A 72,089-nucleotide genomic window follows, 5' to 3' on the forward strand; every position below is an offset into this window, starting at 1 on the left:
AACAACAGTTCATTTAGAGACAAGCCAGGTACAAGAAGTGGCTTCAAAGGCTGTTTGCACAAAGTGCTGACGATTTCAAAGGCCTGTAGCCGTGAAAGCCTGCTGGTTTTTTTGGAGTTCTTTTCAAGGCACGGCTTACCGATGGCAACACTCAACTTTGTTGATTCAGTGGTGTGCCCGGGACCCAGGAGGGGCGGGCGCAGCATGGGCTCCGAGACCACAACCGAGGGCTCACGCAGGACCAGGCTGTAACTCTGTCCACGGCGGCGGTGGGGGGGCCTGGCCACGACACCCCCCGGGCTCCACTCCCCAGCGGATGTCACTGTGGACTCATGGCCAGGCCAGTCACGCCCCTGCCTCGGTCATCCTTCCTTCTGTTGGTCCTGTATGGACCGGGCACGGGTGGGCACTCGGTGTGGACCAACAAAGGCAGCAGGGGCCCGAACCTGCTCGAGAGAAGGCAAACGTCCGTCTGTGGGTCTGCGTGGGGGCTGCCTTCTGGGAGCCCCCGTGCCTTGCCCCTCAGGGCACCCCACAACGGGTTTCTCCCTGTGGTAACTGGAGGAAAACCCACAGGTAGGGCAGGGAAAGATCTGTACTGGGGGTTAGAGGACGCATGGCCCCGGTTCTTGCCCTGACTCCTGACCCCTGGGACTCCCTCCCCAAGGACAGACTCTCGCGGTGTCTATTTTGGACATGTGGGAGGTTAGGGGATTTGCAGTGCTGTGAGCACTCAGGGTCCAAAAACAGCAGAACGCCGTGGCCTCCACACACCTGGATGGAGAACTGGAGGGAACATGGACCAGGAGCAGAGCCTGAGGCCAGGAGACAGGAACCACAGCCGGCCTGAGAGGGATGGGGGGTGGAGATTCCCAACCTGTCCCTCCTCCCCGGGGCCATCCTCACAGGGCACAGCGTGGGGCGGGCCTGGAGACCCAGCAGCGGATTGCCAGAAGCTGACTGTGTGTTCTGGCACGTGCTTCGGGACCCCTGGGGTCTGTCGTACGTCTGCTGGACAGGCACACGGCTGCTGCTGGCCGGTCCCTGGCCCGCGGCCCACTCATGTGGACTTCACACCTCGCACCAGCCGCCTCCTCCACCTGCCACGTCGCAGCACACCTTCCTGCTAGTGGACGTTGTGGTCATTCTGGAAGCCAGTTTGGCCTGAGCTACGCTGGCCATGTGGTGCCCATTTAGCAAGCAATCAACCACGGTGTAGGGACTGGCCGGTCATCTATGGGCTCCAAGGTGCTAACCTGAACAGCTTTCTAGAGACTTTCAATGACCCCCCCCCTTCAGGTTTCGTTTTGAAAGGTATTTACAAGGTAAATTCCCCAATTCTGTATTTACAAAAGCCACATGTATGGTAAAAATGGACTTAATTTCTCTTGTAATTAGGCTCACGGAAGCTGCCCTTTTATTTAATTTTAACACATAGTCTCTGGGAGGTCTCTGACATAAGAGCTTCTGATATTACTGATTACTCTGATTCATTAATTGCTAGGTTTTACCTGTGAGCACTCTGGCTTTTGCAATCGGCCATATCCTCTTTGCTTTGCAACAAGAGAACGCGAGCGCTGTTTTGACTCCCCTCCCAGCTGTGTAGGACATCACAGTGAATTTTTGCCTTTTACCTCCTCTGCTGGTTCCACAGTACCTTTACCTTACATTCGTCTTAATCTCTCTGCGGATTTTTGCATTATGTATGCTTCCTTCCACTGTCTCGAATCCTTTTTGGTATGAGTCAGTATTTTAATTAATTAATTGATTCCATTTGGTGTCATCTAAAAAGTGAAACTGTGAGTACCTATTAAGCATGCTGAGCTGTATTATCTTTCATAAATCTCATTTCTGAGAAGTGGCAAAGTTACCCGTGAGTCATGCAGATTTAAAGTGATAGGTCAAAGACCCTGAAGCCATCCAGTGGGGTGACGGTGGTTGGTCAATGGGTCACACACACATATTTATCTAGAGGGATTTCTCCTGTCTTGCTTGACGGCCCCATAGCTAAGGGCACACGGCACTGTTCTCCACATTGTGATTGCTTTGCTGGCTTAGAAAGAGCCTTACCTTGTTCCTACACTTTCTCTCTTCAGTAAATATGCTAAATATCACTTATCTTCGGAGATTGTCTTATCTCACCATCATGGTGTCGATTTAAATATTTTTTAACTCAAAACACTTTGAACAAACAATAAAAGAATAATTCCCTGAAAGTTGTAATAAAGTGCTCTTTATTAAGTCATTCCTAAATCAGGGCCACTTATGAACCATCTAAAGAATCATGTGGTTTTCCTGGTCATTGTATCCAGTTCCACTGATATATAGGGGAAAAAAATTAAAATGAAATCAAGAAGTCCAGCTTCATCTGACAAACACAACCTTAAAAAGTCAAACCTTTGCTAAAGAATGTAGTCTCAACATAGAACCCAGTTCACTTGATACAAATGGAACTCCTACCCTGCAGAGGGGGGTAGGGAAAGAATCTTTCATTATAAATGTTCAACTTGATGATAATAAATTTTACAAATCATGTGTATCCATTATTCGAAGGAAGATATGGTCAATATTGTGAATTTCCTTCCACTCTTACACTTCATTCTTATAGGTCAACGGGACATTTTTGCAACAATATTCAACACTTACTGAGCACTTTGAGGTACTCATCATTAAGGAAGCAGAGATAAGCAAGTCATGGTACCCATCCAGGGCAGCCGGGCTTGCCCAGCCTTGGCCCTCCTGACGTCTTGGAGCGGTTACTTCTGGGCGGGGCTGTCGTGAGCACTGTGGACAGTTTGCATCACCCCTGGCCTCCCCCCACTTAATACCAATAGCACTGTGGCCACTGGTGATGATCAAAAATGTCTCCGGACATTCCAAATGTCCCCTGGAAGACAGAGTCACTCCCAGCCAATTCCCAGGGCCCCGGGTTAGGACGGCCTCTCGTGCTGTGGGAGTGCAGGAGGGATGCCCAGTCCTGTGGCGTGGGCCGGGTGGGGCAGAAAGCCTGCACTAGCTGCCGGTGCTAGCTTGGAACCCAGAAGATGTGGTTAGATGGGCGAGGGGGACAGGGGTCCACGGAGGGTATCAGAGGCTGGGCAGGCAGAATGCTTGGTGACTGGGTAGGTCTTGGGGTGGGAGGGGACAAGGTCAGCTGTAACCTCTGTCGCCCTCACTAACATGAGCGCTAAGAAGGAGGAACAAATCTGCATGTATGTTTTCCTTTCCGGTTCCTGTCGTGCCCACATGTGGGCACAAGCGCACCTGCACACCACAACCAGGGCTGCAAATGCAGACGGCCCCCCACAAACCGGCAAAGACTGGCCCCTGGAGCCTGGGAGGAAGCTTAGTTTCAACACTCTTTAAAGGGAGGATTCTAATCCCTACCTCCCAGTCTGTTTAAGAGCCTTCACGGGGTAACCGGTGTGCAGTGCAGCCCCTGATGGTTATTAGCTGCTCGGGGACCACAGTCAACTATCGAGTAAGCTTGTCCCACCTTAGTGATCCCTCAGTACCTTTATTGTCTTCTATGCCACCTCGTTACAAATAAACAAACAAATAAGAATAGAAAAGTTTCAAGGAGCCGAATTAGTGATGAGATTCAGGTGAAAAACACACAGGCATGTGTCCGTGGGAGACTCAGCGTGGTGGGGTAGTTCACGCAGGCACCTGCTCTGAGTGGCCGAGGTCACTGCCCTCAGCGACACGGTGGGGCAGTGGGGCAGTGACCCGATGACCAAGGCTCTCGAGTCCCACGGGGCAGCGAGTGCAGACCGAGGAGGGAGCCAGGTGGCCGAGTATTTACCCAGGCATGTTCCCCAAATGGTTCGAGGAATGGGTGCTTCTCGCCAGTCCTGCCTGCCTTTGCAGGTATCCACCAGGAAGGTGCGTAGGGAAAACACCCCAAACCCAGAGCAACAGGGGGTTGGGCATGGTCGAGGGTGTGCTCTGCCCTAGTCCTAACCCAGCCAGGCCTGGCATTCAGAGCTTTCTGCACCAACAGTTTCCTTTTTTCCAAACATTACTCATCCCCAACCCTGTTTCAGGAGACACGAGCATCTCCAGCCTTACTCTAAATGCAGTACGCTTCTAGGAAGGAAGACACCGCAAAACGCAACGTGGGAACCGCGCCCCGATGGGGTCTGCCGGCTCCACTTGTGCTCGGGGTGCTATAGATCCTGGCGTCAGTCACAGAGAATCATAGTCCGAATATTTCATGGAAATTAAAATGTGTAAAATGTCTCTCTCGTTCCAAATAAATGTCAGACCCTGCGTGTACACCTAGTGCCTCGACTGGGGTCCGACCAGAGCAGATACTTTATCTCTGCCCTCCCCCCACCCCCGGGCTTCACAAGTGCTGCATTTGCATGGGGAGACGCTTGAAAGTGCCCGATATTTGGCTTCTGCAAAGCCATATGTGAGAAGAGGCCAGCACAGAGTGGCGGCTCTACACACAGGTCACTTCCAAAGTTCAGGACCTGTGTCCAAGCCAGCTGATCACGTTGAGAAAGCTGTCATTTGACCGAATAGAAAGGATCTCTTTTTTAACATGCCTGAGGGGATCGATGCCGTCAAATTATGCCCCACACATCCTCGATGTCCCCAAGGCTGAAACAAAGAGCATTTGCTGAATACAACCTCATTCCGTCTCTAAATCGCATTTCTGGCCAGGTCCTAAGCCAGAGGGTCCCTCCTGGGACCCTCTACCCCTATCCTGATGGATGCAAATTAGAGTATGAATTTTTCTGGAGGAGGTGAGGCAGCCTGCTGGAGAGGAGAGGCCCAGGGGTGGGAGCAGAGGCCTGACTTTTAGGTATGTCAATGAGGCTTTGGGCAGGTGGTTCAAGTGAGCAGGACCACCGTGCCCGGGTCTAAGAAAATGGGCCTGAACTACACGTTCCTCCGGCTCTAAAGAGAAGCAGGTCTGTGTCTTTGCCATCAGTCACTTTTGTTTTACAGACACTGATATCTCCATAGCAACTCTGACGCTGAGAGAAGAGCGTGGAACTCAGTAGATGCGAAGGAGTGACCCCCAAGAAGGGAGGGGTGGAAGGTGGCCGGCTACTCAGAAAAGAGGCATCACCAATGTCTCTACTGTGTGATTCTGCCTGGGCAGTCCCTGTGGTAGCCACAGTTCCTCCCACCCCCTATATATGGAGAGAAAGAGAGAGACATCTAGATGATAGATGGATGATGGATGAATGGATGGATAGATGATAGATAGATAGATATAGATAGATAGATAGATAGATAGATAGATAGATAGATAGATGATAGATGATAGAAAATAAATGATGGATAGATGATAGATAGATAGATAAAAGATAGATGATGGATGGATGGATGGACAGATACATACATACATACATACATACATAAATGGATGCATAGATAGAGCTTAAATGAAAGACACTTTTGAAAGTTGAAATGGGGCAGGGATATTTCAGACCCTAATGGAGACTTTCCTGCTTCCCTTCATTTAATGCCTGTCTCTAATAAAAACAGCATTTATGTCATTTCCTGGTAAAAACTGTCAGAAATCAAGTGTCCAGTTGCCAGGCTCTGTTCATCTGGGGAGGGGGGAGCCACCTAGAATCCAGTTGATGAAGGATGCTGAGAGGACTTTGCGTGGCCAGGGGCAGTTTGCGTGGGCTGTGCTCGTGGAGGTCTTCTCCCATCTGTCTGTGGGAGACCGTGAGTCCAGCAAGAATGAATGGGCGGAAGACGGAGGGCAGCAGGATTTCCCAACAGTCGGAGCTGCCCCGCAGTGGAGTGTGCTGCTTCTTGAGATGGTGAATTTATGTTCAAGGACCGTCCTGGGAGACCGAGGCATGGGAGGGAGGGGCGGACGACCTCGAAGAGCTCTTCTCAGACTGGGCCTAGTGTCTTGGTGGGTCTGTGGCTCCTTTGGTTGACAAGGTCTTCATCACTGGCTCTGTCGCCTCACACCCACACAGGAGGGGGCTGAACAACCCGTGGAAACAACTCGGAACAGAAACTGGGATGGCGCAAAAAATCACCCCAAACATGAACTGAGGAATCATAGAGAATCATAGATGCTGAGAAAAGAGCCTTTTCCTGTTATTCAAAAAAACCAAAAACAAAGTGATTGCATATTTTTGCAGGAGCCTGGAATGCACGAGAACAAAAGGGTCTGGTCATTGCTGTCAACATTGGCCCCTTGGGGCCTCTTTGTGTCAGGGGCAGGTGTGGAAGAATCATGAAGGGGAAAACAACTCCCCAAAATGAGACCAAGGTGCATACAAGGCTCACCCAAGCAGCTTGGAAGTCTCTGTCGGCTGAAGAGCCAGCTCAAGAAGTAGAATTACAGTCATAAACCAGAAAGGTTTATGTATGCATGTAGGCAGGTATGACCCAGCTGCTCCCCATCTTCCCAGGAAGATGGAAAAGACAAAGAGTTTAAGGAGTCAAAAAAAATCATTTCAAGAGTCTTCTGCTGTAAGAGAGTTTAGCATTAGAAGAAGATCAAGGAGAGCTGGAAACAGGCCCCCCACAGACCCTGGGGGCACCCACCGTCACCTGCCACCCTGGTGGCTAACGGAGGCAAGAAAAACCCAAGGCTGCCCTGACCCCGGGGGGTGAAATGCAACCACCACCCACACTCTCCGACCATCTTCTTTAATTTCTTTTAGATATTCAGGTGTAACCTAAGACCATGAATTCAAATAAAGAACAATTTCTGTAAGTCACAGGTATTTTATTTTGGTTCAATCCAGTGATTTTATATATATATATACACACACACACACACACACATACAAGGTTTTAATTATTCCCTGAATTTTCAAGCTCAAATTTCAGGAGTGCATATTCGAACATACATGTCTTAGACATTCTCTAAAATGAACCAAAAGTTCTGGGTTTTGATTCACAGGTATATGTAGTTAAGTGTCTTCTTGATGGGGATTCACTCTCTTTCTAGGCAAGCCTACTCAAAAAACTCATTGGTTTGGCATTGAATGATGTCAATACATCTTACTTCCTTCCTGCAAACTGCTCCAAAACCCAAACACTCTATTTCCATCCTTTATCAATGGGATATGTTCAGTGGGATTGACTACATGAATTCAAGAATATTTGTATTCATAGACTAAAACCATTCTAAACAATGAAAATCCCACATAACGTAACTGGTTTGCAACCTGGATGCCAGCCTAATAAGGAAAGTGTTTTTCACTGAAATGCCATTGGGTCTTGAACTCACCTGAGCTCCTTCACAAACGTCAGAAGGATCAGATTTCTGTGTTGGTGACTGGATATAGGATACATGGAAACGCTTGGTACAGGTCTGTTCCTCTCTGTTCTAGATTCCATGTCATGCTCACTAAAGTTTCAGATGACACAGATATTGCTAAAAGGAGCCTCAAATTAACAACCACAAAACAATTATGGAGGAAGAAATGTGACACACAATCATTTCTCTTGTTCTCTTTATCAACATGTTCAAACGTTAACAAGAGTTATTATAGCAATACACAGATTATCTTTTTCTTTTTTAATTAGGAACCTAAGTACATGTTTAAATATGGCTTAAGTGTCCATAATTACACAGCGAGTGGTTTGGAGCTCTGCTCATCGAGAGCTGTCAGCCCATGCAACAGAAGGACTCCGCGAAATGATGCATCTCACCTAAGGTCACAGAGCACGTAGGACTGAAGGAAGCCTCCCGGCTTCAGGGCCACTGTGTTCTCTCCCAGGCTGTAAATGGATGGAGTTCTAGAACATGTCACGGTCTCTTTACAGCTAGGATCACCTGCGTGAGCCTTGGAAAAAAATCTCTCGGGGTGCAAGCACAGGCACATCACCCCGAGCCGCATCCCATCTGATATCGATCAGTTGTCTGGAGAGTGGATGACAATTAGATTTCCTGGGACAACTTCCAGCTCAGGAAGAAACACACAGTCTTTCCCTCTGGATCTTTTCTGGGTAAAATAACCTGCGTTTTCACAGTGTCTACAACACAATCCCTCAGGGCCAGGTCCAATAGCCACAAGCCAGGAGACACTCCAGGGATTCTCGTTTTGGGAGAAAAATTACAAGGGGTATTTATGCATCGTGTTGCTGTGACTTCCAAAGTCAGCACAGGTCACTAAGTGAGCGGCAGGACTTGAACCTGGTCGGTCGATGCCAGACCGCTCTCCCTCTCATCACCCGTACCAGCGCGTGGGGCTCCCCATCACCTTGGCACCTTCTCCTGCTTGACTGCTAGTTTGTGAGGCCGCGAGAAGGCCGGGGGAGGGGGGCAGTCTGACGAGCTCAGGGAGCCCCTGTCAGAGGTGGGTCTGCTCTAAGGCTGTCCGGGCTCGAGCCCACCCTGGAAGCTGGCGCTCCCGTGAGAAGCTACCTGGCCAGCCCGCTCCTCTGGGCCTCGGTTTTCTCGCCCATGGAGTAAGGATTACGACGGAACGCGCGTGTCATGGCCCTTGTGGGGGCGGATCCGAGAGACCCCGTAAGGCGTGCAGGACGCGCCCCCCACAGTAAGTGTGCTGGAGTCTCCACCCTTGAGGGGAAGGCAGGGCTGACACATCCCACAGCGAAGGGCGGCGCGAGAAAGGACATAAAGCTGACCACAAAGGGAGGGCACACACTCCGGATATTTTGTGGGTCAGAGCAGGGGAGAGGCCAAGTGGGTGGAGGAGCAGAGAGTCTGAATCTCAGGGGTAAAGGGGTGAGTGTGTGAGCTACGTGAGGGGCACAGATGAGGCTGAAGGAGATGGCCCAGCATCCAGGTCTCCGAGGACAGAGAAGGGCGCTCACTCCAGGCGGGGGGAGGCTCGCCAGCCAAGTTCTGGGAGGACCACCTGCTCCGGGCGGAGAAGGGCGGCCTCCAGGGAACCACAGGGATGCTCTTCCTATTCCAGAGATGGGAAAGAATATGTGAGTCCAAAACAAGCCTGATGAGGACAAAAGAGTCCTTAGTGAGCCGCTGGGTCGGGTGGGTGGCTCTCTCCACGGAAAGGTGGGCTTGGGCGTCCTAGAGCCGAGCTCGCCATGAAGGGCCCGCGTCCCCCTGGCCGGCCGAGCGAGGAAACTGACCAGACTCAGTGAAAGCCCTGAACCTGAGGTTGGCCTGGTGTGGGGAGGGGCAGGGGTTGGGTCTGTGATCCCTGAGGATGGAATGGGCAGGTGACCCGAGGAGGGACAGAAATGTCCCGCCCCCCAGCCCCCCAGCTGTCTGGCCACTGCCCACTGCTCCCCGAGAAGCCCCGCACCATGTGGGAGGCACTCCACACCAACGAGGGGCCTCCAGGCCTCTGGGCCGGAGGATTCTGCCAGGAAGGGGCATCCAGGAGGGTCTGGAGGAGACGCGGGCAACCCTGGCTTGGAGAGAGCGGTGCAGGCAGCCCGAGGTGTGGAGGTGGTGCTGAGTGTGCCCTTCCCAGCCCGCAGCCGGGCCACGGCGGTCGCCCAGGCATGCACCCTTCATGCTCCTTCAGCAGCCACACTTTCATGCTCTCCTGCAGCCCTGAGTTCCTCCTGAGGCTCCCCTGCGCATGTCACGGAGACAGCAGAGGCCCGTGGTGCTGCCCCTCATCAGGGCAGGTGGAGGCTGACCTCTGGGCAGCCCGGACACCACTCCGAGTCCCATGACCCGGACCAGCCCAGCTCCCTTTCCACACATCCACGTCACAGACACAGAGGGGACCCAGAGCCTCTGCACCTCTCCATCTACGCAGCTCTTCCTTCCCAACGAGCATTAGGATCCGAACTCCAACCTCGGGGCCGTCCTGGCCTCCTCCCGGGAGCTGCCTTAACGGGGGGACGTGCCTCTGACAAGCAATCCCGCCAATAAGCTTCTGACAGAGGCTGTTTGGTGTGTCGCCTTCCCCGTCTGCCTCTCTCGGGAGTAGCGCCGCAGATGAGTGGCTCTCGGGTGACGAGATTAGGGATGGGTGAGCCAAGAGCTGTTTGAGTTGGGGAAGCTCCCCGCTGCTTCCCGTGGCCGGGCCCCCCAGCCCAGCCCCCAGGCTGGGTAGCTCAGGGCTCCCCCGACTCACTCTGTCCTACAGGAATCACTGATCACATGCGACTATTTAAACTCATATTTAAATTAATTTAAACTGAATAAAATTTAAATGTTCAGTTTCTCAGTCATACCAGCCCCATTTCAAGAGCGCCACAGTCACCTGCCCAGTGGCTACCGTTTCCGACACATACAGAGCTTTGCCATCAGCACAGAACATTCTATGGGGCTGACTCCAGAGAACCGATAAACGGGAGTCTATCCAGTCTGTGGGTGCGCTAGGGTGACCAGTCCTCATGAGGGCCCCGGGTCGCCCCACAGGAGCTCATTTCCACCAAATGCTGCTGTCCCACATCCTTTCTGCAACCACACAATCGCCCTCCCGGGTCCCATTGCCACCGATCGGCACACCCAAGGGGCCTAGACCATTCGCTGATATGGCAAACCAGATGCCGCGCGTTTAAGGAGATTTGTCAGAGGCGACGAATCTTCTGAAGTCGATCTGTCAGTCCTGGGTTGTTTTGTCTGCAGCGAAGTGTGGGTGGAGTCTCCAGGACCTGAAAGGTGAACCGCTAACAAAGCCCAAAGATAGCTCTGTCTCCAGCCTCACCGTGCTTGGACCGAGGTTTTGGTTCATTACCCATGAAACGTTTCATTAACGGAAAGCGAGGGGCATGCAATAAACAGGCCCGGCGCACTGTTGGGTTCGCTGGCGTTGACAGGGGAGATCCGGGTTGCAGCCTGCTTCTAAGATGTTCAGAAAGCAAAGGACAACGTCGAGAGATGGCCACATTTGGGGGGCATAAAGACCAGGGCAACCAGACTCCTAAAATAATGTGTGGTTTTACATATTTAAGCATCGTGGCCTTTCCCTTTGCAGCTAGACAACAACAGGATACCAACCACCTGATTTATAGTTGGAAGCCACTGAGAAAAATTCCCGAGTCAGCCCTTCCCATCCTTGTAGGTCACGGACCCCAATGCCCATTAGTGAGCAGAGGTTCGGGACATCTCAAGGGCCTGCTCAAGGTTACCTAGCATGTAGTTTGGAGCTGGGGGGCTAGGACCCCTCTCTCCCCGTACCTTGAATAGGAAGCATGTCCGAGGAATATTCCAGGCTTTCACATTCTAAAGAGAAGGGAGGACCGTCAGCTCCCGGCGGCCCACTGAGCACATACATGTCCGAGCCCTCCTTCCAAAGTTGACACTGAAATGAAACTGCAGGGTTGCCACTATGGACCAGGATTTGGTGATACATTTCTGAAAATAGGAAGAACAGGGACCAGCCTGGCGAGGAGAGAACAGAGGAGAGCACAGAGACCAGGCCCAGGGATAAGTGCACTTCACCCAGAGAAGGTCTCTAGAAGATCCAAAGACGAAGAGTCAACAAATGTGAAGAATAGGAAGGTCCATTGGTGATCGAGACCCGTCACCCTGAACACGCCCGATGTCACCTGATCTCGGAAGCCAAGCAGGGTCGGGCCTGGTGAGCACTTGGATGGGAGATCAGTTACTCGTTAACTGTGCATAGAAGGGCTTGGTTGTCCTCATCACAGCCTAGCTGGAAGCGGCTTCATTTTCTCGGATTAACATCAAGGACTGGCTCCCAAAGGCAGGGATGAGGTCTGCCTGCCGAAGAGGGAATTCAGAGCAGAGCCTACACCTCAAGACCCTGCAGGAAGGAAAGACGGAGGCCACTGTGCTCAGGCAGGGGGCCACACCACCAGAAGAGCGGCCCAGAGCCTCCCCCATAGTGAGAGAAACGATCCCCTCACTCATCAACAGGAACCCCAGGACTGAGGTCACCAGGCATTTTGGCAAAACCAGAAGCATCAGAGAGGAAGGAGCAAGAAGAACACACAGAAACTCACCACGAGAAAGTGGTGACAATCCAGGGAATAAACCAAGAACTTTGGAAAAACTCTAGTTTGTATCCTGGGGAGAGTAGAGAGAACACGGCATCCCCAAAATAACAGGCTCCTTTGAAAAAGTGTTCTTTGATCTCAAAATGCTTACTGAAATAAAGCCTCCTGTGGGTAGGCTGAAATTGAACGTGGAGAGGACAAATTTATGTCACAGATGAAGAAGCTGAAACGTGTCGAAGAACATGTTGGGGGAAGAAAGAGCAAAATGGAAAATAGGAGAGAAAACCTAAGAGACGTAAAGAACAGACCAGGAAGCCTCACATCCACCCGGTGGGCATTCAGAAAGAGGGAACCAGGAAGCCTGGGGCAGGAGAGCAGGACATCGAGAGCTCCTGGACCTGAGGAGAAGCCGGGTCTTCAGCCCAAACGGGGCCACGGAGGGCTGACCAGGATGAACTCTGCAAAGTTTCATGTCTCGTTCCCTCCTTGAAAAGAGAGGAACCCTAGGCATAAAACACCCTCCCGAGAGCTCCCAGCAGGATGAAGCACTGAGAACAAGACCATCGTTGATCTCAGCACCAGCATTCCTGGAGCAAAAGCCAACACTGGCAGCCTGAGTCCCCAAGATTTCTGAACCTGAAATTCCTTTCGTAGCTAAACCATTCATCAAACGTGAGGGGAAAATACAGACATTTTTAAAATTTGGAAATTTACTATTATGACCATACTGGGGAGGGGAGAGTCGTTTTACAAAATGAGAAGAGTCTAAGAAGTACAGAGGGACACGGGAGGGTAATGCCGTGTACAAGGCTACTGGACGGGGAGTTTTAAAGATTCATTAGCTCTCAAAGGTTAGAAAAGGGTCCCAAATGAGTGATAATCTGAATCCCGGGACGGCTCCCTATGGGCGTTCAATTACTAGAGACACCGTGCAGTCGGACCTGCATGGTTGGCGGAAGTGATGTAACCTCACGAGCTTCGAGAGGTAAGAGTTCTTACGCCACATCAGAGTACGAGGAAAGTGAGGGGGGTCCACAGGAAGGGATGGGATGACTGTCCATGGCGTGATCCCAGCAGTTCCGGGGCATATGGGCATTCGTGTGCTCACAGGTGCTCTTTCAAGCAGATAAGGGTTCTGGAAGGATGCCCATGAAGCTGTGCATAGGAACCTCTCTGGGATGGGGGTCAGGAGAGGTGAAGGGAAAACCGAGTTCCTACCTCTCAGCTCTGGCTGTTTTTACAGCGAGCAGGGGTTATACCTAAAATAACTTGTTTTTAGACTTGTGTTCTGGGGAGGAGGGCTGATGTGACTCCAAACCACCCCATTTCCCCCTCCAGAGCTTGCGGGGGTGGGGGAAGCAGGCACACGCTCAGGTCACCCCACCCCCCTGGATGAAGCCGAGATAAGAACAGGAATCTGTGAAACCCCTCCGATGTATTTCCAGCCCAACCAGATGGAAGTGCCAAGTCTCTTGAGGGGATTTGTTCTTTCAAGACTGGAAGCATGCAACGTCGGGAACTCTGGGAGAGTTTGGGCAGGGCTGGACGGCGTGGGCCTTTCCTAGAACTGCCCCTCTCACCCCCCCGCACCTCCCCGGCCGTCCCTCACCAGCCGGTGCACACGTCCGCTCACAGCAACGGCAGATCTCTAAATTCCTAGTCTGTGTCTTCCGTTCAGAAAGAAACCGTATTTGCTAATCTTCTCCATAAACATGTATTACAATCTTGGGATTTTACCAAACTGTGTACACAAAGTAATTACAGAAAGAATAGTGGATTATTTGCATATCTAGTATTTAAAGGGTTACTTATGTAATTACTGAATGTAACTTAGAATAAGCTGTTTGATCCCTTTCATCGTGAGCCAAACATTGGGCTTTGAAAGGAATCCCTTTAAACTTCAATAATATAAAGGCACATGGTCATGTTACGTTACGAGTCTAGCTTAAGTGAGTCAGACATAAAAGTATTTATGGAGGTATTCTATGAGCAAGTTCACTTCAGACGCTTTTTTTAAAGGAAGGCAAGTCTCCGTCCCTCTCAGTAGACGAGGACATTATTATCTCAATTAGAAATTCCTGTCTCCTCGCTGTACAACAGTGTCCAGCCGCCCTAACTTGTGTTGCTTTAAGCGTCCAGCTCCACACACCTCCCCGAGCCGCCCGCACCTGATCCAGGTAAAAGCAACATCTTTACCAGCACCGCTAGGCATTCGTCCCCCGAAGCTCATGGCGGGGTAGGGGGCGGAGAAGGAAGAAGGAGGCAGTGACCAACCCAAGCCAGTGGGTCCTGGTGCAAAGCATCACACGTGAAAGAGAGAAATGAATTGAATGTTGTTTTCTTCCTGATGAAAAAGTAGATTGGGCCTCAGCCTTTTTCAAACTGGAGGCCAGGTGATCAGCATCTGTTAGGTCAAAGGCATTTTCCATGACAAAGTCACTGTGACTGCAGGACACGGGCAGATTGAAAAGGACCTGGGACAGGATCAAAGGGTGTTTGTGGGACTGCTTACCAAGCTCACCCTGACGGGGCGGGAGCCAGGTTCCTCCAGAAATGTGTCCACTGACCGTCCCGCGGCACCAAGAAGCTGGCGCCGGGGCTCCTGCTAATGGCTGAAATGCATGCGCGCGCACGCACACGCACATGCACACGCACGCGCTGCTCTATAAAAAGTTTTCAACAAGAACTTAAATCCAAGTGCTAAAGAGAGGAGCCAGGTTGAAAGGGATTCAAGCTCACCTTTGATGTAAACATCCCGATGTTTTGGAGGGCAGCCATATCTTTGATCCTACACAAATTGTTAAGAATGAAGTGTCTTGAATCCTGATCAGTTGAAGTATAACAAATTTTACAGTTATTTCCAGGTTAGGTTAGCGTGCAGGTGATTAATAGTGGGATAAAATGACAAGGAGCACGGTCTCAGGAATCCCTCAAGCTAACAGAGACATTTAAATAAATTAAATCAGTCCCGGTGCGCTGAAGAACTAAAGCTACTTGCATGACACTCACTTGACACCTGGTAACAACCTTTAATGTTTTCAAAGTATTTTCTCTTCCTTTTCAGATCTGCCAGGGAGCTTTCTGTGCCCTTGGCTCTGTTGCCGCATTACGTTTAGCCTGTCTTTCGACATGTATGAGATCAGGTGTTATAAAAAGAACACAGGGCTGGAGATCAGGTGCCATGCGTTCTAGACTCACCACTAACTAGGTGGCTTTGGGCAAGCAACTTTACCCCTGAAATGAAAGGGGTGAAACCAGCCAGGTTCTAAGACTCCTTGTGGTCCTCACATTTAAAATTCTTTACCACCAAACAAGTCAAGCCCTGTCTCCCACGTGGGTTTTGATCCTGGCCGCACTCTCCAAGGGGGGACCTTTAAAGAGCAAACAATCAAACCTCTGCGCGGGCTCCCAGCAGATATTCTCGGTGGGTCCTGGGCATTGGAATTTTTGGAAGGGTACGCATATAGCCAAGATTGAGAACCGCTGGTTTAGAGGGTAAGAGGGGTATTATTATTAAAATTATGGAATCAAGAAGCAATGATCAAATCAGAAGACGATTACTTCTCAGTCACCTAGGGAGGAGCGCAGTGGGTGGATGAGCGGAGTTTGGGGTCCGTGGAACCTGAGCTGTCTGCAGCCCCTCCCCCATGGCACCGCCTCTCCTCGTGGGGTGGGGGCCAGAGGTGGGCGCATGACCCAGGACAGCTGGGCTTGCTGCTCATTCCCCTAGACACGGTGATGTGTGGCCGGGGGGGTGAGCACAGGGCTTAGGAATGGTCAGCCCTTTTCACAGACTAATATATACAACTTGGTGAGAGGTGTAAGGACCATATTGAGTTTGCGCCATTATTTCACCCCATAAAGAGAGAACACCAGCCTGAGAACAAAGCCAAAATGGGAGAAGGCTGAGCCAGTAGGGTGGAGCTCTACAGGGAGCCCCGGGACCCTGATGTGCCCCCGGCCACCTGCCAGGGGGCCTCTCGATGCCTTGAAAGCTACTTCTCATGCTTATGGCAGCTGAGCGAGGCTTCCAACACCTGTCTCTGAAAGTTACCTGGCGAACCGCACACTCATGAAATGACCGGGGTAACATCGAGAGCCTGCCAGAGTGGTGGCGAGGGCTTCAGATGCTCTGGCCGGTCAGGAGAAAGGGAGAGAGAGAGGCCGGGACCCACAGGTCATGCCTCCAGGAGGGGAGGTCTCCGTGGGCTTGGGCTGGAGGACATGGCCCCACAGGCAGGCCGTGGGCTGTCACATCTCAAAACACAAACCGCCCTGTTCGCCATGTTCTCCCAACCCGGGCTGAACAAGCCAGGGACTGATTCCAGGTGTCACGTGCTGAGTGGGCCCCCGGGGAGTGGGAGTGACTGAACAGGGGAGGCGCGGAGATAGTCCACTGGCGTGGTGGACGCCCGCTTACAGGGCAGACAGACCCCTCTTGTCCTTTGGGGGCAGAGGAGAGCACGCTACACAAGCGAGAAGAAAACCACCCAAAGTTTAAAATGACAGACCTGCGGTGCCTCAGGGTCTTAAACAGTCTGACCCGCTCCAGCGGCGTGCTCCACACAGCTCAGCGCCCGCTTCACCCGGAGCTCGCTAGAAATGTGGGAAGTCAGACTCCACCCCAGACCTGCTGAATCCTGATTTTCATTTCAATAAAATTCCCAGGTGGTACCCTGCACATTAAAGTCTGAGAAACGCCGCTCTAGAAAATCCATATGGCCAAACGCCTTGCCCAGAGAATTATGAATACGTACAGCAAAACCCTATTATCGTCAATTCCAAGGGGCAAAGAAATAATCCGTCTTTAAGTGGGGAAAATAGCACAGGATGTCAGCCCTGAAACTGGGTCGCCTTTGTGGGGACTTTGAGATTTGAATTCTGCAAGGAGGAATCGGGGAAGGTAGACGCGGTAGAACTTGCGCTGCACTAGGTACCTGAATTTACCTCTTCCCTGGACCTTGAGCTGCCTCTGGAGTTCAAGTTAAAACCCACAGAGCTGTCTGAAGCCCGCAGGGACTTGTGAGGGAGCCCAGGGCCCGGCTCAGCCGCCTACAGTACACACAGAAGTGGCCTGCCCCACCCGGAGCACGGCCCCTTACCGGACACTGTGAAAGGGCTGTGGCCACCGCTTAGCCGTAGAAAGACCCTGTTTCCCACGGGCGTGTTCTGAAGGTAGAGTTTTGTAGCTGCCGCACCCAAGTCGACAAATCCTCCTGGCCCGAGGTGCCCGTCCAGCAGGCAAGCAGGACATGGTCATGGAGGGAGGGAGAGAGGGAAGGAGCACGGGGCCCCGAGGACGGGATGTGTGTGAGTGTGCCCTGGGAACAGGACCACAGAGGCTCAGAAGGACCAGCACGAGGAAGAAAGGCCTGGCACGCAGGGGCGTCCAGGGAGTCATGCTGTTGTGTTCGGCTAGAGCGCAGGACTCGGGGGCCACCGGTGTCGGGGAGGAGGGAGACTGGACGAAACAGCCTAAGCAGACCACGATGTAGAGAAAGTCTGGGTGAGCCTGGGCCAGGGGTCAGGGCTTCCAGAGGGGGAGCCCGTGTGGGGCGGGGGCGTGGGCTCTGGATGAGAGGGGCAGGGACAGCTGTGTTACTCTAGTCGCCAAGGTGGCCACGGAGAGGGGAGCACCCGGCCAGACTCCGGCTGCACGGGGTCCTACGGCTGCCCCGCGGCCGTCCCAGCCCCGGATGCCAGTAGTACAGTTCACACCACACCCAGCTCACCTGTCCCCCCCGCAGGCAAGAAACAGGCCGGGTGTCCTCTTCCCAGCTGTCGGAACGTTTTCATGTGGGGTGTGGGATGGGGAGGGAAACAGGTTAAGTATCTCTGCAGTTAAGTATCCACGGAAAGTCCCCTACTTCTGGGGCGCCTGGGTGGCACCGTCGGTTGAGCATCTGACTTTTGATTTTGGCTCAGGTCATGATCTCAGGGGTCATGAGATCCAGCCCTGCGTCGGGTTCGTGCTCAGCAGGGAGTCTGCTAGGAACTTTTTCTCCCTCTCCCTCTGCCCCTCCCCACTCATGCACGCTCTCTCTCAAAATAAATAAATTAACTTAAGAGGAAGACAGAAGGAAGTCCCTTACTCCATCACAGAGCAGTGTGAGCAATGCAAGAGCCAAGTATGGACAGCAATTGCCAGGCCTCCACCCCGTTTCCCACCCCTTGTAGCACCTGACACGCACACACGTGCACACAGACACACACAGACATGCACAGAGACACACATATGTGTACTTACTCACACAGCACCATGACTCCACTCCCAGACCGGCGGCAGCTCTCCTTAGCACTGACGTGGGGCACCTGGCCACGCAGAAAAAATCAGAAAACTCGAGTGTGATGGCAATCCCCAGTGTAGACGGGACGGGCCAGCCGTGCGGACGGGGTGGGAAGTGTGGGGTAGAGGGAGGCAGCCAGGAGGTCCCAGAACATCCGAAATCCTCAGGGCAGCACCACATTTGTTTGTCTGCAGGTCTCAGAATACAAGACTGAGCCAGTTTAGGGCCCCAGGCTCAAGGAAGGAGGAAATATGGCTTCACCGTGCTGGAAGCAAGGGGCCGGGGGCACCGGACCCCTGTGGAGCGCAGGAGGCAGGAGGTGGGCGGTCAGAGCTGGCTAAAGCTCTGGGTACCGGCAGACGTCTGTCAGACCCCGGCTTTACTGGGGCGCCACCCCTCACGATGACGCCGCTCTGCACACCTCACAGCTTCTGGGAGCCCCGGTCCCCGCGCCTACAACACGGGCGTAACAGAAGCACCCTCTCAGGGCTGAGGGGGGAGTAAAAACACAATGCCTCCACACAGTCAGGGCTGCGATCGGGCCTCCTGAAGGAAAGGAGGACCCCACGGGGGTCCGTGGGCCTGAGCACAGGGTGAGGAGGTCCCAGCAGGGAAATTCCAGAGCCTTCCTCAATGAGGGGACTGTCATATCTTACCCCCATCTTCACGTCTCTGATTTCAAAAAGCCGAACCGAACTCCACGAGTTCTGTAAGGAAGAGTTCTTCCCACTCTAAAGACATTATAAAATTACAGCACTCCAATTATCTCTGCCTTCTCTGAGGGCACCAGGTGAGGGTTACCTTGGCACCGACGCCTTTATAGACCCTTCCCAGCCTTAGAAGAACAAAGATAATTTTAGCTGATTTAATAAGGAAAGAAAAACAAAGCTAGCTTGGATTACTGGTGCCCCCTTTCACCTTTTGCCAAGAGCGACTTGAACGCGTGTGAAAGAAACATGTTGCTGGTTGCATAAAATGCACTGTACCGAAGTTATACTTGAGAATCTATCAATTAAGAACGGGAGATGTGGGAAAGACCCAGAATGATAAATCTCTGAAAGGATCGTTGGGTTCATTTAGACACTGATTGATAGGAAGCCTCAACACAGAAATAATTGGATGTGCCTGAGTTGGGTGTGCTTGTAAGTTGCCGTGATACTCCGTGTGCGGGGGCATTACGCCAAGTTGGGTTGTGTGGGGCACGAGTTTTTAATCGGCGCCACCGTGGCTGAATAAAGCCTTGTTTCCTTCCCCGCCCCCACCTGCTCTGTTCTCCTGAGAACCAGCGTCACGAGCTCCCCAGGTACCAATAACACTTGGCCCACTTAGTGCCACTCTGGGCCCAGTGGAGACTTTGGAGGGGGAGGCGGCCCCCCAGGCCGAACCACGGTAAGCCTCCCAGGAGCACCACTAAACGCATGAAGAAGGAGGACATGAACCACATTTGGAACGGGAGCGTTTCTGAAGCAGCTGTGGTGCTAATTAGTCATAAAGTGATGGTGGAATCTTAATTAACCAACCACTTGAGGCTGCGAGGCCCCAGTCAGGACAGGAGCCATGGTGATGGGAACCTTGAAGGCTGGTGAGACTTCACTTCTTTAAGAAGAGAGAAATTGGTTTTGGTGGGGAGAAGGCAAAGTTCCCTCGACTGCATCAGGAAATACCCAACGCGTTCCATCCTTACCCGCTGGGAATGCGCTCAGGTGATGCTTACACACAGATAAAACAGGAACAAATATTTCTGGTAGGATATCAGGAGAACACAAAGAATCAAGCATCGGAAACTGAACAAAACAAGAAATCTGGTTAATAGTCACCTCGGGGGTTAATGACTTTTTTTTTTTTCATTTCCCAGAGAAAATGTAGACCATACCTCCATTTTGCTAACATGTATGTTGTTTGGTTTGGTTAACCTTGGTTGGTTTTTAGCATTCCTAATTTTTTCATATGCTTTACAATAATTTCTCTGAGAGAAAGTAATCTCTAATTTTCTAACATTGAGCTCCTTTTGTTGGGCTCATGAAGGGATGGTCAAACCCAAGTGTGAGCAGTAAAAGAAATGGAGCTCAAGGTCAAAGTATTTGGGCAAGAAGCCCATGAGAAACAGTTCAGGAGTGAAGAGATTTTCATGGAATCCGAGACTTCAGAGCTGGGAATTCTGCAATTAATTTCTAGTTGGAGCTAGAACCCAGCAGCACCTGTTACAACTCTTGGTACGGCAAGTGACCAACACCGAACTCAAAGGCAATTTATTGTTTTGCATGATTGAAAAGTCTCCAGACAGCTCTGTCTCGGCTAGCCTGGCTTTGCTAGGCTCAAACTCCATGGGCTTCTTCAGGCTCCACACCAAGACCCCCGCCCCTCCCCGGCTCTGGGCTTCCTCACAGCAGCACGATGGTGCCACCATCCTTCATCAGCGCTTCCTCCATGGGAGAGAGCATCTCTCCCTTCCGGTCTTTCCAGCAAAAGTTGAGGGTATTTCTTCTCAAAAGCCCCAGTGACCGGCTCCTTGCTTCTCCCAACTCTCCCTTAGCCATCCTTATGGCTCAGGGTGGGGATCCTCTGCTCTCCCCTGGAAGTGGGGTGCAGCCAGTCCCTCCCAGACCCTTTCAACGCAAACTCTGGGTTTCACTACAGGGACGAGGAAGCATTGACATTGAAGAATCTACCCACAGACTTCACCTGGCTTCAGAACACTTCAGGGCTTTCCTATTAGGGCTGGCATAATAAGTGAAACTTACTTATTTTCATTTTGGTCACTTAATTTTCTCCTTTTCCTTCTCCTTCCACCTTTCAAACTTGGGAAGAAGAAAACAATGTGTGGGCGAGGTCCTGTGGCTCCCTTGGTGGCCTCTGCCCAGCTGCCCTGGGGCCCCACAGAAGCAGGAAGTAAGCCCTGCCCGATGAGGCAGGCCTGTGGAGGAAGCCTGGGGAGTACCTTGCCGGCATGCCCCGGAGCCCAGGATGCCCTGGGGCACCCTTTGTTTCCCCACTCATGGCCTCTTGGTCCCATCTAAGTTAGATTTGTGCCAGCCCTGAGGCGTACAAAGCAGGGTGGTAAAGAACACACTGGTGCAACGGTCCGAGTCCTGATGCTGCAAGCCGGGTGGCCTGGCAAACTCACTCGAATGCCCCATGCCTCAGTTTTCCCACCTGTAAAATGTGCTAACAATAGTGGCCTCTTCGTACCCTGTGCTTCAGCCTGGCACAAAGTGGCTCTAAATGAACGTTGGCTCTTATGGGGATACAGATCCAGGAGTCCTGTTACTCGTAGGCCATAGAAATCTGTGATCCTTCCTGTAAAATCAAGTTTGCAGACTGGGCCTCTCACACCCAGCGGGCACCGTATGACTCAAGGATCGGAGGGCCTTGGACCTTAGCATCCCCCGCGCACCTCAGAAAGCAATACCAGTGTCCTAACCTTAAGGAACGTCCTCTGTATGAGCGCCTAGGCTGCCTGCAAAAAGAGACACCCGCCTTAAGTAATACAGTTGACCTGTGAACAATGTGGGGGCGAGGGGTGCTGACCCCCACGCAGTCAAACATCCACGAGTAACTTTTGACACCCCAAAAACTTAATTACTGTTAGTGGTTGGCCTGCTCTTAACCAGAAGCCTTACTGATAACATGAACGTAAAAGTCAACTAACATGTTTTGTATGTTATGTGTATTAGCTACTGTGTTCTTACAATAAAGTAAACTAAAGGAAAGAGAATATTATCAAGGAAATCACAAGAAAGAGAAAACGCCTTTACAGTCCTGTTATGTTAAAACGTAGTGCGTAAGTGGACCCGTGCAGGTGAAAGCCGAGTCATTCCAGGGTCACCTGTGTTCACCTGTAGATGACGAGCAGGTCTACAGGCTGGAAGGAAAGACGCTCGACGTCGGAGACTGGGCTGGGTGATGAAGGGACGCGGGCTAGCGCCACCACGGACTGATCTAAAACACGGGGCTGACACGCAGAAAGAACCTGAGTCGTGCAAGCACTCCCACAAAGCTGAAGGCAGCAGACGGGGCATTCCTGAAGGAGCAGAGGGTAGTCAGAGGGCAGGCTGCCAGTGACCTGGGAAATGACATCAGTGTCTTGTGTGTTTCCAGGAAGAGCAGCTTTTAGAAGAACCGCCAGCCACATGGCCGCTAGCCGCCGCTTCGCCAGCTCGAGCAGAGGAGGGAGACCTGCTCCGTCCGGGGGCAAACACAGCGGGGCTTGTGCCCTGCTGCACCTGGGCCTGCAGAAAGACCGGGGCCTGGAGGCTCGTCCCTCCTCGTACCGTGCGGGTCGGGGCGGCGGGGGGCAGCTTAGGGCCACGCCGATCCTCCCGCCCTGATGCCGAGCAGACCACTGACCTGGTGAGCAGCCGCAATGTCTGAAGGGGGGTGCACAAGGGCTTCCCTGGCTCCACTGCGGGGGGGCCGGGGCCACAGAGGAGGCTGAGCTCGTGGGCTTCTGGGCTGAAGAGTGGGCGGCCAGACCACCACGTGCAGAGCCGGGAGCCAGGGGTACAGCCACGGCCCCCGACCGGTGGCGCTGTTGTGGTCGGACAACATGGCTCAGGAGATGGCCCTTCTCAGTAGTCACGTTCACCCCAGCTCAAGGGGAGATTTGTGCTGGGAGACGCGTGAAGGGCTAGACTTCAGGTAAATTTCTCTCACCCTTCCTAAGTTGGACGCCCACCTTAGCCCAGCAAAGGCACCCCAGGAGCCTCTAATAACACCAAGGCAGATACGGATGCTGAAATACACAAAGCCAAAAAGCTTTGTATATTTAGACATTAACTTGTATTGGATCTGGAATCAGAATGCCAAGAAATGAAAATTACTCTAAGACTTTACTAGCATGAAATAAAAGATATTTAGCAGAGTCCCTGCTGTTTCCTCTTGTTTGAAGGATTAAAAGGAAAGAGAAAAGTAACATGAATTGGAGAAATCCAGAGGGAACCCTTAGACATGGGGTAGAGGAGAGCAGGACATCTACGATTTATTCTTAGAAACTAAGAAAGCATAACTATACTTACTATTTTTTTAAAAAGTACCAGTGCATGAGTGGGGACGGAGGTGTTTGTGTAGGACTTGCAAAAAAAAAAAAAAAAAAAAAGAGAGAGAGAGAGAGAGAGAGAAAGGTCTTCCTTTGTCTGCCCTTGGAATGGTAAAGGTGAGCCCACCTGTTGCCTCCCCATTGGCGATACACCAAATATGTTGAACGTGTGAATGAAGACACATCCCCACCATCTAGCAGGAGACTAGTCTCCAAACCCAGTAAGATAACTAATCAGCGTATGCTAAGCGTAGTTCACGTATTACAATCTTTTAGAAGCCAGCGTTCCCAGCCATTCACGGGGCTGCCCCTGGGCGCGAGTGGCTGTCGCGGGAGCGGGAGGAGCACCCCACATGCGGGGTGCATGTGCACGCAGGTAAGGCAGGAGGTTTACCTTTCTTTGTGAGACGTCCCCTAGCCTTTCCGACCTTGTTCCCTTTCACTTTTTACAGAAGCGCTGCTCATGACGTGAACTGATTCCAAAGCCCAGTAATGGTCCACGGCCCACAGTCTCCAAGGCAGTGCCGTCGAGGAAGGTCCTAGCTCTTCAGGGGGCGAGTGCGCGGCTGGGAGACGGAGCTGTGCTCCGGCAGCTTGTGTCCTCTGCTTCTCCCCTGTCGGATTCCAGCCGCAGCCGCTGAAGCAGAGGGGAGGGAAGGAACGGGAAGGGACGTGGGTTGAGAGCCTCCTGCCTGGGGGATGGCCATGACCCTGCAGATGTGCCAAGGACAGCACCTCTGTCCCTTCAGCCCGCACGGAGTGTCCAGGCGCAGGTGACAATGACGCATCCACCGGATTGGAAGCCAGACCAGGCACTGGATGCTACTCACGCCTGGCCTCCCCGGGCTCCTGTCATCCTGGAGGGGGGCTGTGATTTACACCCTACAGGAGAGAAAACGCCAACTCGCCCCAGAGAGGATCCCTCCATGTGGCCCCGTCTAGCCTCAAGAGCGGGTCTCAGAGGGGTAGGGCATGAGGAGGCTCTGGAAGGAGACAGACTCTGGGGACAGGGGACAAGCTGGGGGAGGCAAGGCATCTGTGGGACGGTGAGCAGCCCAGTCTGGCCAGAGCCCTCGCGCCCCGCACTGGGCATGCAGCAGGTGCTCCACAAACAGCCGGACGAGTGGGCAGGTTCTACGGGGCTCAGTGGGGAGGCATGAGGACACTGCTGGACAGGTTCCCCGAGGTTCCCAGAGGTCCCTGAGCCTGGGGGGTCTCGCCCTCACCCCTCCGCCCACACCCACCAGCCTGCGTGCCCACTGCCCCGAGTGGCTGTTTCTCCTGCCTTTGAAGCCGACTTGGGGAGCCCTGCAGGCCTGGCGGGGGCTCCAACTTCAAAGGGCTTGGCACGCTGGGATTTCCCGGGAGTGTGAGGCCCAGGGGCGGGGGGTGGGGGGGCTGCTGGGGAAACTCCGGGGGAGACGGGGGGGTTCCCCGGGGCAGCTCCAGGCTTCCTCAGACATAGGCAGTGACCCAGCACAGGGCCATCCCAGGGAGGCTGGGGCATGAGGAGCAGGAAAGGCCCCTGCACCGCAGTCACTCAGCCATTCACGGAACCAGTCGTCCTTGCTCCCAGCCCCTGACTGGTCCTCTCGGATACCTTTCCTCAGCTCCCACCACCTGTCACCCCATGTCACCTTCAGGAATAGAAGTCCTGGTTGTCCTGAGGGTGGACAACATGCTGGGTGTCGGGGGCGCCGTCTCTGTCCAGTGGCTCTGGGCTCACGTTCTCCAGGGGCCCTTTGAGCCTTGGGAAGCCATCACAGATGGTCACAGACCTGTGTCCTGCTGTGGGGGTTTGCTTCCCCCTGCAGCCGGCTTTGTGGCAGGGCTCGGCCAGGAGGTCCAGGGGGACGAGCCTCCTGAGCCCAAAGGCCAGGGCTTGGGGGCCCTGGGGTGACCCCTGTGTCCAGGGAACAGACTAATGCACACTGTGTCCACAGCATAATTCTGGAATCATGCAGGCCTCCCAGGCGGGGAGGATGTGGCCATCTTCAGTGAGCTGTGTCCTGGCTCCACTGAAAGTCCTATGAACCCAGCCATCCCGTAATGAGTGGCACCTCCCAGGACGCAGCTGGTGGACAACAGGGGGCATCTGCAATCAGAAGGCCTGGTTCTGAGTCTGCATTTTCTCCCTACTGTATGTGGGATTCAGGCATGTTCCCTGAGCCACTTCTTTGTCCCCGCCCACACTCCCCAGGTCATTTGTAACCCAGACAGGATGTTGATAAGAAAGCACTCCTATGCTGGAAGTTTGTCTGTGAGGCAGGAGGACCTCAGGTCATCGGAGCTTGAGAGGGCCAGGCCACGTGGGGGCCGGGCCTCACTTGACCAGCTGAGCATTGGGAACTGGGTCTCAAAGCTGCTTAAACGCAGGACCTAGAGAACAGGATTGTTCATGAAGAGCAGAACTTCTCTGTTTGCGTGATATTTTCTTATTAAAAAAATTCACATTATTTCTTCTCTGGTTCCTGGAAATGGCTCTTCTTCAATAAGTAAATGGAGCTGAGATCCTTGCATAATGCATGCATTTCTTTATGGAAGGGGCAATTTCTCCTGGCTCTCAGCTGCACTGGGCCTTGTGGTGGCCCCGGAAACGTAGCGTCACGGGACAGAGCCCGGGGAGGCTGCAGGGACAGACTGGCAGGAGAAGCCCCAGAAGAAATCGTTTGAAAAACTGGACGGGGCAAGTAGAGAAACAGGAGTATCTAAGGGTAATGGCTCCAAAACTGAGCGCCGGGGTCTGTGACTCCTCCCGCCCAGCCCCTCTGCGAAGCCCAATCCCCCCGAAGGATCAGCGACAGTCTGTCTGTCCTGACGGTCACTGTCCAAGCCAGCAGAGCCATCCTACTTGATGCGGCCAGCCTTCCCCTCCCTGTGTCTCCCCACCAGATGCCTTGCCTGACCCCCTGGCCCCCACGGACCCCTCCTCTCTGCCCCCGCTCGTGTCTGTGGAAGACACCACGGACATTCTGTGAGGGCAGACCCCACAGCCGCACGATAACTTGCCCACTGCAAGTGCCCAAGACAGCTTGGGAAACTGAGGTAAGAGGGGCCTTTGCTCAGTTTCTGTGGCACTGAGAGAGTGGCCCTGAGCCCTCGCTCCGGGGAAGGAGGAGCGGCACTAAGCGTTTCACACACACCATCTCACGGCACTGTTGTCCCATTTCACAGACAAGTTGCCAAGGCCAGCTGGCGGGCAGTGAACTAGGATCCCTACGCAGGCTGTCTCTGCTCTTGGCGGCCGTCCCCACAGCCCCGAGCAAACGCCTGGAAAGCCCCACGGGATCAAGGAGCCTGGCGGTCACGGCAAGTGTCATGCTACTGTGCATGTGGATGGTGAGTATCTCTGTACCTGCTGTCCTAAATATTCTAATGCACTGGAAGAGTGAAGTAACTGTGCTTCCCCAGTGTAGTGAGATACTACGTGGCCACAGGGAGCAAAGTTCGCTGACAATGTTGGCAGAGAATTTTAGAAATATAAAATCCCAGCGTTGGGAAGGATGGGGAGAAATAGGTGACTAATTTTTATTCACAACCCGGAGGCCAACTGGCAATATGTATAAAATACTTAAAATATTTGTATACAATGGCTCAACAGCTCCTCTTGCAGAAACTCATCCTGGGTCATAAATAAATAGAGTTACAGTGACAGAGATGTTCTGTGCAATATTGTTAATAATAGCCGAACACTGAACATTCTTTGGTACTCAACAGTGGGAAAAGTAAACTATCACACGCACCGCACGCTAAGAAGGCTTTACAATGATCTAGAACACTTGATAATATGAGATTCACAATGATCTAGAACACTTGATGAGATTTACAATGATCTAGAACACTTGATAATATGAGACTTACAGTGATCTAGAACACTCGATAACATGAAACCTACAGTGATCTAGAACACTTGATGAGATTTACAATGATCTAGAACACTTGATAACATGAGACTTACAATGATCTAGAACACTTGATAACATGAGAAATGTAAGTGAGAAGATGAAATCACAAGATTGCACTGGGATCTCATTTACAAATAGAATTCCTACAATGTGCATTATGCAATCTGTTTCTTAGTCATGGATTACAGGTTGATTTTACTTTCTTCTTATTTGATTGCTTTTGTTTTAATTTAATTTTAATTTGCTAAATTTTCCACAGTGAAACTGTTTTATCCATCCATCCATCCATCCATCCATCCACCCATGCAATAAATTTCCATTGTGGGGAGATGTTGGTCAAAGAATACAAAGTTTCAATTATACAGAATGAATAAGTTCCCCAGGATCGAATGTACAACAACATGGCTACAGTTAACATTGTATTATGTCCTTGAAATCTGCAGAGAGGGCAGAGTTTAATTCTTATCACACAAAAAAAAAAAAGAAAGAAAGAAAGAAAGAAAAGAGACAAAGAGACAATGGTAACAAAATGAGGTGATGGATATGTGAATCAGTACATATTGAATACACATATCAAACCATCACGTTGTGCACTTTCAATATATATACAATTTTTTTTGAGCCTGAGTACCAAAGCTCTGCCGTTTTGAAGTTACTTTTTCTCTGACCCCAGAAAGAGTTTGCCCTTTCCCTATGCACTCCACTCATAACATCTGAAGTCTGCATTAACATTCTACAAGTCTGCAAGCACCTAAAGAGGTTCTTCTCCCCTAAGGAAATACTCTCCCCTAGCAAGACCAGACCCCTGCTCGCTCAGGCTGCTGTCTCTAGATAATTTTTAATTGTCAATTTATCTTGACAAAGCTGGAAAAATAATAAATTTCCATTGTGGCAAGCCACTGAGATTTCTAGTTCTTTGCAAGAGCTAGTTAGTGGCGTCCAAATCAACCACACGGGTCAGCACTCACCATAGTGCCCATAACCGGACCGGCTCCAGGAGCCGAGGAAACAGACTCACCCTCTAAATGTCATCCAATCGGAGTAAGGCCCCAGCTCTCGGGCATCATCATGGACACAAGAGCGAAATGACATGTCCAACCCCAGCTGGCTGGAAGTGTGGCTGAAACTAATAACCGGTAAAATCTATTAGGCTGGAAACGAGAACTCGGAGAAATAAATCAGGTGCTAATTATGGGCTGTTGCAGAGAGCGGGGAGCAGAGCTTCCCCGGCAAGCGGGAGCCCTGCCTGGCTGCGCACCTTTTCGAGGGAGCCCGTCCTACCTGCGGGTCCCATCTCACTTGCAACACCATCATCTTAATTACGGAGAGAGGACTTGGAGTTTCCTTGAAATATAAATGAATGTGTCCTATCTAATTATTAAATGCAAGAACGGTTCAACCCTTTCTCAAAACCATTAATACTCAGAGGGAGAATGTGCGGCTGTCTCTTATTAATTCTGACTTCCCTGGTGAGATTGGAGCCAAGTACCTGGACAAGGAGAGAGTGCAGCTAATGTCAGACAGGCCGTGAAAGTCACTGAGAGCGTCCCCTACATCCAGGTGAGGGCCGGTCCAGAATAAAATGACCGTCGCTTTTAGGACTCTTAAACTTAGCATCAATCCTGTGAATAAAAATAATAAAAACGAATATTAAGAGCAACAGACAGCTTTTATTAGGTAATTACTATGTGCAAAGCACCGTGCTAAGCATTTTGTGTGCGTTCTCCCATCTATCCTCAGGAACACCCCCAGGTGGGCTTCAGAATTCACAGGCCACCGATGACGACCCGGAGACTGTGAGGGGCTGAACAACTTGTCCAAACAGCACAGCAGATACAAGACTTGAACCGAGATCTGTCTGATTCCAAACTCTACGTGTGCGTTTCGGGTCTGCAAGCAGAGGCGGGCGTGGGTACCCCCTCGTGGGTGGGCGCGAGGACTGGGCGGGCTGGTCACAGCCTGCCCGCTGTGCGCTGCGTACCTCACGCAGCTCTCCCTGCTGCGCCCGCCCCCCGGGTGGCACCTCCTGTGTGTGTGTTTCTGGCACGTCCTCTCCTTTCCGCCCAGAGACAGACGTCAGAAGGTACGCAGCCCGAGCCGGGCGCACGAGATGGCCTGTTTGCACCTCCTAGCTTTCCCGCCGGGGTCTCCTCTAAACTTCAGAGGCTGGAAATTGGTGCCCTGATCAGCCCCTGCCACTGGCTTTCTGCGTCTTAGGACAGTTTCTTGAGAGTTTCCAGACCAAGGGTCTCCTCGGGTCAGAAGTATTAGGGTCTGCACTGAACTCAGGCCTTCTTCGACACAAAGACCACATGTTTTCGTAACAAAACCGTTGGTGTTCCAGGACCAACACTGGCCTGGCCAGGTGTCCGTGTTTGATACTTCTTTACTTATTGACTAGAAACCCACTGCCTGTCCACACCTGTCCGTCCAGCTGGACAGCCATCAGAGGAAGGCAATTCCTTCCAGCAGCTTCCTTGTGGCTAGGCTGCTCCGAGATCATCAGTCTCCACTCCGGGGCCGGGACAGTCAAGACTGAGAAGTGTTGAGTCACAGTGAATCAAGTCCCGTGACGGGGCTCACCCAGGGGCTGTGACGTGTCCTCCCATTTACCAGCCATAAGTGGCCGAGCTCACGGCGCAGTCTGGGCTTTCTCACTGACTTCATGAACTGGCTCCAGGGACAGCCGTATGGGCACTGCTGAACACAAGGGCCTAAGTCACGAGATACATGTAGTTCCTGCAGGTGACTCTAAGTGTTCCTCACTCCCACCTTCAAGGAGAGAGAAATAAAATTAATGTCTGCAAATGTGCCCTTCTCAGAAATAAATGCTTTGAGCAAAACATCCTCATTGAGCTCTGGTCTACAGAGAGCAGGCTGTGCGAGGCCCTGGAGAATGCTGAGGGCAGGTCAGTTGTTCCAGAATGTCTGCAGTGAGGCCATGTGGAGCCCTACCTCCGGCCTTCAGAGGTCACACCTGCCCCAGGGTCTTGTTCTTAACCACGTTCTCCAGCGCACATTTCATCTGCGCTCACCGTGCTCAGGCGGAAAGCACAGGGAAGGCCCGCCTTCACCGGGCTGGTTTCAGAGGGAAGGCACACATGTCCCGTCCAGAGGCAATGGTCACTCTGGCCACACTCAAAACGTAGCCAGTCCCAAGGCTCACTGCACCCCCACCTCTGGCTTCTGAACCCAACAATCGTCCCCTGGGTCGCAGCCACCCTGACCCCTGTCTTGAGTGCCCGGGGTATTAGCGTGGGACTCAGAGGGGGGCTCCCCCTGAGTTACAGCCCATCAACAGATGGATACCATCAGGAAGAAAAGAGCATTTTCCTGGGGGAGAGCTTTGAAAAGAGGTGGGAGAGCTCTGAAGGGGGGAGGCTTGCCCTCATGCAGCATCACCCCAGCTTTCCCTGGGGGCTGGCTGGATGGCCCCCACCCAAGGGAGAGTTCGCCTGTCCCTATGCCCATAACACCTGCCTTGAAGGTCTCTAGCAGGAGTCGCTCCCATGTCCTAGGGCTGTGGGGCTGCCAGAGGGCACAGGGCAGCTGGAGGAGAGGATGGGGAGACACACAGCCCCCGGGTCCCTGCCTCCTGGGCTGTGTCCTGAGCTCTGAGCCGAGGCCCTAGGGCAGGGCGGGGTGGAGGGACCCACTGCCAAGCAAGCCACTGGGGACAGGCCAGAGACACCTGCATGTGAAGAGCACGTGGTCCTGTGGGATCCGGGATAAATGCTCCATTTGGCTTCCGGGTTCGACCATTACCAACCGTGTGGACAAGAATCACTTCTCCAGGATCTTCGTCCTGAATCACTACGAAACATGACTGTCTAACCCGAACTTCAGCTTCCTGCTGCCTCCCACAGACTCCTTTCCCATCAGCCAAGCTGCCCACGAGCCACACCACACCCACCAAGTCTGTGCTCCTTTGGGAGGAGAAAGAAACTCGAACGATGCAACACAGTTTCATTCCGCAAAATCAAAGTAATTACCTACAGACCCATTAAGGAAAGGTTTTACTTTTTCTTCCCCCATTAAGGAACCTATTTAATTTATGTAATTAAAACAAAAAGGAAAAGAACACTCCCTATCCCCCAAAACAAACAAAATCACCATTGTCAACATAGTCTCCTGTGTATGCAAACTGTGTGCAAGCCACCGCTCTCCGGATTCTCAAAGCAGCATTCTATTTGGGGGACATGTTTTCTTCATTCCTCTCACTACCCTTCCTTTGTTAAACGCGTGCTGTGGACAAGGACTCTCGCAAGTGCCCACCCAAGCCTCTCCTCTCTTGCATCCAGGAAAATCCACAGACCATGTTTGGGCACCACTGGGCTGCACTCTATAGCATTTCTCTGCAGGCATCCTCTCCCTCCTGGTTCTGGGGGGATAGGTGCCCAGGAAGAATCCAGAATCCCAGCAGCACCAGGCAGGAAGGAGGCTGAGGAGGGGTACGGGCAAGGGCAGCGGAGGCCTGGTGGAGCTGGAGGGACAGGGGACGTGCTCCTGGGAGGACAGCACATCAAGCTTCCCTTGCACCTGCCCCCGTAACTGTTTCCAGATTGCACAGTGAGGGAATCCACCCAGCCTCTCACTCCCGTGAATCCCACCCACACGTCGGCACGTTTGCATGGTAAATGGGAAAGGGAAGTTGGCAGATGCCTGCCATTAGGCTGCTCATTTCAGACGCTCAGCATGGGGAAACCTTCTTTTTGCTTGATAACATCTCAACATAAAGTGCTTTTGGAAAACTCTAAAACATTCATTTTCTTTTCACTGTTTTTGGTCTGGATAGCTCAGGGACTCCATGTGCACACAGGGTGGGACCTTTCCCTCTGATAATTAGCTGTGGGATCCAGACCAGAGAGCCTCCAGGAAGCCCTTCTGCAGCCAGGTGAGCGACCCTCTGGACCAGCCCCTGGCCCCGCCTTCCCTGGGTCCGGCCATTGCCATTTGTAGGGTGAAGAGTAGTCAGGTAGACTTCTCAGACACCTTCCTTCCTCATTCGTGTGAGATCCCACCACTAACCATGGCTGACTATCCTTGCCCCACCGCCCACCTACTTGTGGCAGGTTTGAGGGGTGCACCTTGCTGAGAGAGGCATCCTGAGCCCAGCTCCAGAGGATGAACCCTTGGGACCGAGGTATGGGCCTGCCGACATGAGTGGGTGCTGGGGCTCAGCCTGTGGCCAGGGGAGCAGACGGGGCTCCAGCAGGACGTGGGAGTCAGACACGTGATGCACGTGCTCTGCAGGAGAAGCCGAGGGGAGGTTTGGGTCCAGCTGGACTCAGGGCCATGTCCGAGATCCACACTTCATCAAGCTGTAGAGCCTGGGGGGTTCTGTCCAGGCAGGTGACAGCCCCAGGGGCCAGGACAGGCAAGTCTGTCATGAGGAGATGTAACCCAGCGAGGAGCCTGGGTGCTGGGGGGCCCACAACGTGGCAGGCCCCACCTCCTTGTTCCTTTAAGTCACGGGAGAAGTGGGCCCTGCATCCCCATCTAGGAGATGAGGAGATTGAGGCTCCGAGGGGCTAAGTGAAATCAGCCAAAGCTCTCGCTGCTTGAGCAGGGTGGGTGCGGTCCGAGGGGCCTGTCTCTGTCCCACCGCAGGGGCTGACCCTGCGACCTGCCCACCACTGGATCAGTGCACAGGTGTCCTGCGATAAAACAGCAGAAATGTATCTCCTCACAGCTCTGGAGACCAGAATCCAAAGTCCCGGTGTCAGCAGCGGCTGCCTCCCGTGAGGGCTCCGGGGAAGGATCCTTCCTCCTCCTCCAGCTTCTGACTGCCGGCCACCCTCAGTGCCCTTGGCTTGTAGACCCATCCGTCCCGTCTCTGCCTCCAACCTCAGGTGGTGTCCCCCTGTGTGCGTCTGTCTCTGCATCCCCTCCTCTTACCAGAATGCCAGTCACACTGGCTCAGGGCCCCCACTCCAGCATGACCTCATCCTAGTTACATCTGTCACAGTCACAGCTGGGACGTATCTTCTGGGGGGACACGATCCAATCTACAGCAGGTACGAGGCAGAACTTCAGCTCTAGCTACGCCTTGGACCCTGGGGCTCATCCCAAAAACAGAGGCAGAAAACCCAGCTGGGTGACTGGAGTTTCTGGCGGGAAACAGTCCCCGGGGGCAAGAGGAGGATGCGGTCACCGAGTGCGGGCCACACAGTACAAGGGCCAGGCGCTGGAAGCCCAGGCAGGACCCAGCAGCAGGCCCCACACCGGAGCCAGCCGAGGGGCTGACCCCGCCGAGCAGGGAGCTGTCCGCTGGGCTGGAGCTGAAAGCTGGCGTGCGGAGGCTGGGCTGGGGGGCGGCCGCTGTGCCGGCAGGGAACGGAGATGAGAGGGCCTGCCAGGCCATTACATAAGGGCCGGTTCTTTAGAGCTAAGAGCCATCTCGTGTACAGTAAGAACAAAAATAACTACTCAGTTAACCGAGAGTAAACTCTGCCACATCCATTCGATGGACTATTATGCTTACAAATTCCACGCGGAAACAGGGGCGTGTTAGTAATGCAAGTGAGGAAATCGTCTGGGCCCTAAATGTAACCTCTGCAGAGTAAAGGCGATTGGGAGGGAACACCTGCACTCTAAAAAGGTTGTTTTTGAGACTGGGGTGACTTTTCTCCAACACTTCTCTTCCAAAGTGACATTATTGTGAATATTATTGTATGACAAGACATGCTTTATTTTAAAATCTTCACGTGAAATGGTGAGAGAATAGGAAATTATACTTCAAGTAAGCAGAAATTTCTTTTGGCTATGCTCTTACTGTTAATCTTTGGAAAACGGTGTGTGTGTTTTCCTGCAGGAGAAACCAAAGGAATCCTTCTGGAATGTTTCAGGAACTTGTCAGACACTTGCTTATTCTGACACCAGTCATGTCTGGGGCAGTGGATTCTATGTGGGGCACTACAGCGTAGAAGGGACAAGGTCAAGGTACCCAACCCAAGGAAGCCCACTGGGAAGTTTTAGAATATCACATTTCTGGAGAGCTCACATAATGATCTCTTCAAGGCGGTATGTGAAGAAAACAGACTGGTGTCCCATCAGCTCTGCTCATCTGGGTCAAGGATATACGTCCTTGGCCAAGGAAGACCCCAAAGTCAAGGAGGGCCCTCAGCCTCCTCCACCTCCTGCAGACACGACGAGTGAGCATGTGGGGCGAAGGCAGACACATTCTTCTGGTTTTTAAAGTCTACCACCACCCACTCACTAGTTGTTGATGCCAATGAATTGCAAACTTAAGAAACTATTTAATTTCATCATGAATTTGTTCCAAGAAATGGCATCTTTCCACAGACGTGCGTCCGTGTCTGGGCGGGGGGTGGGGGGGTGGGGGTGGGTAGGGAGGCGCTTGCGGGGGATGTTGGTGCCATCTTGCAGAAGCTGGACTGCCCCTCTCCTTCTGTTGCGTGTTTCCCAGGTGCTTTTCTTTAAGGGTGTGAATTTAAGACGGTTATTGCTTTTCCAAGCATGTATTGCTTTCATCGCTCAAACATTATCGGAAGAAATCGATTTTCTCATAAAGCTAAAGCAAACCTTCAACTTTATGTTTGTGTAACAGAACATTTATTTTTCAGTAGTTTGCTCCTCGTGGTGTAACCCAGACACTTTACCTGACTTCTTAAAGTCCAGGAGCTTTACAGAGAGTCATTCCTCAGATTGGCAAGGAGGTAGCAAGAGTGATGATCAGAGCCCACACTCGGCACATACATAGTGGGGAGCAACCTGTCCGCGTGAAAAACTGAGTTACTTGAAAGCAATCTGTTTCCCAATTGAAATGTTCAGTTTTCTCCCAGGAGCCACAGTGGGAGTTGAACAGGGTGATTAAGAAAATTAGAAGCAGTTATAACGTGCTTTTACTCCAGGACATAAAATAAGTGACTGCTTTAATTTAGTAAAGGAGTGAGGTTCTTATATGGAACATATATATTGAAGACGGCCTGAGTGAAGAGGGTGTTATTTGCATTTTTGAAAAGAAGATGAGGGGATTTGGAAAAGGACAGTAAGTATTTGAAGGTCCTGCATTTAATTTCATGCAACTTAAAATATTATTTACTCATGGTTTCCTCTCGATGGTAGGTTTATGGATTTTCTTCACCTTTTCTCTGTGTTCTGACCATTAATAATGGACATTAAGGGTATACTTTTTAAAATTTACCCTAAAACCATGTCACTTATTCAGTTAATGAGGCTGGAACGTGGGAATAAAAACATCCTCGGTAAGTTAAATCATGAAATACACGGACACATCACAGTAGATCTAGTCACGGTCCCCCAAAGAGATGGCTAGCAAGACCAGCATGCGAGCCAGGGAACGAGGTCCGGCTCCTGTCCACCCTAGCAGGACACCACTGGGGCCTCACTGGGCCATGAGGAGGGTGACCGTTGACTCCGGGCCACCTGCTACTCCAGCTGGGAAGCAGTTTGGGAAGAAGACACACCCTTCGTGACAACAGCAGTGTGCTGGGCCCTCTGAAAGTGCGGGGAGCCCACTCCTGACCCCTATATGCCCTGAAGAAGGCAGCCCAAAGGAATGAACATGTCAGGCCCTCTGACCGCAGGGAGGTTTCTGGCCTACCTGGAAGCAGGTGTCCCGGGGAAGACAGCAGAGGGAGCTGGTCCTTGTCTGCGGTCAGGTTGTGGGGGCGGAATCCACATCCTAACCTCCTCCTCCTCCGTCTGCTCTGAGCAGACAAACCTGGAGGTCATCCACTCATCTCCCTTGGCTACGGTCTGCCCCAGCCCCAGCGAGACGGCTGGCAAACCCCAAAGCTCGCCTCTCCGGTATGTATGCCCGGAGCCTTAAACATGGGCAGTCTCCAGCTGTGGTCCGAGGCTAACGCTCGCTCTATAGACACAGCACTCAGTGGGCTGTTGAGGCCAGCCAGGGTTAATTGAAAGCGAGTGAATAGCGAAAGAAAAGCCTCCTTCCAAAGGATGAACGTTTTAATGTGTCAGGCCCTTCACAGAGAGAAATAGCCACAAGACTGTCTTTCTACCTCAAAGGGATGTTTTCTGGGAACGCAGTAAGACGGGGTCCTGGTAATTAGCTAATCCTGCCGGTGGACAGCGGCCGTGGTTGGCCTGCTCCTGTCTGCCACAGATCCATACACACGCGTGCGGGTCCGTGCAACTCCACACAGCCCTCTGTGTCTGCCGCAACCCACACATGTGTAAATGACGGGCACACACTCACACACACACGCCAGCCCCGCAGGAGATCTTTGTCTGAAGCACTGGCGATTCCACACGACGCAGGAATACCGACCGTTCTCCTGGACACCTTCGTGCCCGTTAACACGTTACCATCCAGCAGGGATGCGCGGAGCTGTACTTAGCGGGACCCTGCGAGCCTGTGTGTCCGCGGGATGCAGAGCTGAGGGCCCCAGATCTTCAGGGAGAACGATTTCCTTTGACGTAGAAAGGAAACGGGAGTCTCAGAGGTACATTTTCTCACTCCCGTGATCTGAGGAGGAAAAACATTCCCCAGGGAAGGCAAGCTCAGAGAACGACTTCCTCCAGGGGGCAGGAACAATGACTACTTCAACGGGACGCGGACGTCCGTGTTAATTAGTCGGTTATTTGATCTCATGTCGTCAGTGATCGGGGGCCTCGGAGGAGAATTAACTGTGCTTAAGTCTGAGACTGCTCAGCACCAAAACAGCCTGAAAGGTAAGATTCCACCCAATTAACATGAACTTGGAGCCAATTACATAGGCAATAAAATAAAAGCTGTGACGGCATGTGGCCCGCCAGGCCCCGAAGCCAGATGCTAGAGCTGCTGAAGCCGGCCTGTCGCTCCCTCGCCCAGAATCATCGAGAGAAAAGCACATTCTGGGAACTCGAGAGCCCAGGAGAGATGCTGGGGCCGCTGCAGGGTGGGAGCTGGGAGGGTCTCTGGACCCCGATCGCTCACCCTCTTTGCATGCCCTCCCAGTTATCAAAAAGCAAACAAATAAATCAGCGCTGAGTCCGTCAGTTAGCCGGTCAGTTATGACCAGAACACACCATCTCCCTGCCCTTCACGTCCCATTTCCGGTCGCTCTGTGTTTCATCTCTGTGCTAGACCGAAGTTATTGAAAGATCACGGGTGTGGCTATAATTTACTTCTGGAAACAAATTGTCGAAACGTCTGAATCACTGGGGGACTCACTCTCCTCTGACGGCTCACTATTTAAAAGATGAATCTGTAATTCAGAAAATCCCCACATCCGGCAGGATGGGCGGCTTTACGTTAAGCGCCGTTTTAAAGAAGAATGAAAGGCAAACCGTCAGTTCCAAAGTAATGAAGGCGACTGGCAAATCTAGCTCATGAAATACCCCTAATTGTCATTATCTTCGAAGAGCTGGTAATGTGCCCTTTATCCTTGAAAGAATGTCAGAGACAGAGAGGAATGGGCAAAAAGCAGAAAACCAAACAAGGAGGTCCAAATATTTTGCATTCCCCAGAGTTGCCATCTCCTGAGCAGACAAAGCCCTGGAAATTGTTTTTGAACAAGGACAGAAGAAGTGCATCTATACGCGGGGGCCCTGAGATGCTGACAGCCCACGGTCACCCATGTCGGAAAACGCGGTATTCTTGCTGCTCACACAAGCCCAGCTTCAAGTCTTCAAGGAAAATCCAGAGGCCTGGGTATGAATATTGAAGATGAAGAAATCGTAGAGGTGTATTTCTTTAACATATCAACTACCCACAATTCTGCCCCGATCGCTTCATGTTTCTGGGTGTTTCCTTCATCAGAAAGAAGGTAAGATGCAGGGAGCCCCGTGCATGGTGACAGCCCCTGGAGGTGTTTACTGAGCCCAAACTCCTTTCCTCCAACCCCGCACTCAGGGTTTGCTTCCCCACCCTCAGCCGGATTTGCTGCTTCTGACACAGGTGAGTCACACAGAATTCCAGCTGTGGGTCCCCAGTGTCACCACAGACAAGATTCCTCTTGAACAAAACTGCACAAAATACCACCTGCTGGGGGAGGTAAGGTGCCCGTGAGCCGGTCCAGCCCTGCCAGGCACACAAAGGGAAGAGAAAGGAGACACATAGTCAATGTATGTGCCAAATTGTGTGCTAGGAAGTGTGCACACAGTCGTGAGGAACGTGTCGTGAATCCAGTGTTACTGAAGATGACGTAGACATTTGAAGAATGTCCAGGCAGCTAGTAAATGCTGGAGCTGGGATTAGAACCCAGGATTCTATATTAAAGCCCACGGGGCACATGTCCTGGGTCACATGTTCATACAGATTTAAGCAAAAGGCTACCTGCAGCCCCAGTGAGTGTTCTGCACCGTGACGGTACCTGAGGATAGAAGCTGGTGGAAACTTTATGTATCTAGTACTTCACACACATATATATATGTTAAATTAAATATGTTTAAATTTTATATATATATGCATTTGTATATTTATATATAAGAGGTTAAATACATATATTAAAAGTCAGTAGCGTCGGGCCTATTTCCCCTTATCTGTAATTCTCTGGGAACTGTGCCACCGAATGATGAAAGGATGAGCATCTGGCCTGTTACCAAGAAATAACCTACTTTTATCCTTGAGAATATCAAGGGACAAATGCGCTGACTCACACAGTGTTGCCAGGAAGACCCACTCTTGAAGGTCTTCTTTTATGAGGGCAATAGGGACGCCAGGGACAATTCCCAATAGCACATGCAGCGGCTGCCCAGCCCGAGCTGGTGTGTGACCTGGGGGCTCCTCCAGGGCAGGGAGCAGGTCAGACTGGGAGTCGGGCGCCTGGCCCCAGGGCCAGCTGTCCCAACCCGCTGTGTGACTTTGGGCAAATCTCTTCCCATCCCTGGCACCCAGTTTTCCCATCTGAGAAATCTCTTTGATCTTCCCCAAGTTTGAAATCATATGATCAAAGGCCAAAAGTTTTAACTGACTCAAATATCCAGATTCAAACCTGGGATCTGCAAACTGCAAGGTGACCAGATAAAATACAAAATGCCCAGCGTAAGTGTATCTAAAACAATATTCAGGACACACTAAAAAAATGTATTCATTGTTTATCTGAAATTCAAACTCAACCTGGCATGCTGGATTTTTATTTGCTAAGTCTGGCAACCCTTCCTGGGCCAAAATCCAACCTGCTACCTGTTTTTAAATAAAGTTTTATTGGAACACAACCACAGGCATTCTTTTATGGGTCATCTATGGTTGCTTTTGCACCAGGACAGCAGAATTGAGTAGTTGTGACCCAGACGGTTCACCTGCAGAGCCTAAAATATTTACTATCTGGTCCTTCACACGTGCACACACACACACACACACACACACACACACACAGGTTTTCTGACCCCTGATTTAGATGATGTGTATCATGCGCAGAACTGACCCAAATGCCATAATTATAGCCTGTAACCCACAACTGGACTTGTTAACCGGTGCTCTATGTGCTTACCTGTTATTTAATGTGCGTTTCCCCCACAAACAGACAATAAACTCCTGACATTACTATCTATACAACATTGGAATGTTCAAAGTCCCTAATACTGTACTTGGAAAGTTGATCAATATATAGTTACAAATTCATGTATTCATAAATACATGCTTCTCTGGAGCCTGGTACCTGCATGAGGGTGACCGAGTAGACAAAGCATGTGGACCTCAGCGCTGGAGCCTCAGGAAACCTAACAGATCGCAAGCCCAGGAGCTGGCCCTACCCCCTTCTAGCTTGTCCTCAAGAGGGTTATGATGGTGCCTGGCTGATCAGTAATACGATGCAGGACACCACATTCAGACGGGGCTCTTTCGTGCTAACAGAATAAAGTCCTCGGGCAAGATTTAGCACATCGGTTCCCAGCGAGGTCTGACCAGTTGGTAACTTTCTTCAATTCGGCCAATAGTTTTCATAGGCAAAGCATGACACATTTAGTTTCCGTGACTCCAGGGAAACGTCTGCTCAATCTCTCGAAGGCTCAGGCCAAAGACAACCCCCGAAGCCCAGAAGCACATGTACTCCTCCACCCTGCCTTGAATTCTCTACCGGGAGCTTTCCCAAGGGCTCTGAAAGGGCTGCCCACTTTGCAAAGAAACCCCAAGATGGGCCTTATTCCTCTATTTTGAAGGGAGGAGAGGAAGGCCTTCTGAGTCTCACGAAGGGGGAGAGAAGCCGCAGTCTCTTCAGCTGACAGGTGCGCTGCGGGGATGAGGAGGGCAGGGGAGAAGACCCTTACAATGAGGGTGAGTGAAGAGGGAGGCCCGGACACCATGGCAGCACCTTCCACCTGCTCCCAGGGTTTGCCCTGCTGGCCACCCGAGCATGAAGACGTGAGCTGTGCAGTTGAGAGTCAACAGCAGTGAGCGGCTTTCCAGGCGCTAACGCTTGTCCGACCAGTTCCAAAGCAGTTTTGAATCTTCCTTGAAGTCGCCCGTCCAGATAGGCCTCACGGCTGAGCTCCAGGCTGGGTGCCGAAAGGCACAGGCCCGCCTGTCTCTGCGGCCGCCATGTGAGCCCCAGCACACATGGTCTGCTGAGAGGCAAAGGGCTGCGAGAAGTCGTCCCGGCTCTGGGACTATTTACTCCCACTCCAAATTCTCTCTTTCCTCTTCCCTTTCAGTCCTATGTTATTCCCAGTTTCAGGAAACTCAAATCTACAAGGTCATCCTTATGCAGAAAATTATGGGCAGCTAATTCTCTTTACAGGTGCATCTCCACTTTATGGAAGAATGGTTGACACTTGTACTGTCCCAAACACAAGATGACTCTTCAATGCCCTTTTCAAGAACAAGGCTGTTGTAGAAACTCCTGTACACTCCCCTAACTTTGCTATTTCACGTTCAAGTGTGGACCTTTGCTCAGTCAACAGTGGCCTAAGCAGGAGCCTTTGGGCTAAAGTGTTATATTTATTTTCTCTGAATAGCACACGAAGCACACCATGGAGGCTCTGTTCTTGGTTCAATGCCCCGTCAAAGGCCCGTTGATGGCACCAAGATGATACAGCATTCTTGTTACTTCCGTTTTTCTAGATAAAGTGTCAAGAAAATTGGAATGGGAGTCAGAAAACCTGGTTTCTGGCCTCTGACCTGCCACTGTTATTCGAACTTTGGACAAATATTCAGAGAGCTATTTGACCTTTGGCTGGTAACTTCCCTTCTTGGCCACCATTTTCTCATTTATAAAACGAGGAGCTTGAACTACAGCTGGGATGGCTAGGCCTGCTTGGCTAGGGCCTCGATTGGCCAGAGACATTATCCATAGTTGCATAGGGCAGAGACTTTGTACACGTGGGCCTGTGCTGTCCCTAGGTACCGAGAGTCCCCCACAGATGTGGCATTCTGGACGGCCACTGCAGAGAGGGTGGAGAAATAGGTGCCCTGGCTCTCCCTCTAGGACGATCAATCACAATTACATAAACCTAAACAAATTTCACTGTGTTCATGTAGATTTCGTTAAATGCAAGGTCAGATTCAGCAGGTCTGAGGTGGGGCCCGGGACTCTGCATTTCTAAGAAGCTCTTAGGTGAGGCTGGTCCATGGATCGCACTACTGGGTGGCAGGGGTCTAAACACAAGAAATGCTGTTGCAAGGGCATTTGGTTTGGGTCATGGAACAGTCACCTTGTGCCTTTTGAAACAATTCTCTTCAATTGATTTAAGAAAGGAAGGCAAGGTCATGGGCTCAAACTTCCCTGTTTCGCTCTGCTCCAAAGCAATCTCTACCAGTCATCCCTCAGAAGGGGGCCTGCTGGCATTTGGGAACAGGCAAGAGGATGAGGGTGAACTGGTCCATCTTCACGATTGCCAGAACACCATAATGTGCTCATTTCAGGGTCCAGAGGACAGCTTAAGCCAACTATCAGGACATAGTTAGTGGCTCTTCTAATGGACCACCCACTCCTCCAGCATTTAGCATACTTCAAAGGGCACTTCAGGAAGCCAGTTCTAACCCACAAGGCTCCGTGTGGTCTTCATGTCCTCACTTCCTTTAAGACATCTTGAGCCCAAGTGAAAAATCCTGGGGTTGCCACTTGAGTGTTCCCACAGAGAACTCTTGCCTTCCTAGGGGTTGGCTGTAGCCAACAGAGCCCCCAGCCTCATTGACATTCAGGCAAAGAACAAGTCTCATCTGTTTACTCAGGCTTGTGCCTGAAAGAGCAAAAATAATTTATAGGTATTAAAGCTGCCATGAGGCAGGGCCCCTTGGGAGGGCTTAAAATGTGTCAACGTGTCTTCTTATTGGTCATAAAGGGTGTAATTGAGTTCAAGTGATAGAAGCAGCTGAACTGTCCTATCTAAAAACGGGATATCATTTTCTCAAAACTCCTAATAATTATTTAAGAACTTGCAATATGTCCAACACTATACTAGTTGCCATTTCCATTTGGATTTTTAGTGATCTTTTGTTGCAAGAAATGTCCAGAAGTCATTGGAAGAAATGTCCCACATCTAGGGTTGTCAGATAAAATTGAGAATGCCCAATTAAATTTGATTTTCCCACATATTGCACAGGGCATGCTTATAAAAAAAAAAAGTACTCATTATTTACCTGAAATTCAAATTTAACTGGGTATCTCACATTTTTATTTTCTAATCCCATGACATAAGAACATGTTTACATTTAGTCTAGAATCCAGAAATCTCCCCTGAGGTAGGATGGAAGGCAAACACCCTCGTGAATCCCCCCAACAATGAGCACTGGAAAAACAAGAAGGTTTGATTTGAAACTTCTGTTTAGCATTTACACATATGTCTCTGTTTGGAAGTACTAAGAAAACCTTAAAGTGTAAATATCTTTATTTAAATTACTCACTTCTTCAACATTGAGAAAAGCAATTATCTAAAAATAGAAACAAAATGGTTTTGTGGAAATAGAAAATACTACTCACTCTACAGACAACAAAGTATATGTGAATTTTAAATCATACTTTTTGCCATCAGCCAGCACAGTCTACCTCCCCATCTTGATCCACTCAGTTCTACAACCAAGGCTAGCTGCCATCTGGACTCTGGCTACCCACTCACCCTCACGTCCAATCATTCCTGCTCTCGGGGAGTCTGTCCATTAGCACCTCTCAAGTTCACCACCCTTCTTCAACACCCAGCCACTCCCACTGCTTTGGTTTGAGCTCCCATCAGCTCTGGTCTAGATTCTTGTTACAGACCTACCAGTCTCCATTTGGTTTGTCTCTAATCCACCCTCCACCTGTGATGGAGTGATCTTTCCAAAACATAGATCCTGTGCTATCCCTATCCAGCTCAGTCTTTCATAGGGTCTGCTCCAGCTAACCTTTACCACATCTCCCACCATTTCCCTACGTGTGTCTCTTGGCTTGATCAGGTCAAACTCCTGTAGTTCCCTAAACACTTCATATTTACACATGACTCCGTGCCTCTTGCCCAGACAGTTCCTTCTCCTGCGGCACCTTCTGTTTCATCTTTGCCCAAGTAACTCATGTTGGTCCCTCAGGTCCTGGTGAACCCCCAGATCAACTTATCTGTGTTTCCTCTGGGTCCTCATGTGTACCCAACCATAACCCTTAACACACTGTGGTCAAATGATGCCCCCCAAGCAGTGAGCTCCTTGAGTACAGGGTCACGACTGATTCACTGTTACATCCTCAGTACCAAACTTTAATACTTAACATATAGTAGAGGCTAAATAAACATGTGTTGAATGAGTGGATATATATGGGGGGAGTGGAGGGAGAGGGAGCTTCCAGCCTCCCACTGGGAAGCAGGACTGGCCCTGCATGACCAACAGAATGTGATACAAGGTGTGGAGTGAGGCCATCAAAGCTGGGTCATAAAAAGCACTGTGGCTTCTGCCTAGGTCTCCTGTGTGGCTCACCAGGGGAAGCAGCCACATGCAGCAAAGACACTCAACCAGCCCCTTGAAGAAGGCCATGCAAGGAGGGTCTGAGCAACAACCTGCAAGCTATGTGTGGGCACTGCCCTGGGAGTGAGTCACCCAGCCCCGGTCCAGCCTTCAGATGAGACTGGGGCCTGACCAACACCTGACTGATAGTCTATGAGAGATCTTAAGTGAGAAATGCCCCCATCGGGTCCTTCCCAAATACCTGGCCAAGAGTGACAGTGACAGCTAAAAAACATTGATTGCTATTTTAAGCCATTATGTTTTTGTGACAATGCAGCATTAGATAACAAAGAACACACACGTGCACACGCACACACACATGTTGGTGTAAAATACTGATTTTTAATAACATGCCCAAGGTCATTCGTTCATTCATTTGTTCAAAATCTTTTGTTAAACACTGACCATGAGCCAAGCACTATGCCCCAAGAGAAGGATAGACGTGAAAAGATAAGACCCCCCTCCTCAAGTACTTGGAGGCACATCCAAATTAATGTTTGGGTGATTCAGTGAGGCACAGCACTTGGCCTTACAAGAAATACATATCTGACTGAATATTTTTCCTTTAAGAAATACCATATAAAGCATACTGAAATATCCAGTTAGTTGCTTTAAAGTCATTTAATTTTTTGTTTGTTTATATATTCAAAACTGGCATCATCCTGCTTAATTATTAACCTTTTTCATAAGAGTTGGCTCCAAATGACTTAACCATTTCCAAAATCCAAGTGTACCTTCAAAAGATGAAGATTTGCCAATATTGAGGCTAATCCAAAGAAATGCCAAAGTCAATTCCAAAAGAGGCGTTCCAAGAGTAAGCATTTGCCCACTTGCTAAAACATGGGGTAAGCATATGGCTTACCCAAGGGATCCTGTAAAAGACACAGCATCCATTTTGAGGGTAATTTCTGTGTTTGTTAAAACGTCAGTCCCAGGACATCACGTACCCCCTGTGGTATATTCTGGAGGAGCACACCTTCATCTGACTCATCCAGCAAGCATGTTGTGCCCTATTCAGCTCAACAAGTTTTGGTGAGCACCTGCTCTGTGCCACTCAGAAGCACAGCAAGTGCTCAGCAAGAAGAGAGGCTGCTTACAGTCCAGGATCTTGCATTCTCCTTGGGGAAATAAAGCACAGACAAGGGAACAACTTATGAGCAAAACAGGATGTGCAATCCACAGAGAAAGTGGGGGGGTGGGGGTGGGGAGTCATTTGGAGGTTCAGTTTTTGAGATGAAGAGGCAGAAACAAGTACCAAATGTTCAGGCAGGATGGCCAGCTGACTTCAGGCTACGATTTCAAGGACCCAGGCTCTTCAAGGCTGCTCTGACAGCCCCAGAACCTCTCCCAGGGCACTTGTGTAAAATCATTCACTGGACCTTAATAGAATGCAAATATGTTAATTTTTCCACATGGTGTGTCGACAGACTTGGGCATTGGAGTTCAGGGGCCCTAAATTCTACTCCATGTTTTACTGCCAACATTTGGGCTGGTTAACTGAGATATTATGAAACTCCAACAAGAAAAAAGATGTAAAATGTTTCACAAAGGTAAAATGTTCCATGTTGATCCCAAGAAGGTAGCTTGTAATGCCCTAAACATGGCAAACTAAATGAATCAGACAAATTCATTCGCATGGAGGTTGAGTTTTTAAGGACTGAGACATAAGTGGTTAAGTCTCAGGGAGCAGGAGAAGTTAGCTGGGAGGACTGTCTGAGGAGGAGAGGTTCAGGAGGGCTTTATGATAATCAGAAGGTAGCTTGAGGGCACAGGGGTTTTGTAGGAAGGTACTGGAACCCTACACAAACAGGGACCTGAGGGTTCCAACAGAGTCTGGAAAGATACATGGCCAATTTCATCAGCATCTCTATTGTGCCCAGTGCCATTCTTCACTAATTTGCTGTCCCTTTATCTGACTAGGGCTCAAAAGGACTGGGTTCTAGACTCAACTGTGCCACGAGGATCACAAAGAAGCATCAGATCATTAATGTCTGTAACGTATTAAAGGTACCTTCCTACTTTAATTCATATTTTCCTACCTTGAATTGCTGGGAGCACAAGGTGGCTCGGGGCTTCCCCCAACATCCCAGCACCAGACCCTTCATCCTCACATTTCAAAGATCTGGATCCATACCAACGTGAACCCCTTCTGCAGAAGGCAAGGCTGAGGCACAACAATGTGCTGTCACCCTCAGGAACTGAGAAATGACGTCTGCCTCCAGCACCTGCCCCCATCCTTCCTCTCCCATGGCCCCTGCGTCTGGGAGTATAGGGTGCTCAGGTTCTATTTCTTTCCTCCTCCTTCATCCAAATATCTTCCTGGCTAGCCCACATGTTAAAAGGGAACTAATCATGTCACATCAGCATGTACATGACAAATGATAACTTAATAAATTCTGTCTCCTAAGGATATTTTAGTAAAGACTAATCCCTTTATCCATAGAAGTACAACAGCAACAAGGAACTTCTCGGGCACTTGGCACAGGTGGATGTTTTGAAGAGAATCTTCCCTGAACACACCTGAGTCACCTGACAGCCACCCACAATTCTTCCACGAAGCCCGCCATGCCTGCGAGGCTCCTCTGCAGCCGCCAGCGCCTGGAGGAGCACGTGCACGCGTGTGTATGGCTCCATCCTTACTCTGATGTCTAGGTCAGAGCACAAGCTCCTCTAACCCAGATAACACCCACATTAGAGACTCTTCTCATGGATGGAAGGTGAGGGGGCATTTGAACGGCCCTGGAGGACAGGGGTATAGGCTCGGAATACAACCCTTTGAGGACTAAGCCAAAGTGCTTTCTTGGCTTTCTTGTCAGTTTCTGCATTTCACATATGAGGACATCAGGGTCCCTGGAGAGAGAATCTTTTTCCTGCCTTTGGAAAAGAGCAAAACCCAGGCTTCATCCCATAGCCCTCAGTGCAGCCAACTAAATCCCCAATTAGCAATTCAAACGGATTAATTTGCACTCTTCCCAGCTATTGAGCAGGTTTGGAGCATCTTATTTTTGCTGCCACTTAAAGGGAACCAGCTGGATTTCCACAGAAGAGGATGACCTTTTAGAGGTTTTTGCCTCCCCCCGCCCCCATATAGCTGAGTTGCACATTCAATCACAGTGTCCAGCCAAGAGAACTCCAGAGATGACCCCAGGTCCGACATGTCACTTTCCAGATGAGACCACTGAGGCCAGGGGGAAAGCTGACCTTCCCGTGGCCACATGACCGGTGAGCAGAGCCTATGAGGATCTGGACTGCTGACTGCCCCCCTGGAGTTCACATAATTCCGTTCCACTTCTCAGTGCACTGATAGAAGAGATTATATTAACTTTAATTTACCCTCTAAGATAATTTTAGAGCTGTTATATTTTTTAAATAAACTTTTCATTTTGAAATTATTTTAGATTTGTAGAAAAAGTTACAAAAATAGCCCAGGAAGTTCCCATGTCCCCCGCACCCAGCTTCCCCCAGTGTGACCCTCCCTGCCCAAAGCCGCTTCACACCTTTGCTGTATTAGTGTAGGTGGCTGGTGACTAATTAGCTGATTCATTCATCAGGATCCAAGACACACTTACTAATCACAGAGATCATTTGTTTCAAGAAAGCTGCTCTTATTTCATTAGTACCTGTTACTAGAAGGTCATGTGTTTGGATTCCACATACCCTGCTTATCCTATCACGGGCAACAGTCTTGGGCAATACTATTGTATATTGATACTTTCACTGAAGGCAAGGGATCTAACCGGTGATAACAATTCTATTTCACAACAGAGCCATAAACAGGAGCCTGAATTTCCTCACTGTTCTTTCTGGCTGCAGCGAGGAAAGAACAAAGAGGCAGAACCATGTGAAGATGTATTTATTTGCTGAGCCTCATTTGTGGTTTCCTATACTCATTAGGCCGGTTAGAACACATGAAATGATCCTTGAGGATCTACAGTCTATTTTGACGTGACATCTGAGATACAAAAATACATTTGCAAGTTTTTGTGCACTTCACTAACACCAAGACAGAGCATCTTTCTTACACAGAGAATTAATCTTAGCAGCAACAAGCTATGTGAACAACAACAAAAAATGTCTTTCTGGCAGCACTGATACAAAGAAATTAGTAGAGTATAGAGTTTGGTACTTCACAGGGGACCATGGATAAGCAAGGCTTGTTGAGTCCTCCCCAGTCACAACAAATCGTGGCTGCTCACCTCTCCTCAGGTTCATGCTTTCCCTGCATGTAGAGACAAATCACTGTGGGGGGTGGAGGATGCAGGTCAGGACAAAAGATGTTCAGTGAAGAGCATGCTGGCACAACCAAGAAGGGGCATTTGTGGGAGCCGACCGGGGAGGGGAGTCACAGGGCCACCATCACATGCATCATGACATGGCAGCATTAAGCATTAGTTCAGATGGGAAGACTTGCAATGACTTCCCAAGTGCTGTTTTGAAACATAAGCGTGGCCCCCACTGGTAGAAAAACCCCACACAGGTAACCCAAGACAGGCAGGCAACTGAAGGAGAACCTCTTCTGTTCAGTGCCAAGGACTGGGTTGTACTGGTATGGAGTCATCTGCTTAGATGTGTGGTTCAGATGGGTTTCACATCTGGATTTAGAGTCATGAAGTTTCATCATCCAAAAGGACCTTAAAGACCACCCAGCCCAACCTCTCGGTCAGGACACCACCCCATGAGATAATCTGCTGGCCTCCACATAAAATACTCCAAACTGGAGCCCTCCTCGTCTTCTTCTCATTCCATCCATTGACATTTTTTCCTCAAGAAATATTTATTAATCACCTACAACACTCTAGCAATAAATGTAACATTTGGCCCTATGTATATATTGGCCAAATACACATATATATTCCATATATATTCCAGAAGTCAGGTTAGGGCTGTAGTTATTCCCTGGGTGGGCCAAGCTACCAGCATTTCTTATTTCTCTCGGCTGTGTGTTGCAGAAGCTGGATCCCAGGCAAGAGCAGCTGAGAGGTTTGGGATCTCTTCTTCTACCCAGGACCCACCTGTAGTTCAAAAGCTCTGGCTCAGGTACAGCACACCAAGACTATGGACCGCAGTCACCCTTACCTCAGCACACTTATAGGGCAGAGATTCCATTCCAAGAGAAGCAAGCCAACACCAGAGGCCAACACCCCCGCCCAGTGCCCTGCTTGTAAAGCAAGGGTGTCACTCAAAAGAAGCAGGCCACTGTCCCCTCCCCCAGTTCCAGAGAGGGGATGCAGAGATAGAAATAGGCCTCGAGAATAGAGAGCCCTGTAGCTCTTTCCAAGGAAACTGACTTTATTTGGAACAGAGCATGAGGAAGATCAACCTACAGGTGTTGTCAAAAGTGATGGGGATTTTAGTAGTAAGAAATTAAGAAGAAGCTGGTAGCTTCATGAATACAAGCATGAACTACAGATCAGCTCATAGTTTACCAGAGAAAACAAGTGAGAGAGATCGCTAAGAGCCTTCCTGGGACTGGAACAAGACTCAGAGACAGGCCCCAAATACTCACTCAGCAAAGGGGCATGAGTTTAATTGAACCTGACTGTGGCCGTTTATGCCCAGGGGCATTGTCAAAAACAATAGAGCAGTGAGCCAGCATCAGTGGAGGCTAACAGCTGAGTGTGATACCAACAGAGGAAGACAACTTAACAGAGAGAACAGGGAAAAAGACAGTCAGAGAGGGCTCTGCTGAAACCACTGTCATCCTAGGGTGACTGAACACATGCCCAAGACCGTGCCCTCTGGGGAGTGACATCAGAGGTCGCACACTGTGAGTCAAGCCCCCAAACAAATAAGCAAGCAAATAATAACAAACCCTGCAGATGGAAGAATCAGCACCCAGAGTTGCTAAAATATATGACCTAATAAGTCCAGTTTTCAACAAAAAATCATGAGACATGCAAAGAAACAGGAAAGTGTGACCCATATATAAGAAAAATCAGGCAACAGAAACTGTTTTTGAAAGGGCTCAGATGTTAGACTTAACAAAGACTTCAAAGCAGCTATTCTATGTTCAAAGAACTAAAAGAAACTATGCTTAAAGAAGTAAAAGAAGGTATAATGACAATGTCTCATCAAGTAGAGAATTTCAATAAAGAAATTGAAATGATAAAAAAACAACAAATGGAAATTCTGGAATGGAAAATTATATAATAAGCACAATGAAAAATTCACTGGAAGGGTTCAACAGTAGATTTGAGCTGGCGGAAGAAAGAATCAGTGAACTTTAAGGAAGATTGATAGACATGTATGCAATCTAAAGAGAAAAGATTAACAGAGCCTTAGAGAAATGTGGAATACACAGAGCACACCAACATGTACATAATGGGGACACCAGAAGGAGAGAAGTGACACCAGGGAGCAGAAAAAATATTCAAAGAAATAGTGGCTGAAAACTTCCCCAAATCAATGGAAAATATTAATTTATACATCTAAGAAATTCATCAATTTCAAGTAGGATACATGCAAAGAGAGCCACAAACAGATGCATCATAATAAAAATGTTGAAAGGCAAAGAAAATCTTGAAATCAGCAAGAGAGAAATGACCTGTCACTTACAAGGGAACGCTAGTAAGATTTACAGCTAACTTCTCATTAGAAACAATGGAGGCCACAAGGCAGTGGATGGCATATTCAAGGTGCTGAAAGAAAAAAGCTATCAAGCAAGGCTCTTATATCTAGAAAGACTATCTCTGAAAAAAGGAAGGTGAAATAGACATTTCCAGATAAACAAAAACAGATGGATTTGTTGCTAGTAGACCCACCTTACAAAAAATGCTAAAAGAAGTTCTTCAGACTGGAAGCAAGTGACACCAGATGGTAATTTGAATTCACACACACACAAGAGTGCTGGTAAAGGTAATTATGTAAGTAATTATAAAAGACAGTATAATTACATATATCTTCTCCTTTCTTCTCTTAGCCAATTTAAAAAGCAATTATATAAAATAATATGATATAATCATATTGTTGGGACTGTGACATAACTATGTAATATATTTGACAATACACACAGGAGGTGAGTGGTAGTAAAGCTATATTAAAGTAAGAAAATAACACCAGATGGTAACTTGAATCTGCAGGAATAAATTAAGAGAACAAGAAATGATAAGAAGATTAATATAATGAACATCAAAAATATATATTTGCTCTCCTTTCTTCTACCAGCTTTTTAAAAAAGATATACAATTATATAAAGTAATAATTATAACAACGTACTGTTAGGTTTGTAACATCTATAGATGCAATATGTATAATGGGGGGGGGGCTATGTAGGTGTAACATCTCAATATCTCCCTGAATTTTTCATATAAATCTGAGGTTGATTCTAACTTAAGATGTATACTGTGAACCCTACAGCTACCACTAAGAAAATAATTTAAAAATATATGGGTGTTATATGCAACTGATGAATAACTGAACTTTACTTATGAAACTAATTATATACTATATGTTAATTAATTGAATTTAAATAAAATAAAATTAAAAAAATAAATAATACAAATAAAATCAAATGAGTCTCTTATAGACAAAAAAATATATATGGTGAGAATCATTACAGAAATTACAATGTTATATTAGAAAATAGCACTTAGAGCAAAAGAAAGCACTAAAGGAGAAATAGAGGAACAAAAAGGACACAGGCGTATAGAAAAAAATTAGATGGTAGACATAAATCTAACCATATCAATACTAACACTAACTGTAAAAGGATTAATAATATAATCAAGACAGATTGTTAAAGTGGATTAAAAAACAAAGATCTAACTAACTATTCTTCCTACAAGACATGCATATAGATTCAAAGATTCAAATAGGTTAAAAGTAAAAGGATAGAAAAATATACACTATGCAAGCCATAATTGCAAAATCTGGGGGCAGCTTTACTAACATCAGGTCAAATAAATTAATATTTTAAAATGTGACTAGACATAAAAAGGGACATTTTGTAATGATGAAAGGGTCAATCCATCTGGAAGTATAAGAATTATCAGCGTGTATGCACCTAACAACAGAGCCCAAGAACACATGAAACAAAAACTAACAGAATGGAAGCAAGAAATAGAAAATTCCACAATAGTTGGAAACTTTGATAATCCACTTTTAAGAATGGACAGAACAACAAGGCAGATCAACAGGTGAATAGAAGACTTGAACAGCACTGTAACTCAAGCAGCCCTAACAGGTGTCCAAGAGGTGTGCAACAACAACAGAATACACATCCTTGTCAGGTACACATGGCACATTCTCCAAGATGGATGATGTGCAAGAACATAAAGCAAGCCCAAAAAAATGTTAAAGGATATAAATCATATGAAGTATATTCTGCAACATCAAGGGAATGAGATTAAAAATCAGTAACACAAAGAAATTTGGTAAATTTAAAATTATGTGGATATTAAATAACATATTCTAAGGCACAAATGAGCAAAATAAAAAATCCCAAGGGAAATTAGAAAATACTTCGATGTGACTGAAAGTAAAAAACATAACATACCAAAATTTATGGGATGCAGCTAAAGCAGTACATAGAGGGAAATTTATAGCTGTAACTACCTATATTTAAAAAAAAAGAAGATATCAATGATAACCTACATTTCCATGATAGGACACTAGAAAAAGAGGAGAAAACTAAACCTAAAGCAAATAAGGAAGGAAATAATAAAGATAGATCAGAAATAAATTAAATAAAGAATAGAAAAACAGTAGAGAAAATTAGGAAAACAAAAGTTAATTCTTTGTAAGGATCAATAAAAATGACAAACTTTTGGCTAGGAGACTCAAATCATTAAAATGAGTAGTGAAAGAGGGACCTCTCTACCAATCTTGTGGAAATAAAAAGTATTATAAGATAGTGCTATAAGGGGAACCTGGGGGGCTCAGTCAGTTAAGCGTCTGCCGTCAGCTCAGTTCATGATCCCAGGGTCTAGGGTAGAGCCCCATATTGGGCTCCCTGCTCAGTGGGGATCCCACTTCTCCCTCTCCCTCTGCCCCTCCCCCCTCGCTCCTGCTGTCTCTCTCTCTCTCTCTCTCAAATAAATAAAATCTTAAAAAAAAGATAGTGCTATGAACAACTACATGTGAACAAATTAGATAATTTATTTTTTTAATTTTATTTTATTATGTTATGTTAATCACCATACATTACATCATTAGTTTTTGATGTAGTGTTCCATGATTCATTGTTTGCATATAACACCCAGTGCTCCATTCAATACGTGCCCTCCTTAATACCCATCACTGGGCTAACCCATCCACCCACCCCCCTCCCCTCTAGAACCCTCAGTTTGTTTCTCAGAGTCCATTGTCTCTCATGGTTTGTCTCAAATTAGATAATTTAAACAGAGTGGACAAATTGCTAGAAAGATCCAAACTATCAGAACTTCCTCAAGAAGAAACAAAAAAATCTGAATAGACCTATAACAAATAAAGAGATATCATTAGTAATTTTAAAACATCCAGCAAAGAAAAGTCCAGGACCAGGGGCACATGGGTGGCTTATTTGGTTAAGTGTCCAACTCTTGATTTCTGCTCAGGTCATGATCTCAGGATTATGAGATTGAGCCCTGCGTTGGGCTCCATCCTGGGCGCAGAGCCTGCACTCTATCTAAAAAAAAAAAAAAAAAAAAAAATCCAGGACCAGATGGCTTCACTAGTGAATTCTACTGAATATTTCTTAAAGAATTCATATCAATTATTCACAAACTATTCCAAAAATATTGTTTCAAAGTTTATTTCAAAAATTTATTCTATGTGACCAATATCACCCTAACACCAAACCAGAAAAAGAAATCACAGAAAACAAAACTACAGGTGAAGGAAGGAAGGAAGGAAGGGAGGGAGGGAGGGAGAAAAGGATTGGAACTCTCCTTTTAGAATAATTTGGAAAGGAACTCTCTCTTTTTACAGATGACGTGACCTTGTATACAGAAAATCTTAATGATTCTACTAAAGAAAGTATTGAAAGTAATAAAAAATGTCAATAGCACTTATATAGATAATTAACTTGGCAATTAACATATGCAATGGTTTTTGAAACTTCTTTCTCCATTGTCTTAAACACTAATTACATTTTTTATTGTTAAAAAAATAAAAATAAGTAAAAGTAAACTAGTGTAGCAAGGTTGTAGGATACAAAATCAATATACAAAAATCTATTGTATTTGTATACACTGGCAATGAACAATCTGAAAATAAAATCAGGAAAACAATTCCATTTATATCATTACCTAGAATAAAATACTTAGAAATAAATTTAACACAAGAAGTACAGAACTTATACCCTCCAAACTATAAAACATTGTTAAGAGAAATTAAGGACCTAAAAAATGAAAAGTCATCCATGGCATTGATTGGAAGACCTAATTTTGTTAAGATGGCAACAATCCCCCAAATTGATGTGCAGATTCAACACAATTCCTGTAAGTATCGCAGATGCCTTTTTCCTACAGAAATTGATGTGCTGATCCTGAAATTCATATGGAGATGAAAAAAGACCCATAATAGTCTAGACAGCCTTGAAAAAAAATGAAGTTGGAAAATTCACACTTCCTGACTGGAACCCTACTACAAAGCTGCAGTAACCAAGGGAGTGCAGTACTGGTATAATGCATATAGTAGATCAACGAAAGTGAATTGAGTGTAATAAACCCTCACATCTATGGTCAAGAAATTTTCAACAGGAATCCCGAGACAATTCCACAGAGAATGAGTAGTCTTTCCAACCCATGGTGCTGGGGCTATGGGGCAACCACATGCAAAAAAAAAAAGGAACATAAACCCCTGCCTACCAGATACAAAAATTAGCTCAAAATGGATCCTACACATAACCGTAAAATCTAAAACTATAAAACTTGTTATTATTCTTATTTTTAAATGAATCAATAAGTGTTTTTAATTTTTTTTTCAGTTTTCATTTCCAATATAATAAACAAAAACTCTTTGGGGTCCTCAATCACCCTGACAGAAGCCAGGTCAGAGTGCAGCTTGGCCGGACCGTAGCTCCTTTGGAAGCTGAGTTGGCGCGGGGAGGTGGGGGCTGCCTCCCCGGCCGCGGGAGGACTCCTGAAGGGCTCTGTGCTTCGCAGGTGGACACCGCACCCCGTCCGTCCAACAATGGCGTGTCTGTCTGGGACGGTCTCGTCGATGGTGGCTCGGAAACACCCTTGCTCACCGCCTGTGCTCGGTGTCCAGCCACACGCCTTAAACCAACACCACAAGACGAAGCCACCGTCGCTCACGGGCGTGGGACGCTCCCAGCTGCTGATACCACGCTGCCTCCCTGACTTGGCAGGTTACTTAACTGTCCTGCCTCGGTTTCCTTGGTTGTCAAACAGGGACAACCGATCCAGCTTCCCGGAGCCGCAGAGCACCGCGGGGCGGGCGCAGATGACAGGTGCTCATGCTGTGCTTGTCCTGGCTGGTGGACCAGCTGGCCCGCCAGCCCCGTCCACCTTTCCTGCCCCCCGAATGGTCCTCGTGGGCAGCGCAGAGTACAAGGGGTGCGGGAGCAGCTCCTCCGGTCCCTCGTTAGGGAAGAGGAACCCAGGACACGGAGGGGACGGCGGCACCCGTGACCCTGAGAGGCCAGCGTTCGGGGCACTGTTAGAGTGGTGTGACCAGTGGGGACCAGGGCCCCGGGAAGCAGGCTGAACCTCAGATTTGTGCGCGCGGCTCACAGGCTTTCCTGGCGCCGAGCTGTGCTCTGTCACCAGGCTGCCAAGGAAGACAGTCTTGCCAAGGCAGTTGCATAAATAACGCAGCCACGCTTCGCGCGGAGCCGCTTCTCACACCGGGAGCCTGGAGGATGCAACACAGAGTCCTGGGTCCCCGGTGGGCACTGCCCCTCGGCGTTCCTTCGCTCAGCCTGCAAACCTGTTTGCTTCTAGTTTCCAAAGAACAACAACCATGAGCGTTGAGGGCAGCAAGCAGCCGGGAGGGGCTGGAAGATTCTCCATCTGCCACACGAAGGGGCTGCAGGAAACGGCTTCTCAGGGCCTGTGTCAGACTCGCCCGAGAGGCCAGCGTAAGGTGTGCAAGCAACCGTTTTTGCAGTCTTCCCCAACGGAGAGCTGATAAAGGTGGATGAGCATGGGTGCGCACCCTGCGGCCCCCGCCCCTGCCCGGCTGTCTGGTTGCCTCACGGACGGCAGCGTCCCGCCTGCTGACCGCCCCTCCCCTCTGCGTGGAGCTGGGCTGGCCCTTGACTTTGCGGCCGCTAGTCTGTGCTGGGGCAGAAGTTGCTACCCCTTCCCCACGCGATCGCGCTGAAACTAGTTGCTGTCGCGTTTTGCCAACATTACTATAGAAAGATCCTGAAACTGGAAAGTACTGGGGGGCAGCTAAAGACACCTGACTTCTCCCCAGTTCCCTAGCAAATTCATCCTTTGGAACAAAAAGCTCCATTTGGCCAATGGCATTTTTGGTTTCAGAATCTTCTTCAAGAAGAGCAGAGAGACTGGCCTGGCCTCACAGTCACTGGTGCGACCCCGCCCGTGGGGTGCTGCTCCGGCCAGAGGCCCTGAGACCCTTTCCAGGACACAGGAAAGGCTACGTTCCGGGAGCAGCCCTGGAGAGAACGAATCAATAGGGCCAACTCTGTGCAGAGCCGGCGCATCCCGGTTCCCTAGAAACCACTCGCCCATGCTCCCTCCCCACAGTCTGCAGGCTCCGGTGGGCACTTGGCCCCTCACAGCCTCAGCAGCAGGACCCCTCCTCTCCCGCGCGTGGGGAGGTTGGGCACCGAGAGCGGAGTTCTGGGAAAGGTTTGATGCTGATCCTGACCCCTTGTTTGGTACACGTGCCCGAAGGGTTTGGCACTGGGCGTGCTTCTTATAAATCTCAATGATCTATTTGGGCTGGAATGAACCAATAAAAACGTCCCTACCTTGGCAAGGAGGTGTCTTTGCTTTAGGAAGAAAAAGGAAATAATCCTTCTCCTAAAGTAAAGTTGAATGGGTGATGCTTTTTGATAAGAATATTCACAAAATGAGTAAGAACACGTTTCTAAGTGCAGGAGTCTTTAGCAGGAGGTCATCTGAGAGGCGTGAGGGGGGCGGGGGCGGCTTGCTGCTGCAGCGAGCCACCGGGGGTGGGAAGTCAACGTGGGCATGGGCAAGACCAGAGGTGCCTGGGGCAGATGGGGCGTCACCCTCCCACCCCGCAGCGTCTAGGGCCTCGCAGGGGGTAATACTGGTGCTGGCGCTGGCCGAGGACCCCGCGCAAAGTGCTGGCACAGATCAGCTCAGTGAACCGTAACAAGCGGCAGCAAAGGACGAGCGTTACTGCCCCGTTTTGCAGAAGAGGAGACCGAGGCTCCGTGTTGTTGGCTCCTTGTCCCAGATTGCACAGCCAGCAAATAGCAGAGCTGAGACTCAAACCCAGGTCTGTGGGATCCCAAAGAACCGTGGCTTTCCCCCTCTGCCATACTGGTTCAGCATGGGCTTGTCACTGTACTGACCATGACTTACTTAGGGATTTACGTAGCATTTTAGTCCTTAAAACCATATGCATGCTGTTCACATATAAACCTGCACAGAAGTGTTCGTAGCAGCTTGATTTGTAGTGGCCCCACACTGGAAACAACCAGGATGTCCTCCTTCAACAGGACATGGTTAAACAAGCCGGGGTCCAGCCACACTGGGGAGTTCTGCTCAGCAATAAAGACCACTGACGACTGATCCACGGGAGCACCTGGAGGGATAAACTCACGATCCCAAAGAAGGTATGATCTGCGGTGGGTGTGATAGATGCTGCACCCCACACCGTGCTCCCGTGGGCAAGCCTGACCCAGGGACCTGCGGTCCATCACTCCGTGTGACAGCTGAAAGCCTTGTGCAAACCTACAATGAGCTCAAAAAGTTTTTCAGCCCCGGCTGGGACCCTGCACGTGTGGGGACCTTCACCCCTGGGTGCGACCCCTACCATGCCTCACACGCTCAGCGTCCTCATCCCGAGGCACGCCCGCACACACAGAGTGGTGGATTTGCGCAGTTTGGGTTAGAGACCTGCTCACATTGAATTCCAAACTCCGAGTTTGACCTGGAGTACTCCAAGTGATGATATCAGAGGGGCAACATTCTGTAACCTAACCTGAATTTTGAGCCAGACCGTTTCCTGCGCCCCAGGCTTCTGCACTGGAAATTTGTTACTGAAAATGAAGAAACAAGAATGGGGTTAAACTCTGAAAGGAACAAATATTACTTTTGGCCAGAATGTGGCCATTAGAGCAATGCAGAGCTGGGACCCTGGTACCCCACTTTTCTTTGGGGATGGGGCAGTGCATGGGGAGGGCTGGGAGCAGGGTGGTCCCCGAGTTCAGCCTGGTGCTTAACAGGATGCAGTCTTGTGGGTATACACAGAGCTCCTGAGGCAGGTCGGGATCAGACTCTCTTCTGCCAGGGGGTGAACGTGATGAACTTGGGAGTCATGGTCCTGGATCCATGGTGGGGACATGGCCGCATCTGCAGGCAGAGGGACACCCCAGCCCTGGGCGCCAAGGCCATCGCCCTGCGCCGCCCCCCCCCCCCATGGCCTTCCCCTGTGCACAGAGCTGACTCCAGCTAGGGTAAAGGCAAAAGGAAACTGCTGGAAGATTCTGGAAGCAAGGGAGAAGTCCCCCCCTTGGCGCTCAGCTGAGGAACAGACAGGAGGGAGGAAGACCATGTTCTCAGTAAGCTATCCAAGGCGCATTGACCCCATGGGCTTCCCTTGGGGCCTCGATGACTCTTGGGCTCGGATGGCCCCTGGGTGGACTTGAGTAAGTTCTACCTGCCACTAGCAGGACTCTCGACAAGCCGGGGCGGCTCTGGGCTCCCACCTACACTGCCCCCCACGCCTGCACTGCTCCACAGCCTCAGAGCTGGGAATGCAGCCCACATGCCGCACACCATCAGGCTCCGACTTGATTCGTGTCCTTGTTTGACTGCAGATGGGGCTCCCTGCTACCCCCAGGGGGCCTCACCCTGACCTCTGCAAATAATGGCGCCCATTTTAACCAGTGAACTCCAGGCTCACATACACGCAGGCCAGCAGGATGGGCTGCTGGGTGTGCTCCCTCTGAGAGAAGACCCGGTCGTCCGAGCGGCCCTGCATGCATGGAACTGGCCGTGGGGAGACTTGCGCCCGCCGCCGGCAGGACGGGAGCCACCCGCCCTCGGGGAGCCACAGGGCAGGGCACAGGCCGCAGGACTAGCAGCAAATACCAGGGTGCCAGGTGAGAGCCCCTCTTGGCAAAAGGCATGGTGTAATTTAGGCAAAAAAGCATTTTAATAAATGATTGTGTGAAAGAAGACAGAGCCCTTAATCCATTATGACAGCTTTCCCTGGAAAGGCTGAGAGCCGGCTCTGAGAGTCACCCGGCTGAGCTGCCCCTCCTCGGGAAGTCACAGAGAGAAACGCGGGCGGAGGGGTGCAGGGAGCTGCCGCAGGGATCCTAGCCTCTCGGGGAAGCCAGAGGGTGACAGATCGTCTCCTGCTGGACAGAAGGAAACCAGAGACACAGACCGAGGAGGAAGAGAGGGCGGAGATGGTGGAGTGCGGGGCCAAGGGTCCCCCTCCTCGTTCTGATGGAACGGAGAGCTGGTCCGGCTGCCCGAGCCCCACGACCCCCTGCCCGGGGAGAGGGGAAGTCCAGACAAGCGCCGTGCATCCAGCTCTCCGCCGTCGGGCCTGGCGCCTGCAGTGCTTCCACGGTGACACGTGGCCGGGGTTCCTCCACAGATCACCCCCACTAAGAGAAAGCCCCCCACCCCTGCTCGGACGGAAGGAGGACCCCGGGAGTGTGTCAGCATGTACCAGTTTGCCCTGGCACTCGGGGCGCTAGGAATGAGGGGACGGGCTGTCCCAGGGTCTCTGCAGAAGTGACCTCGCTATTTACTCCATCCCGTGGCACAGATACCTTCATGTCCCCATGTGCCATGGCCTGGAAAAAGCTTGGGCAGCCATGCTGTAAGGAATGGCGTGAACCTGGCCAGCACCAGCATCACCATGCAGGGGTAGCACCCGACGCTGCCTTTGGGGCCAAGGCCCTCCTGGAGAGCTCGCCGAGCTGGATGGCCATCCAGGGCTGGGTGGCCAAGGCCACTCGCCATACTTTTATGTGGGACAGTGTGCGGGGCCCCAGGTGCAGGGCAGGGGGGAGGTTAGAGGCAGGAGGAGGGAGGGGACAGAGTGAGCCGGGTCCCCATCCACGGTCCCCAAGAGAAATGGGGGGTTAGCACCATCCTAGGCTCTTGCAGTGCTGTGAATAGAGCCAGTGGGTGGCCACATGGAGAAGCTGAGAGAAGCAGGAACCGTGTTAAAGCCCGAGCATGGAAGGCACTGGAGGCAGAGTCTGTTCCATTTTGAAGTCTAGCAGATAGGACAAGAAGAGATAGGAAGCGTCAGGGTTGATGCCACACTCGGTGGGCTCAGCCGGACGGACAGCAATGGCCCAAGCCGAGAGCAGGACCTTGGGGGCATTAGCAGCATGAAGGAAGGGGTCAGAGAGGCCCATGGGACTTCCGTTTCATACCTGATGGAGCAGGTGCACACAGATGTCTCACGGGGGACGGACAGACCATCACCGGGCTTCCGCTACCGTCTGGACCTCACGTAGAAAACAAAGCAACCGCACGTGTTCCCACAGCCTGAGTCAAGTGTGTAAGACCCAGCCCACCACCCCCGACCTAGGGCCGGCGTGCGGACTCAGCGTGCTCACGTGCTGGACGCCCACCACGGGCACCCCCGGTTTGGGTGCTCCCTGCTCAGTCCTGTGCTTTCGTGACGTGTTTGCTTAGACCATTTCCCCTACGTCCATCACCTCACCCCCTCTTGTCAAGAACAGTGAGGGGCAGGATTCAGGTGCCCGCTGTGGAAGCCCGAGGGCAAAGCCAGACTCACCCGTGAGCTGGGCGCGGCGTTACCCTCTGGGCCTGCCCCCCGCTCCCGGGTGTGGTTTCTAGGGCGATGCCCCCTGAGCCCTTGAAGCCCCTTGCAGCGAGACCTGCCTGGGGCCACAGAGACCCCGTGTTCCCACTGTCCCAGGGGGGACCGGCCCTGGTGGGGGGCGGGGGCTTCCGGGCTCTGCCTCTGGCAGCCGCCCTTCCTGGCTGCCCTCAGATCCGGCTCTCCCTCGCGGATCAGCCCCCGCCCACTGCTGAGTCAAGTTCAAACCTCGTCCCAACTCCCGGGGCAACTTTCATGTGGTTTCTGTCTAATCTGAAAACACCTCCTTCCCCATTGTCTTTGTATTTGCGGACTGTTTCTGAAGTCACCTTTGAAAACCCTAGTGCCTAGGAAAGTACATATTTCGTGTGTGTGCAGTCGATGTGTCTACACAGGATTCCCTCCGAGGGGCCGGGGCCTGGCTCGCCGGCAGAGGACAGGGCAAGAGTGGAGACCAGGCCTCTCTCGGAGCCGGGAACCGGCCAGTCCATGGCATCCGGGTGGAAAGTGCATTTGCACTGATGGCCTTGTGTGCTCTGTGTGTGTTGCCTCATTTACAGCTCACTTCGCCCCGGGGACCTGCTTGTCCCCGAGGGAGAAGAGGAACCGATTCTGGGAGGCTCAGTGCCTTGAGTACCAGGGCCAGCGGACTGCCACATGCTGGGCCTTCCGGTCCTCAGGCCACCTCCCAGGCTGGATGCAGGGCTCCACTCTCAGAACGGATGCAGGGGGGGCTCCCTGGCGCAGGGCTGGGCGCCTGAGAACCTGAGAGCAGGGCTGGTTCCTCCAGGGAGCCGGTCTGCTGGTGGTGCACATTGCTGCGAATTCCTCTCCACATGCCCAAGAGGCTGCACCTTGCGCGTCCGCTCCGCGTGCGGGAGAGACAGCCGCACGCACCTCATCCCAGTCCGTGCGGTCCCTGGCTTGCTTCTTCCTGCTGGGAGCAGTGCCGCCCGCCTCAGGACCTTCCCTCGGATAGATTTAAATGATGCTTCACGTTTGACAAGTTACACTTGTGGTTTTCAAAAGAAATCATTTTTTGTGAAGAACTACCTTTCTTGGCATAAAATAATTGGAAAGTACCACGGATATCTCAATAAAACACATCAAAAGTAACTTTCTCTGGCTTGTTTTGACACGTCCACTTGTGGTTTCTGTCAACTTTAGCTAAACATCAGGTTTTCTCAGACAGAACAAACCATTAAAATATTCAACAGAAAAAGCAAATAGATACAATTCCTTTTCTGTTTGCCTATTTTCAAATAAAAGGCAATACTGAAAGGAGAGGCCAGCCCAACTCAAAGCGCATTTTTCTGATTCAAACATTCGCCATAATTATTTGCATAGGATTTAAATGTCTAAGCTCTGGATCTTACCGATTTTTTTTTTAAACGTTGCATTGTGAAGGCGAAACATACTAAGCCAGTTTCGTATTTACAAAGGATTGTCCGGTTCTGTTGAGTCTGATAAAAGTCAGAAGAAACTTGCACAGGTTTGAGATTAGAGCATTGGAGTGGGGGCTGGAAACAAACATCGTCCTGGGACAGACAGGGCCAATGTAGCGTGTGAGCCCAAGTCATTCTGTTCTTACACTTCCCGGGGGACAGGACAGACCCACCACCAGGACGCGGACCTTGGAAGCGGCACCCCAGTTGGGGGGAAGTGACGCGAGCTTTTTCCACAGCGGGGCGTTGGGTCTCCTGGTAGCAAAGGCAAAACAGAAAGCTTGCCCAGGAGCATCGTGTTCATCTTCTAACAAAAAGGAAACTTACAAATTCATCTCGAGACACAAAACAAAACAAAAACCAGTAATTTGCCCGGAGGAAACTGTGGGTGGGAGCCGGTGGCCCGAGTTCCGTGGTCCCACACGGAGCAGCGCCTTTGAGTAGGGCTCGGGAACAAACCGGGGCAAAGCCCTCCCCGAGCGTTCGGAGAGGCAGTTGTTCATAAACCGAGGGAGACGTGGCACGAGGAGGCCGAGTCGGCATCACGCACGGTCTCCCACTCCGCGAGTGTGCAGGGAGCCGTGGACCCCAGAGCCCTCGCCCCGGTGCTGCGAGCGCCTCCTCCCGGAGCAGCTGCTGAGAGGAGTGTGGGGCTGGTCCCGAGGGCTCGGCACGCTCCCCGCTTGCTCCTCGTAGTAGCACCACGAGGCTGCTCTTGGCGTCGTCCCCAGTTTGCAAATGCACAGCCTGAGGCAGAGAAAACATTCTCCCGAAGGTCAGACGGGGTCACCGAGCCCGAACCGCTGCCCAGGGCGCTTGTCTCCAAAGCCAGCGGGCGTCTGGCTGGGTGTCGCGGGAGCTTTCTACCCTCACCGCATCCTCGACAGAACTTCCATGCGGTAGAAATAGACCCAAACTGCCCTTTTCCGATTCTTGGCATTGTGCTTGAGTTTCTTTGGGGCGCCGTGTTGTGCTGGGCTGGGCGCTCAGCCACGAGCTGGAGAAGAAGCAGGCCGCACTTGGGTTCGGTCCTGCTGGAGAGTGTCAGGAGTCGCTTTCAAGAAGTGCCTGGGTCTTGCTCTGCCCTGGGGTTGAGATCAGTCTGGGGGCACAAGCCCAACAGGGTCTGTGCTTGCCCTCAAGGAGCCCACAGTCCCCCTGGACATCAAGCAGCAAGTGGGTAAAACAAGCCGAAGCTGGGCTCCCGGGGGAGCATGGGGCGGGCGGCAGGGAGAGGAGGCAGGAGACGCACTGCCTGCAGGCTGGGGGTGTGGGCAGGCCGGGGCCACAGACCCTAGAGGTCTTGGGGCCAGCGGGTGAGGAGAGGGCCTGATGGCAGGGACTCAGGAGGAGCACAAGCAAAAAAGAAAGATGTGCAGACATGCATTTTAGCTCAGTCTGGGCACTGGGTGAGGATGCATCAGGGAGCAAGATAGGCGAGGGCAGGGACAGGACCTACCACCACAGAAACCCAGTGGGAGATAGCGAAGGACAAGGGGGTGCAAAGGAGTCGGAGTGTGGGCTCCCAGGATCTGGTGACTGCATGAATGTGAGAAAGACCAGGAGAGATGGAGGGACAGACACAGAGACAGAGACAGAGAGATGGAGGGACAGACACAGAGGCAGACACAGAGAGATGGAGGGACAGACACAGAGGCAGACACAGAGAGGGAAGCCCGGGGCGAGTCCCAGCAGGCTGGTGAATGCGGAGAACAGAGAGGCCAGCTGTGGAGGGAGAGCCCAGGATGCCAGGGAGATGGCAGAGAGAGAGGGAGTAAGTTCAGTGGGACATGCCCTGTGGGACCGGGTGAAAATGCAGGTGAGCAGCATCCTGCCCGGGTCCAGCACTCAGCAGGGGAACTGCGGGGCTGACACGTGTGAGTGCCCCCTCAGGAAGGGTGGAGGTCCTCTAAGTTCAAAGCATGGCCACGGGCACGGTGAGGCTGCTTCCTGGATCCCTGAGCCGGCTCCCCAGCCTCTGTCTGGACGTCCACCCTGCCTACATTTTGTGCTCAGTGCTGGGGTCCGCCATGGGGGACGTGTGTCTCCCAGATCCATGTGCCTGAGCCCTAACCCCTCACACCTCCGAGCACGGCCTGATTTGGAGACGATGCATGTGTGGTCAGTTAAGATGAGGCCGTCAGGATGGGCCTGATCCCACATGACAGTGTCCGTATACGGAAGGGAGATGTGGCACAGAGACAGACAATGAGAGGCCACCAGCCTACCCAGGAGGTAGCTGAGAGCAGATCCTCCCTCTGGGCCTCAGGAGGAGCCCACCACGGACACCTGGACCCCAGACTCCTGACCTGGGGCACTGTGCATAGGTAAATGTCTGTTGTCGGGTCGTCTGGTGCACGGTGCTCGGGGCCGAAGCCCCAGGAAGCCCACCCGGGGTGCAGCCGCATCACCCGCTGGTGCGGGCGGGAGAGAGGCCCCCAGGAATGCTACTCTTCCCACTGCAGGGACGCTGCAGGGACGAGGTGACGGAGGCGAGAACTCAGGGCTGCCTGCGGAGACGGTCGCCATGGAAACTGGACTCCTGGCTTGGGCAAAGGATGAGTTGGGGGTCCTCGGCCAGAGCCCTGGGGCTTCCAGGCAGAAACCCACCTTCCAACACTGGGCAGGACTGAGACACAGTTTAGGGTAGAGACAGCTGAGTCCTTATGTAACAGCAAACTTGAGGAAGTGCAAATGGATGAAGTCACCAAGCTGAGTGCCCCCAAATAGCTGAATGAACTCATCTGCTGGAGAGCCTAATTTAAGAACAGCCGCTTAAGTGGTGGCAAATGCCTTCCAGCTACAAAAATCCTTTTTGAGACGTAATTGATGCTGTGCCCCTCCTCCAGGCCGAAGTAGCCGGTGGGTCCAATGACTCAAGGCGGCCCCTAATTAAAGGCGGCGTGGCTGCACCCTCAGGGGGACTGATGCTCGTCGGCCTCCCGCGACAGCCGAGAACGCCCATCAGGACGGAAGCAGCCGGTAGGCCGGGCCCGTGGCTCAGCAGCGCGGTTGAGGGTGGCTGTGATCCCGGCCACCCTCCAGCCTTGCACCACCAGCAGCCTGGAGCATAAAGCCGACATGAAGGTGTCCCCTTTGCAGGACGATGAGACGGCAGAACTCCCAGAGGCTGTAGCAGGTGCCAACAGCCGAGGGCTATCGGTTCTCCTGGGAAGGTTGGCCGGCGTCCTTCAGACGGGTCCGGGCCACACTACATCCCCAGCAGTGGTCTGAAACGTGTAAGAGGAAGGATTTCCCGGGGCGCGCGGCTGGCGTCTGCTTCTGCAGATCGAACCAAACACTGTTGCTGGAGCCACGGACTCCGCAGCCTTAAGCAGTTCTCAGTGGCCTCTGTGAGCGTGGCGGGGGGCCCAGAGCGCTGGCTGGCCTGCTCTCCCGAAGGGCGGGTCCCCATCTGGACGCCTCCCACCCCACTTGGCCCCACCCAAAAGCCTGCCCCAGACTCCTCCGTGAGTCTTAGCACTCAGCATGGGTTTGGACAGGAGTGTTCTCTCGTGAGCTCTGTGAGTGAGACGGAGCCCAGCACGCAGTAGGCGCCGGGGGAACATGGCACGCGCAGATGGTGAGCTCCAGCTTCCCCAGCAGGACGGTCACTGGGATCACGGCTGAGGCCGGAGAGTTAGCATGACGCTGGTCGTAGCCGGGCAGGGGAGCGGGGCTCCGGCGTAGGGCACGATAGCTCACCTTTGTTCTTCTCTGTGTTTAGACTCTTCTCAGTCAAATTCTGTAAGTATATGATTTTAGTTTGGTCCTTTCAGTTTGGGTTGTGTGTGGAATAGATGTGTTAGCTTAGGATTTGTCACCATAACATACAAAGTGCTAGAAAAAAGATGGGGGATAGCTAAACCAAAGCTAAGAATAGAATCTCATTTATGCAAGTTGATTATACTTGTAGCAAGAGTGATAATTAGAGATATTTTGAAGGAAAAAAAAGAGCTCAAAAGTGAAGATAATTGGAAGATTTACTTCTCCTAGCTACTAGATAGGAGAGAATGAGATCTTTAATTACACTAATAAGAAAATAATTATTGATAGTCACAAATAACATCTCTATTGGTTCAGGGAGCTCATGATCTATTAGAACTAGGTGATCAATTTAAGACCTGCAGAGGGTTTTTCATAATAAGGAGACTACATGAATAAGCCGATCTTCTGAGGGTGAAGATGTTGGTCCCATTATTGAATGTGTAATAGGTGATCACTGGCAGCCTGCGAGGAGAAACCCCACAGAAGGGAGGTGTGGGGACGTGGGGACAAGATTGTGGGGAGCCCTGGGGACATCCGACCCAGTCCCCCACCTCGTGGGTTCTGCAGAAAGTCAGTGGGACACCCCGGGTGGTTTCCCTGCTCCCTCTCAGCCGGGGCCTCACTCCGAACACCTCTTTCAGCTCCAACAATGTGGATCTATGATCATTCTCGCTTTGTATTTGGAGAAGTATTTTTCCCACCAAACTCACTGGGAAGAAGCTTCTCAGAGAAGAGACTATAGCAAATAGACCTGCTGTGGGCCAGTCCCCTGTCTGGCCCAGGGCCCCCCCGCTTCCCTCAAGTCCCCTCCCCCATGCCCGGGTGAACTTGTCCTGCCCTCAGCTCACACTCCCTCTGCCTCCACAGCAGCCTCGCACTGCGTCCCAGCATCCGGCAGAGGCTTCTCCCCAGAAGACATGATCAGTCCCTGCTCCCTTGTGACCGGAGGCCCAGGGCAGTGGAAGCAAAAGTCCCTTTGTGGGTAAAGACCCCCAAAAATCCATCTTCTCAATCGCTCCCTCATATAGACACGCTGGCTCTGTGAGGGATGGATGGAGACCAAATTTGTCAACGTGGTAGGGAGACCTTCACCATCTGGACACACAGCCTTACGTGGCTGTCTCTGGCCGTCCCCGCTGTCATGCCTCGGGAGCCCCCCGAGTCCCTGGATTGCTGATGGCTCCTGGTTTCCATGGGGCTCATGGCGGACACCTTCCTCACAGCAGGACCCTCATTGTAAGGCGAGCCTCCGCCTACCCAGCTCTCGTCCACCAGACCTGGCCACCTGGCATTCCGTGGCGCTCCATAAAGGCCTGGAATGGATAAACGCGCTCTGTCACAGAACAAAATTCCAGTGAACCTTCAGGCACAGACCGTGGAAACCACCGTGAAGCAGCACTTCAGGCCGTAGGGTGAGAAGTAAGCAATGAGAGCAGGGCAGGCAGGCGTGAAATTCGCATTTGCTGCACACCGCCTTACATGCCGGCCGCCATGCTACATGCTCCTCGAGGCTCGATGTGGGGGAATTCACAGATTCCCGCTCCCGATCTTAGTCTTCTGGAGAGCTGGGGCGCTGCTGTAGCCTGAGGCTCAGGCCACATTTCTGAGTGTCCAGGTGCCGCCGCAGGGGTCTGTGATTCTCCTCCATTGCAGCAGGATGTTGTGATGTGTATCAGCCTTGACCCTTTGAAAGAAGCTCCTCAGACTCCCCGGGTTATACAGACCAGTCCCCAAACTGAGAGAACAAGCTGCAGCCGACACTCGTCCCCAGACCCCCTCCCTGTGCTCTGTCTGCCCAGGCCAGCCTTGTCCCGGGGCCCTTGTAGCTTCCGTGTGCTGACTGAGGGGTCGCAGACACCAGAAGGATGGCGTGGAGCCCCAAGAAGCTATTGGCATGGGTCATCTAACGAGGGAAGGACATTGTGCTCCAGCCGAGCACCTGGGGTTTTAATACCTAAAAACACTAGAGTCTGCAGGATCGAGAGTGCAGACAGAGGAGGCGGCCCCTTCCAGAATGGTCCAGAACGGTCTGTGGCTGCCTTTGCAAGTCAGCCTCTGCCGCAGTAAAGAGCACCACAAATCCAGGAGCTGAGTTCAACAAGAAACTTTTTTTCAGCTCATGCGTCTGCAAGGTTGAGCTGGACTCATCTAGTGGGGCTATCTTAGGGGGTTCTGTGGGCTAGGCTGGGGTTGGCTGGATGATGGCCCTGCCCCGCATGCCTCCCCTCCAGCAGGCGACCCCTGGCATGTCCCCTGGCCAGGGCCGAGGGACAAGAGCACGGAGGTGGAGAAAGCACGGACATGACCAGGCTCAGGGGTGGGGAGCATGCCAAGGTTACCCAGAGGATGACACATGGGGACCCTGACAGTCCACCAGGAAGCCCCTCTCCACAGCCCATCCATCCTAGAGGGCAACACACACACACAGCTGCTGGCAACTCACACCGACGTCTTCGTGAGCCGCTTCTTTCTGATTCCTCTGCTCCGTGTCCATACATCTCTGCCCCCCTTCTTGGGTGCCTGACCTGACCCACCAACCAAAATTACTCCCCCAGAGGAGACATCTTTTATTTCTTGTCTGTTTCACCCCACTGCCTTTTGGCAGGTCATTTCACATCCTCTTAGGGGTGCTACATGGAGCAAATCTCTCCACCAGGACTGTATCCCTCTGGCAGGGGCTGTATCCCTCCTCCAAGGACTGAGTCCTCCTGCAGGGACTGAGTCCCTCCACAAGGACTGAGTTCCTCCTCCAAGGACTGAGTCCTCCTGCAGGGACTGAGTCCCTCCACAAGGACTGAGTTCCTCCTCCAAGGACTGAGTCCTCCTGCAGGGACTGAGTCCCTCCATAAGGACTGAGTTCCTTCTGCAGGGGCTACATCCCTCCTGTGAAGGCTGACAGGCACGACCCATGAACCTGTCACTGGCTGTCCCTGACAAGTGGTAACTCACCCCACCTCCTTCCTCAGCGTCTCCAAGTCTTTGTTGCTTCTGTTTGTGGTTTTCACTGGTTTGTCATCCACTGTCACCTCCTTGTGGGATCTGCCATGCTCAGCCCTGGGGACCCAGAATCCAGCGAGCCTCCATCCCTGCTCCCAGTACCCACGGTTCTCTTGGGGATGCTTGACTGACTGATCCTCAGTGTCCACTTTACTGTCCTCTGTGGAGACAACCCCACGGAGAAATCATAAACAAACAAAACTTGCAAATGAGCAGAATGGCAGAATTTCCTGTGTCTGGAGGTAAAAGTGGGGCAAAAGAAGGCAGAGTGAGGGTGAGATGCCCTCTAATCGCTGACATGGGGAGAAGTGATGTGAGGCTTCTCACCAGAAGGCTCTCAAGGCTCAGGCTTTGGGCCACACCAAGCTCTCTAGAATTCAGGTGCCTTTCTAAGAGAACAGCTCACGAGTCAGAATTCACCAAGGACAACAAGTCCTCAGCCCTGCGGCCTGGGGAGGTGGAGACCCCCTTCCAGAAAAGCGTGCTGAGCACACACGGCGGCTGTGATGTTGTTGTCCACAAACTAGGTGTTCAGCAAACAGCTGTGGAGGCCAGAAGGGAGGGACAGTGATGCCAAAGAACAGACATGTCTTGTCTGGTGCAACGGAGTCCCGTACTCTGTTAAAGTAACAAAGTGGGTTTAGAATATGTCCATTTTACATTTGCATCTGAAATAATGCCAGATTCCCACCCTCTTCCAAGACCTGTCTCCAGGACCCTGTTCCCCACGGACCTCTCTCTGTGACAGCAACCAAGGCAGAGAGCCCCTTCCTAAGGACAGCGGCACACGCCGAGCGCATGTGGACGCCCGTGCCCTGCCGTCAGCCACCTGGGTCCCGTGGGCTCACTCGTTCATGGAAGTCTGTCGTAGCCATCGGCAAGGTACCCAGACCGAGCATCTGCCTTCAACAGACTTGCCGAGCGCTGGTAACAAACCAGCCTTAAGAGTCCTGAGTTCAGGAGGGAGAGCTCATTCCATTGACCCACAGCCTCCAATCCGTAACCACACCAGGAAGCCTCGCAGTGAAGTCCAGGCCTGCAAGACTTTTTCCCAAGTGTCCTTGGGAACTGGACAGAGGAGGAGGGGAATGTTGACACGTGTGCCTCCCCGCAAATGGTCCTGACCCGTGCGGGTGACGAGGCCGTCGGGTGAGACGGAGGGGTCGAGCCACAACCCCACGAGAAGAGTGTGTGTTAAACACCAGACATGGCGTCAAGCTCACCCTAGGGTATGGTTGGCCCCGACAGAAAGATTTTAGCATATACTGTCTGATTCAGTTCCAGAGAATAAAGGGGAAGGTGGTTGGGCTCCAGGAGCTATATTCTGAGAATTACCATTAAGGAGAAAAACGGTGACCAGCTCAGCTTAGTCACCATGAAACACTATGTGCTCACACTCTAAGAGCTCGGGCTGGAGCGTGCATCCACCCAAGACCTGAGCCCTTCCCCATGCTCTCAGGAGGCTGCACACTCACCCCCATGTTCCAGGCCCCTGGAGCCCGGAAGGGCTCCAATACCGCAGGAGGCCCCCCACCCCGAGAAGCCAGGAAAGGTGCCCCGGCTTGAGTCCCAGCTCGTCCACCTGCTAGGTGGTGCCTTGGGCCGAGACTCTGTGTAAAACAAGGCACTGGGGACACCGAGGATGGTGTGAGCCGTAAGGTCTGACCACAGGGAGCACCCCGCACACGGGAGCCGCTGCAATTTCCGGAGGGCCGTGGTGCAGCCTCCAAAGGAGACCTGGTTTTCAAAGTGTCAAGAAAAATTCAGATGATGTGACGAGCAAGACGGGTGATGAGTTTGAGCTGATGCCTAGGCAGTGAGGCCGATTTTCTTGTGCATCTGGCTCTGGGCTTTATTTTTAGCCCTAAATACATGCTCACATATGTACTTGGGGGCTGGGGCTGGCTTTCCCCAGGGCCCACCTTGGGACACTCCCTCACCTCTCCGGGGAGCTGGTGTTGGAATCACCTGAGTGCTTCACCGCAGACATTCTGAGTCCGGGTCTCTGGGAGCGGGGCTCGGATATCCAGACATCTGTGACTCTCGGGGGGCTCTAAACCTTCAGGGTGGTGATGACCCCTCATGCATGCCATTACCAAGCCAGGGAACAAAGAAGCATTAAATGTAAGGTGGCCCAGGACATTGAATCAGAAAGCTGGGCCTCCTATCACCTTCTCCCTGGGACGTCCCCCTACCTGTGCCTTCTGCCACTTGGTCCTCCCACGTGGCAGCCGGACACTGAGATGTCAGGACTGTCGGGTTTCAATGTGAACCCAGCATGTTACTGTCTTTCTGGTAAACCCTCCCTTCTAAGCCCCCCCCCCCCCGCCGCCCCCATCTGCCTTCCCACTTTGCTGTGTTCAGAGTTTTCTCTTTCTTCATGTTTAGGGCGCACAGGACATACTGTTTTCCTCTGCCCCACACAAAGGCTCGGATACCCGGTGGAAGTGCCTTTTCATGATGCGGTAAGGAGTTGTTCCGTGCCCGCTGAGTACGCTGGGCCGGGAAGAGGAGAGTCCCTGACCTCAAGAAGAACGCAGGCTGGTGGAGGAAGGATGGAGGGAGGTCATGGTGGGAATGCCCAGAGCAGGAACCCACTGCAGACTTGAGGCACGGAGCCTTCCTGACAGCAGCAAGGTGTGCTTTGGGCTGGCGGACAGGGAAGGTCATCAGGTGAGAGGATGCGGAGGAGCGTTCCAGGCAGGGGGAAAAAGGCTTCCGGGGTCCAAAGAGGAGGCAACCAAGTAGGCTTTCCAGCATGGGGCTTTCTAGGAAGGCTATTCAGGGCAAGGGGAGGGTGTTTAGGTCTTGTCCTGAAGACAGTAAAACAGGAGGGGAGTGGTGCTGTCCCTCGAGGCGGCCACGTCACATGACATTGAGCATCTGAAGTGTGACAGTTCCGAACCAAGAGGCACGGGCGCCAGGACAGACACGCTGGGCGACAAAGACCTAGTGCCAGGAAAGAATGTATATAAACCATCTCAATGATTATTACACTGAACACAAGTGAGCATGATAATATTCTTGATATGTTGAGTTAAA

Source organism: Phoca vitulina, unplaced genomic scaffold, assembly GCF_004348235.1.
Source record: "Phoca vitulina isolate PV1807 unplaced genomic scaffold, GSC_HSeal_1.0 scaffold80, whole genome shotgun sequence".
NCBI classification, from domain to species: domain Eukaryota; kingdom Metazoa; phylum Chordata; class Mammalia; order Carnivora; family Phocidae; genus Phoca; species Phoca vitulina.